This window comes from Pipistrellus hanaki, assembly GCF_964339955.1.
Source record: "Pipistrellus hanaki genome assembly, chromosome: 9".
NCBI lineage: Eukaryota > Metazoa > Chordata > Mammalia > Chiroptera > Vespertilionidae > Pipistrellus > Pipistrellus hanaki.
This window is the reverse complement of record NC_140511.1, coordinates 44,770,396-44,823,248: the sequence shown is the minus strand read 5'-3', so window position 1 is coordinate 44,823,248 and position 52,853 is coordinate 44,770,396. Positions and strand designations below refer to the sequence as shown.

Sequence of the window (52,853 nt, the reverse complement as noted above, 5' to 3'; positions counted from 1 at the left end):
TGTGCAAGGGTTGCAGGACTCTAGTAATACAGCAATTCCATCTCTCCCAGTGCTGTTCGACTTCCTTTGATGTTTTTCTGCATCCCCCTACCAGGCACACTTGCCTCTTACTCATACCCAAAATACAATGTGCAGGGAATATATGTGAAAGAAGGATAATAACAGGGGTGGTATACTATGGATATAGCTCCTCACTAAGCAAGCACAATGATTCTTTCTATCTGGAGATGTAAGAGTGAAATAAATGACAACTACGTGTTTCTTCTACTTTACAAACTCCCTGAAATGACTCAGTGTGAGATCCATAGAAACCAGCTTTACCATAAGTGTAATGGCAGAATAGTCACCCATCTCCCCCTAATTGATAGAAAATTTTGCATCGCCTTTAAATGATGGAAATTTTTCCCATCTTTATTTTTTACAATTTTTCTCTCAATATTAGAGTGAGATTGCATTGTTGCCTCTGCCACCACAGCATGCTCTCCAAATCCTAAAACATTCTTTTTCCTTCACAGACCATCTTCTTTCCAAGTCTCCACTTGTCTCCTTCATTTCTCCACTTTCCTAGATGTCCCTCTTCATATCCATTTTCCGTTTCTCCTTTGGAATCATAAAACCAGAGGGGCTTTATTCACATATTAATTATTGTATTACTATTATTACTTGTTTTGATTTGAAGTATGGATGGCAAAAGGTGGGAATGGATTTTTCTTCTTTTTTTTATCCTTAACCCTTCAATGTTCTTCTATCTTAATGAGAGAGAAAAAGAGAAGTCTTTTAAATATATATTATTGATTTCAGAGAGGGAGAGGTAGAGAGATAGAAACTACCAATGATGAGAGAGAATCATTGATGCCTCCTAGATGCCCCACACAGAGGATTGAGCCCCCATCCAGGCATGTGCCCTGACAGGGAATTAAACCCATGACCTCCTGGTTCATGAGCCAATGCTCAACCACTGAGCTACACTGGCTGGGCTATTGTTATCCATTTTCGTCCATCTAGTATTATGAATATAAAGGAAATGGTTATCCATAGGTGTCCCAATGTATAAAAATTATAGTTTGGGTTTTTTAAATAATTTTTAATTGCCTGACATTTGTATGGAGGAATAAATATGGTGTAGGACAAAAATATAGACTTTGAAGTCAGGGTTTGAATTCCATCCTCAACACTTATTTTCTCTATAACCATACCCAGGTCACTTCACCTCTTTATCCCACCATTTTCTCACTTGTAATATGCTCCTTAGAAGAGAACTTCTCTAATATGAAGGCTATGAGAGTAGAAAGCCATAATGTACATTAAGCACTTAATAAAGAATCAGAAACACAACAGATTAAATAAGTATTAGCTATCCTAAGCTTTTTATGCATGCGATGAAAATATACTAGTCACACCATATTTATTTTCATAGACACATTATGGTATGGCTTGCACTAAATGCAGTTGAATAAAAGTTCCAAAGCAGAAATAAAGGAATGTCCCGGTTAGTAAGAGGGACAATACGTGTGTGTCATGTTGACCCAAGCTCTAAAGGCATAGCTCACTCTGAGACGCTGAAGATTTCATTTCCTCATTATAAGCTAAAGATTAGAGGGTTTTGCTGTGTATTTTAGGTTTATTTTTGGATATTTCTGTTTCAGATCCGGTGCATACTATGTCCGTGTCTACATTTAGCCCCAGCTTAAACGTTCTCATGTTGAAGACACATATCTCTGCTGATACCTACCAAAACTAAGCCCCAAAGTAGCCTTTGCTAGAACTGTTGTCCAGAAACGCCGCTTCTTCCCAGGCATTTCTCAGCCCCAGACTTCAGGTTTGCTCATCAGCACCTCCCTCCTGAGCCACCTGAGGCTTTCATGGACATTCAGGAAAGAAATTGTTCTGGTCACAAGTTACAAGTTCAGGGAGTTCAGTGCTTCCTTGCACTGCCTGCAGGCCAGGCATTGTGGAATGAAACACCACCCCCAGCTAAAATATAAACACATCTTAAAGGCATATGATATGCACCTGATCAACTATGAAAATGGTGTGTAGTACCAGCTCCCCACATATGTGAGACAGATTCTGAATGCTCTACTGATTGAATTGGAGTTTCTTTTTTCAGGGAGAAAGACATGAAATAATTTCCATATGAGATGACCTCATTAAACCACTAAGAGTCCAACACTGGTGAACATACCACCTTAAGGTAAGCCACGTGGTGCCCATGAGGTACAGAAATCTGAATAAAGAGGCACTTAGGTTAATAACAATATTGATTCAATAATTTTAACAAATATACCATACTAATATAGATGTAATAATTAAAGAGACTGGGTTCAGGATATATGGGAACTCATTGTACTATTTCTCAATTTTTCTGTGAATCAAAAACTGTTCTGAAAGTAAAAATAAATATAAGGTATTACATATGTGTCCTTATCCCCCCCCCATTGTACCCCCACTTCCCCACCCTCCCCCCCCCCCCCCCCCCCGCTCATGCCCTCACCCCCTGGTGTCTGTGGCCACTGGTTAGGCTTATATGCATGCATACACGTCCTTTGGTTGATCTCTCCCCTTACCCCCACCCTCCCCTGCCTTCCCTCTGAGGTTTGACGGCCTGATCAATGCTTCTCTGTCTCTGGATCTGTTTTTGTTCATCAGATTATGTTGTTCATTATATTCTATTGGAGAGCATTGTGCTAAGTAAATATATATTTTTTGAAACCCTCCTAAAAGTCCCCTTCCTGAGACCTCCAGAAAAAGGCTAATAGATCAGGTCCCCCAATTGTTTGCAGACCCTGACTCTCTGGGCCCTGTCACTCTCCAGGAATCTCATTCTATATTGCAGGTCGATGAAGCCAAGATTGCAAAGCCATGACAATCCTTTACAATAGCAGCCTTCAAAAAGCCACTTTCTTCCTGACAGGCTTCCAAGGTCTGGAAGATCTCCATGGCTGGATCTCCATTCCCTTCTGCTTCATCTATTTGACAGTTATTATAGGAAACCTTACCATCCTCCATGTCATCCGTGCAGATGCCACTCTTCATGAACCCATGTACTATTTCTTGGCCATGCTGGCTCTCACAGACTTGGGCCTCTGCCTTTCTACACTGCCCACTGTGCTGGGCATCTTCTGGTTTGATGCCAGAGAGATTGGTATTCCTGCCTGCTTCACTCAGCTGTTCTTCATCCATACCTTGTCTTTAGTGGAGTCTTCCGTCCTACTGTCCATGTCCATTGACCGCTACGTGGCCATCTGCCACCCCTTGCGCTACTCCACAGTCTTGACACCTGCTCGGATTGTCAAGATGGGGCTGGTCTCTGTGCTTAGAAGTGCCTTGCTCATCCTCCCCCTGCCATTCCTCCTGAAGCGCTTCCAATACTGCCGCTCCCATGTGCTGGCCCATGCCTATTGTCTGCACCTGGAGATCATGAAACTGGCCTGCTCCAGCATCATTGTCAACCACATCTACGGGCTCTTCGTTGTGGCCTGCACTGTGGGTATAGACTCGCTGCTTATCTTCCTCTCCTATGCCCTTATCCTTCGTACTGTCCTGAGCATTGCCTCCCGCCTGGAGCGACTCCGGGCTCTCAACACCTGTGTCTCCCACATGTGTGCAGTGCTCCTCTTCTACATCCCCATGATTGGCTTGTCTCTTGTGCACCGCTTTGGGGAGCATCTGCCCCATATGGTTCACCTCCTCATGTCTTATGTGTATCTGCTGGTACCACCTCTCATGAACCCCATTGTCTACAGCATCAAGACCAAGCAAATCCGCCAACGAATCGCTAAGAAGTTTGAGTTCATAAAATCCATTAGGTGTTTTCAGTAGGGACAAAGTTTGTGGCATATAGCTCACAGATATTTTGGGGTTTAGCTATGCCGTGGCAAAAATAACAAACTCCAATTATTAAAAAAAAAAAAAAAAGTGAATTAACAATATAACATAATGCATGTACAACCTTATAAAAATTACCTACTTCTCTGTTTTTTGGTTTCCTCAAACGCATAATAAATACGGAAATAATTGCAATACCTTTCATGTAGTGACGTTTTTTAGATTCAATGAGATCATTCATGCAAATTTCTAAAGGTGCCTAACACATATCAAATCTCAACAAATATTTAGACTTTCTGCTGTTTAGTCTTTCCAAATTCTAGTTTTCCCACATGTACAACTGAGACTTCTTTATTGCAGTAATAGAAATAAAGAGGCAAAGAGATGTAAAAAAAAAAAAAAAAAAGCATGGAACATGCGTGAGAACTATATCCTGCAAGCACCAAGTAACTGTAGATGGAAACAACTTTTCTCACGCTACAACTAGGATGTGGGGAGTGGGAGGAAGGGAGGCGAAGGGGGGTTGTTAACTATTTTTTTTTTCTAAATTGCCTGTCTTCTTCATAAAATTCTACCAATTAATGGTCATGGAAAAATTGCAATAACAAAAAAAATGCTGAAATAAATACACATACACACTAATTTTAGCTTCAATCCTTTCAGTTTAATCTAATAGTATTGTCATTGGATTGGATTGTGGCTCATTTTCATTCTCTCCTAGTTCTGTCTCCTCTCAAAAAACCATTTTGTGTATGAAATATTTCCTAACATCTTTTCTCTCTCAACCTTGTCTGTTTTCTCAGCTAGAAGACATGGACTTTATCTTTCCCATATCATATCGTGTTTTTCCCTTACTGAAGCTTCATAGCTAAGATTTAAAGCTGATAAGATTGTCTTCCCTGAAATAGGATCAAATTCTATGTCCCTTCCAATCAATGTTGTTGAAAATTAATCCAATCTCTCTCTCTATCTTTATTTCTCTTTCTCTCTTGTCTCTATATTTCTTTCTTTTCATAACATCTGAGATTAAATTTTTTTCTGCCAAAGAACATCTAATACTACGTATCTCTTATCAGTGCTTAGACCCATAAGCTGTAAATAAATATTACTTGTGAGTAGGAGTATTATTCATAAAACACTTTCTAAATATATGAAAACTGATAGGATATATACATAGACAGATATCATGAGCTGAATTTACGAAAAAGGGTTGAAGTCCAACCCTTAGAACTACTAAATATATTTGGAGGTAAGGTCTTTAAAAGGGTGATTAAATAAAAATGAGGCCATTAGAGTGAGCCCAAACCCATTATGTCTGGTGTCCTCATTGGAAGAAGAGCCTACCCAGCATTGCTCAGTGGTTGAGTGTTGACCTAAACCAAAGATCACAGTTCTATTCCCAGTCAGGACACATGGTGGGGTTGTGGGCTCGATCCCCATTGGTAGGTGTGCAGGAGGCAGCCAGTCAATGATTCTCTGTAGTCACTAAGTCTCCACCTCTCTCTTTCCTTCTCCCTCTCTGTAATCAATAAAAATATTAAAAGAGAGAGAGAGAGAGAGAGAGAGAGAGAGAGAGAGAGAGACCAATAAAACTGATGCATAGAAAAAATACCAGGTAAGAACATAGTGAGAAGGTGCAAGCAAAGGAGAAAAGCTTCAGAAGAAACCAAACTTGCCAATATCTTGATCTTTGGACTTCCAGGATCTTAAAGCCACCCATTCTGTGGTATTTTGTAACTGCAGTCCTATAAATCTAATATTTTTTTAATCTAATATAAGAGGTAACTGTACTTTGGAATGAATTCCAGGCTAAAATTGAAAATATATTTTTAATTATAGAGGAAATAGAAAATTCTGAAATCAGAGTTGAAAACAAATCATTAATAAAAAGATATGAGGAAAGGCGGAGGGTGAGGGGTAAGAGATCAATCAAATGACTTGTATGCATGCATATGAGCATAACCAATGGACAAAGACAGTAATGGGGTGAGGGCTTGTGCAGGAGGGTGGGGGTGACTGGGGAGAAGTCAATTCTCCGGGGGGGGGGGCCGAGGGGGGGAGACGTGTGTAATATTTAAACAATAAAGAATTTAAATTAAAAATAAATAAATTCACCAAGACTTAAAAATAAATTAATAAATAGATAGATAGATGATAGATAGATAGGTAGATAGATAGATAGATAGATAGATAGATAGATAGATAGTTAGATAGATAGATAGATAATAAAAGGATACATGAAATTCCTAAACTTTTGTGCTTGTCACAAATGTCAGTTTCTAATTCTGTAAGGATGAGGCCCAGAGACCTGCATGCTAATAAGCATCCCAGATGGTTCTATCCTGCTTATCTGGGTACTATGACTTGAATGAAACTATTTCATAACACTCAAATGTGTATATAAACACGCTCAACCAGAGATTAATGGAATGTGGCCAGAAGAGGATGCCCACCCCAGTCCAGTTAAACCAATGAATTGGAATAATCTCTTACAATTGGATTGGGAATTCTAGGGCATCCCTTACTACTTATACCTTTATAATCCCAAAAGCAATCCAATAAGCTAGATACTAATAACCTGGGAAATAAAAACACTGAAATGGCCCTTATATCCTCAGGTTTCAGAGTCCAAAAATAGGTGATTAACTCTTCATATCTCTGTTTTAACATGTAAGACTCCTTTTTGGATTTACTATCCTTCCCAGTGGTTTATGTTGCCTACAAGTTATGAGAATAAATTAACTTCTCCAATTAGAAATGCAGGGTTAAGATTTCTAGGAATTTGGGCTGACTTCTTGCTTTCTCTTTGGTGATAAGAAAAGCATTAGTTTAAAAGCCCTTTTAAAGGTTGCATATGGTTATATATACCCCACATGCACACTGTCACATCCAATGTGCATAAACTATACAGTTATGATACATCAAACATAAAAAAAAATACCAATAGCACCCACTCTGCTTTCCTGAAGTAGGGAAAGTTGTTTAAAACTTTACCAGACCCTTCAGCTGTAGCTACAATTACATAGTATTCTTTGGGCCTCCTTCCAGACATTTTACATGATTATTCTCTTCTCTCTTTCCTCTTTCCCCAAGGTCTGAGATAATGAAGTTGAGGGAGAGAGACAGAGTAGGGAATTGATTAAAGATCCTTAAAAGGTCTCAGTGGGGATCTTAGGTAGTTGCATAAAAATCAGATATTTAAGCATTCACCCTCCAGTCTCTCCATATCTCCAGAACCAGAGTCTAGTTTTAGCCTTCCTTCTTCCCCGTGTAAGGCCTGGAGTCTGTGGATGCAGCCGTGGTGTGTGAAGAGTCAAAACAGTAGGCAGGTACTTGATGCTGAGTTGTGGAACCAAGAAGAGGTCCCAGAAGGCTCAGCCAGAGCTCTGGAGAGAGAAAAGAGAGAAAAGACTTTGAGGCACACAAAAGGCTATTGCAGGTACCTGCCCAAGGTGAAGATTGCTGGCTTCATGGGATCTCAAGTTTATTTTAGAACTAGCTGAGAAGGAAGACAACAGCTTGCTCACATCTCTTCACTGTTTGGATTTGTTAACCCAAATCTTTACAAATGTTCAGAATGTGCCTTGGAGCTCCAAAGACTTACATTTGAATTCCAGCTCTGCCACTGATTGGCTAAATAACTTTAGGCACATCATCAAATTTTCTAAGGCTCTCTCTCCTCATTTGCAAATTGAGGTGATAAAATTAAATTGCAAGACTTTACTAAGGTCTCGTGCTATTTCTTTTGCAATGTTCCTAGTACAGAGTCTGATAAATAGTGAAGGTTCATAAGATATTATAGTTTTTTCTCATCACTCTACTTCATTTGCATGTCAAAAACTTTTTTCTCCCTCAAGATTTCGGATTCAGATTGTTAACCACTATGTAGTTTGACTGTCCCTACTCAGCCCTTGGTTTTGAGCTAATTTCTGCTAGGTGACAGTGAAATGTCATCAGTGTGAGAAGAAAGTGTAATCTTGTGTAAAGACTGGAATCTAGAGAAAAATTAGAACTCAGTTCAAATTCCATTTTGGCCATTTACTATGTTTTTGATCTTGGAAATATTTTTTTCTAGGCCTCTCTTTCCCCATCTATAACATTATAATATTAATATAACTTTATTCACAGAATTATTTTAAGCAGATAAAACATGGGTCAAGTTGGCAACAGCTAATTAAATAAAATTTGACTCTTATTCGTGCATTTTTAAAAATTGCTGAGCACATCTGCATACCAGGGCACATTCTAAGCCCTGTCTTTAAAGAAGTAAACAAAGCAAAGCCCCTGCTCTCTTCGAGCTCATTTCATAGTGGGATTATTAATTGGGAGTGAAATGACCACTGCTCTGGAAGTCAGGAGACTTAATATATGGCCCCTGTCTAGTGGCTGTCCCCTTCTGATCCCTTTGTCTTATCTGTAGAAGACTGAGCCCTACCAGCATCATTGACTTTTGTTCTGAGGACTCTCATGGACTCTGCGTTTTGATTGGCAGTGTGCCCATAGTTGATGGTGCTTTAGTCTTTCCTCCCATTTACGTTCACATCAGATGATTCCTAAACTTCTAGAAAATGCCACTTACTGACTGATGTGAAGATCAGAGCTTTGATTTCTTACTCCAACCATCAAGAATAAACTCTACAGGCAGCCATTCACATACCCTCCAGTTCTCTCTGGAATCTTGTGAGCTGAGTAGCATTTATGCTCTATCTAGATTAAGCTAGGTTTCTATATCAGGAAGACCAGAGAAAGGGGTGAGTAAAAAATTTGTCTCTGTCTAAAGTTAACAATTATATGTGGCCAAGAAAGAAAGAAAAAAAAAAGAAAAGAAGGAGGAAAGGAGGGAGAAATTAAGGTAATAAATAAAAATAAATAGCAAAGAAAGTAAGGTAAGATAAAAGAAAGGAAAGAGAAGTTAAAGAAAATGTGGAATATTTGTGAAAGTCTTGGCAGAAAACATACAAAGTTATGTTTAACTAATGGAAATAGTAAGAATATTCAAAACTCTTAGCCTAAAGGAGCAAGGAGAAAAAACTTTGAAGAAAATAGTTTTTCTATAAAAATGTTGGGAAGGAACCATGATCCAGAAGGAAATGGTTTTTTGAAAGAGCTGTATAGTTCTAATCTTTTCTTTTTTTTTCTTTTAAAATTTGTTTCCAGGTAGTCACTAGCTTTTTCTCAATTCATTTCGGGAACTGAGAGGGAATCCAATGCCACTTCGCTCCACAGAACAATGACCTTGGGATCCCTGGCAAACAGCAGCAGCATTTCCTCCACCTTCCTGCTGAGTGGCATTCCTGGGCTGGAGCACATGCACATTTGGATCTCCATCCCATTATGCTTCATATACCTGGCTTCCATCCTGGGCAACTGCACAATTGTTTTTATCATTAAAACAGAGCCCTCACTCCATGAGCCAATGTACCTCTTCCTGTCCATGCTGGCTCTGACTGACCTGGGTCTGTCTCTTTGCACACTCCCTACAGTGCTTGGCATCTTTCTGATTGGGGCACGAGATATCAGTCAGGATGCTTGTTTTGCTCAGCTCTTTTTCATTCACTGTTTGTCCTTTCTGGAGTCCTCTGTGCTGCTGTCTATGGCCTTTGACCGCTTTGTGGCCATTTGCCGCCCCTTGCACTATGCTTCCATTCTCACCAACACAGTCATTGGCAGAATTGGCCTGGCTTCCCTGGGCCGCAGTGTAGCACTCATTTTCCCATTGCCTTTTATGCTCAAAAGATTCCCTTATTGTGGCTCCCTCATCCTCTCCCATTCCTATTGTCTCCACCAAGAGGTGATGAAATTGGCCTGTGAAGACATCAAAGACAACAGCATCTATGGCATGTTTGTCATTGTGTCCACAGTAGGTATAGACTCACTGCTCATTCTCTTCTCCTACGCCCTGATTCTGCGTACTGTGCTGTCCATTGCATCCAAGGCTGAGAGACTCAAAGCTCTTAACACCTGTGTTTCCCACATCTGTGCTGTGCTCCTCTTCTACACTCCCATGATCGGCTTGTCCATCATCCACCGCTTTGGGAAGCAGGCACCTCATCTGGTCCAAGTGATCATGGGCTTTGTGTACCTTCTGTTCCCTCCTCTGATGAACCCCATCATCTACAGTGTGAAGACCAAACAAATCCGAGATCGAGTGACCCATGTCTTTTGTTGCTAGCTGGCTCTAGTCTTAGAGGCACTATTTCTTTAAATGTATTCTTACTTCTCTATCTTTGTAATATCAAATGTGCATAAAATGAAGGAGGCTTTTACCTATTTACTAAACAAAACTATAATAACAAAAGCATAATATGCTAATTAGACCAGATGTCCTTCTGGCCAACCTTCCAGACAAACCTGGAGCTGCTAGCGAAGCCTGGATCCCAGGTGCCAGAGGAAAGCCAGTGCTGGCAGCCAGAGGAAGGAAGGCCTACTCTTGCAGGAATTCCATGCATTGAGCTTCTAGTATATACATAGGATTGTATTGCTCATAGTAAAAAGAAGTTGATATAGAAGCAAAAAGAGATATCTTCCTCCAGCAGGGGGAAGAGAGTGTCAAGAAAGGTTTCCCTGTCTTAAGAGCCTTAAGGGACATATAAGACTTGGGAAGTCAAAGTAGGAAATTACAGTCCAGTCTGAAGGAACAGCATATGCAAAGGTGTGAGAGAGGAAATGCATTCAGGGAAATATCTGAAGTTGTTTTTTGCTGTTGTTTTCTCACATGTCAAAAAAGAGTAGAGAACATGGGGTGGGGGTGAAGGGCTAACTGAAAACAAGTTGAGGCACTGACCATCTCAGAAAGATCAGGAGTCAATGAACCAAAAAGAGACAATTTCTTATGCCCTCTTATCTTTGCATTACAAGCATACCTTCACATTGCCCAGATTTTTTTTTTGGGGGGGGGGGGGGGGGGATTACCTTGTGAGTAATATATGTCAATACAGTATTTGTAATTTTGACTTGAGGTATCTCCGAGGAAAGCAAGCCTGGATAAGATGCTATCAAGAAAATCTTTGAACATCTAGAGGGAAGTACGAGGGTGTCATGTTCCTGCAGTGTTAGTGCAGGATTAAGAAAGGGAGTAGCAAAGAGCCAAAGGCAAAATCTTTCTCTATGAGGTTTATATGCAGCCAGGTCTCACACGAGATTGGTCTCTTCACTACCTAGCCCATTTGACATTTAACTCATCCTGTCTGTCTCTGCAATGAGTATATCGTGCAGAAGATCCTAGATTACTTAAACAAAGAAAATAGAATAAAATGGAATACTTACGTGAGTGTCATGGGTAGTGTACATCTTAAAAAGAACAGAAACTATACTTTCAGGAAAATGAGGGATCAATGAAGTAGTTATCTAAGAAAGTAAAAAAAACAAACACTTTTACATATTAAGAGATTCACTCTGTCTATAATATAGAAAATTAATTAGGGAACAATTGATAAGGAAGGGTAAACAGGAAGCCATTATAGTCATCCAGAAAACAAGTTGTTATATCAAGTACCAAGGTAGAATGAGTGGAAGGTGAGATTGATGCAAGAAGCAAAATTAGGAGGCCATAAAAAGTTCTTCCATAAGATTATGATTTGAGATGATTATTCTTGCAGAAGAGATAGAAAATAAAAAACAGAAACAATAATAAATGATTGAGAGGAAAAAAATAAAGAACAGAAAAAATGATAATTGGTTGAGAGAAACTTCTATAGCAATTGTGCCAGTTTGAATATGGAAAATAAGGTGAAGTAGTGAACACTGGTATAAGAATAAATTTGGGTTGAGAGAAAAAATGGGGGAGGTAAGTTCTCTGGCCTTTAACAAAGCAGACGGCAAAATTTGGCAAACACTACAGCTTTTGCTTTAGGCGTGGTGTGAGTGTAGCAGTAAGAAAGGAGCTGCCTAGGGCTGCGATCATGTGCTCTAACCTGAGGTGATGGGCATAGTATATTTCAGTCCTCTGTTTGAGAGATGCTCCAGATTTTGAGCTTAGAAAATGAACAGTACTTTTATTCAATGATGGTTACTCATGAATTCACAAACTGACAAACATATTTTTCAGGCCCTTCTTTGCCCAAGTATGTATTAAGCAATGCAAAAATAAATAAGACATATAGACATTTATAAGCCATGGCTCAGTGGTTGAGTGTTGAACTATAAACTCGGAGGTCATGGCTGGATTCCCAGTCAGGGTACATGCCAGAGTTGTGGGCTCAATCCCCAAGGTGGGGTATTCAGGAGGCAACCGTTCGTTCCCAAATTCTCTCTCATCATTGATGTTTCTGTCTCTCTCTACCTCTCCCTTCTTTTCTGAAATCAATAAAAATGAATTTTTTTTTTAAAAAAAGGTATGTTGTTCGCCAAGACCGGTTTGGCTCAGTGGATAGAGCGTCGGCCTGCGGACTGAAAGGCTCCGGGTTCGATTCTGGTCAAGGGCATGTACCTTGGTTGTGGGCACATCCCCAGTAGGGGGTGTGCAAGAGGCAGCTGATCGATGATTCTCTTTCATCAATGTTTCTAACTCTCTATCCCTCTCTCTTCCTCTCTGTAAAAAATCAATAAAATATATTTTTTTTTAAAAAGTATGTTGTAGAAATCAGTACTCTGTGAAAGGAGACAAAATTCAGATATAAATTTGGTATATTTGGAGCAAGAAGATGTTAGCAAAATAAGGTGATGTATATTTAAGCTACATCCTGCTAAGCTAATTGGGAGAAAGAAAAGTTGAGGAAATGCTTTTGTTTTAGGCATACTAAATTGTCCCCACCCTCCCACCCTACAAAGATTTCAATGTCTTAATCCTTGCATACTTTGCACATATAATTAAATTTGTAGATTTTGGGGTTATGGAAATTATCCTGGATTACTCAAGTGATTCAACATCATTACAAAAATTCTTTAGAGCAGATAGCCTTTCCTAGCTGTGGTCAGAGGGACACGTGACTATAGAAGGAAGGCACAGAGAGATGTAATATCACTGGCTTTGAACATGAAGGATGTGAGCCAAGAGTCAAGAAATGCAGGTAACCATAGGAACTGGAAAAGGCACTTGATTCTCCTCTAGTGCCTCCAGAAAAGAATGCAGGCTTGCCAACAGCCTAATTTTAGCCCAGTAAGAATCACATCAGATGTCTAATTTACAGAATTGTATTATAATAAGTGTGAGTTGCTTTAAACCATTGTTTATAATAATTTATTATGCAACAATAGAAAACTAGAATAGCATCCTGACATAAAACACACCATAAGAAAAGCTTTAGGTGATGTACTTGTTTGACAGTGTTGAAGTACAAGGCCAAGTATTTACAGATAAGGTAGTGAGAAAAGCAGGTATTGAATGATGGAAAGGCTTTGTGCATATAGAGAGCCTTGCCATTATCTCATAACTTTTTGGACAGCTATTGAAATGTTTCAAGTGTGGTTACATTTGCCTTTTAAAAGATCTTTTTAACAGTTCATCTTAATGAACAAGATGATAGGCTAATCCTGGGGAAGATTTAAATCTGAGTTCAAACAGCTGCAGTGGGTATACCGTAAATGAGGGAAAGAGAATCTTATCAATGGATGATCTTCACAGTTTGATGATCAAATCCTGTTTAAAATAGGTATTTACTTTCATGCCTATACCCAAGCATTATTGTCTTGCAAATGAGGACAAGACTGCTTTTGTAGTCATGACAAATAAGCACCATGCCAGCCTCCTATTTAAAACTCTATATACAGATGTCTGTCTTTGAAAAATCAGTCACATATGTCTGTACATAGTTGCTTAGTGGAATTTGTGAATTCACATAAATTATGTTTGTCTTATAACAGCAAAACAACAACAGTAACCCTAAATAATTTTCTTCTCTCTCTCTGCCCATTCTCAGAATCACCACTTTAATGGTCTCTGTTGATCTCTCTTCTTCATCTCTCTCAAATCAGTCCATGTTACTCGTGCTTACAGACATGCCATTCTTAAAATTTGATTTATCATGTTAGGTGTCTTTTGTAGCAATGAAATTGTCTGTTTGGGACCTCATAAATTTAGACATTTCAAGGCTTTTCTAGGTACTCCAAAATCTGCTTTATTCATACTATACAAAAAAAATTTTTTTTCTGATTATTTTCCAAATTATACTCTCTATTCTAGTCAGACCAACATCCTTCATAGCTGCTGTTTCCTGCTACTCTTTTTCTCCATATTATGGCATGACTGTGCATTGTGTACCTATAAATTTACTAGATGCTATTTGAAAAATAATATCAATCTTTCCAAATTATATTTCTTCTTTAAGGGCTGCTCCATTACATAGTGTTTTCTTTCAACTACTCTTAAAATACTCATTAAACCTCTATGAATCATATCATATGTCACATGATCATTTCATCTTTCTTGTGTAATATCGTATTCTTGACTTTATTGTAAATCCTGTACAGCACAGCTTTTCATACTCCCCCGTGGTTTTCCATGAGATAATGGCAACTGGGGCACTGAACGCATGGTAGGTGCCCATAAATGCTTACTGCTTGGTAATTTATTACCTCAATATTAAAGTTTGTATCTCCTACATGTGGTCAACAACTTCCCCAAGACCTTTTCCCGGATTTGTCGAGTCTTTACACAATAAACTATGGGGTTCATTAGGGGTGGCAGCAACAAGAATATATCTGCAATAAGGATTACAATGAGGGGGCTTTTGTGTTGGGCAAAGCGGTGCATGGCAGCCAGGGTGATGATGGGTACATAGAAAATGAGCACAGCACAGATGTGGGAGACACAGGTATTAAGGGCCTTGAGTCTCTCTGCCAAAGATGCAATGTTGAGCACAGTCTTTAAGATCAACATGTAAGACAGAACAATTAATGCCAAGTCCAGCATAGTACAGAGAGCAACAAAGAAGCCATAGATCACATTGACCTTGTTGTCGGAGCAGGCCAGCTTCATGGTATCCTGATGCAGACAGTATGAGTGAGAAAGGAGATTCTTCTGACAATATTTTAGCCTCCTTAGAGTGAAGGGAAAGGGAAGAACTAAGAGAAGGCTTCTGATGGCTAAAATCAGTCCCATTTTAGCAACTCTGATGTTAGTGAGGAGAGAGACATATCTCAGGGGATTGTGGATGGCCAGAAGACGATCCAAAGACATGAGCAGAAGCACTGAAGATTCCATGACAGTAAATCCATGGATGAAAAATTCTTGAGCAAAGCAGGCATTGTGTGAAATTTCCATGGCATTAAACAAGAAAATTCTCAGCATGGTAGGAAGGGAGGAAAATGACAGACCCAGGTCAGAGATGGCCAACATGGCAAGAAAATAATACATGGGCTCATGAAGTGAGGGCTCTGTCTTTATGATAAAGAGAATGGTGCTGTTGCCCACGATGGCAACCGCGTACATAAGGCAAATGGGGATGGAGATCCAGATGTGGACATGTTCCAGGCCTGGGATTCCAATCAAAAGAAAAAGCTGGACTTCAGAGTTATTGGAAATAGACATGAGTGGAAATATGAGCTCTTTATCCAGATCTGAAATCACATAAAAACAGTCACACTTTTAGATAAGACTCAGTGTGGTATGAATAAGTAGTTCATGTATGTACTGTATTTAGAGACATATTTTTTCATTCTATTAATAAAATGCAATTTTCAATATTTCTTAAAAGTCCATAAACATGTTTATGTCTCCAACACGGAAATTTTACTTACAACAATTTATCCTAAGGTGGTAGTTTTTCAATATTTTTATCCAAATATAAAAATTGTTTCGAACAGAACTGCTTTGATTAAGTCAGTGACTTAATCTCTTTTCCCATATGATCTTCAGTATTTCTCTCTTGGCTTCATGACAAAATCCCTAACTTCTTGGAAGAAAGTTTAAAATAATAGTCTAAGAGAATAATCAGAGATCCTTGAAAACACCTAAACTATGGTAAATAAGTATTAAATGCTAAAAAGTACATGTATAGACTAAGTTTTACAATTATGAGGTAGGTATTTATTATCTATATTTTATATGTGAGCATAAATACCAATCTAGGTTCAATAAAGCACAAAAATAAAAATATTAATATTGATTATACAATCTTTTCCCAAAAGAAGTGGAAGAAAAAGAGCACAGATACACCTTTGGGAAGTTATATATCCTTATTGTCTTCATGTTTGTACTCCTTCATGAAATGAATAGTGCCTAGCTCAAGCACCTGTGAGCCACACTTCATTTTATTATCTCAAGGGAAAGTGTTGAAGCCATACAATGATATCATGGGCTTGTTAATATTAGCTCTCTTGAGCAAATTATCTTATATTTTTATCTCTGAGGAAATTAGAAGAAAAAAATTCTAAGTGAAAAAAAATTCAAATAACTCCATTTCTCTTTGTAATGTAAAATGTTTAAAACCACCTACATATTAAATTAAACCCTGATTTTATTGTTAGGGTCTCTTTTAAGGAGTTAGCATATATTATCCAATGTAAATATCCAAGCTAACAACATTTTCAATTTTTGAGTTCATGTTATATCAATTTTAAATGATCAGTATAAATTACTGGAGAAGCACACACATCTAAGTTAACCATCATAAGCCCCATCTATATTTAGTAAGACTGATGAATACATCCATAAATAAGTATAAATTAACATGTTTATAATTTAAAATGCAAATATAAAAGACTAAGGTGCAAAAATAAAAGGAGAGGCCACAGAAAGCAAGAGTTCACATGAGATGTTAACCTCACTCCAGAACTTTTTTAAAATTAGAATTGTAATCAATAAAAAAATAAATAAATAAATAAATAAATAAATAAATAAATAATGGGGGAAAAAATTCGAATGTATAGAGGAAATATCATCACTGTAAAATGGAAAATACATGGGCAATGACGATTTTGGGGATCCCCTAAATTAAAGTTTGATTGTTATTTAAAATTGTATTTTATAACTATTTAGAAAATAACCAAGAAAACTATAATATATAACAAGCAGACCTTGACTGATATTTACTATTTTAGGAGTACTGTATACACAGAACTGTTTAGGGTTTTTTCAGCTTGTAAATGGAACTGCATCTGCAAATGGAGTTTGTCATGACTTTTTATCTCTTATCATGTCAGCAAACCAAATGCCAAACCCAGAGAAGTTATATTTTAGATAGTAGCAGCTATATATAAGCTGTATATAAGTTGTCAGAATGCCTATTTAACAAATTTTATTCTAACCCCTCTTTCCCAGGAGTCATAAGAAAAGTTCTCATTTTCACAAACACTTAATTTTTATTTTATTTTATTTTCATCTTTGGCAGATGGATATTGCCTTAGTTCTTCCAGGGAATATTTCTGTCATGCATACTTATTATGGTAGTTTCTATATCTTTACCCAACACAACCCCACTACTGCCATATATAATCACTGCCAAATACTACAAAGCATAAATAAGATTTTATTTATATTCACATATCTGTCTTCAACATAGTTTCTCAGCAAACATGCAAAGGATGCATGTGAGTAGGGAAAAAATGTAAGTCATGTAGAATCATCTCTTAGTGCCTTCTCCCTTTCTTCTGTGATAGAACCCAAGGAATATTTATGCTCACTCTACTCACCAACATTTTCAGTGGTAAACTTCACATTACACAAAGTGAGCTTTTGGATATGGATTCCGAGTTTCAGGAGAAATAATCTTATAGAGTTGTCAGGTCAGAAATATTGACATAAGTTGGTATCTGAATTCATGAAAGTAGGTCATATCACCCAGGAAAATGTACAAAACACAAAATTTAAGTTTCAGTTAGAATTGTGAGGAGTAGCAAGATTGTTCAGAGCATCTTGCCCAAACCATCAATATGGGAGAAAATCTAGGAGAGTGGAAGGAGTGGGTAACAAAGGAGAGAGCATCCCAAGAATGCTAGTAAATAAGGCATCAGCTTTACAGTCTGGATCGATTCTGTGGCCTCAGCCAGGCACAGAAGATCCATCTAGACCCAGCCTACTCTCTTATCTGTCTTTCTTCTTCATCCTTCACCAGCCCTCCTTCAGGCTCACTAAACCCTTGGCTGTGCTGGCGCGGCCCAATCAGAGTTAATAAAATCCTTTTTAACCTTCAGGCCATGCAATCCTATCCTCTTACACACACACACACACACACACACACACACACACACACACACCACTTCCTCTTCTTCCCCATAGTCATTTCTTCAGAAGTAAACTGTTTAACAAAGCCATAGGTTTAATTTTTCAAAGGGATTTCTCAGCTACTAGCACTTACCAAACCTGAATACCCGATATGTCAATATGCTCAGTGTCTCAACTTTGACTTCCACCTTATATAGATGTACCTATTCCTCTTTCCCTCAGGGTTGTAGACTCTTGGGAGAAATAGAAATCAGCCTGCTCCCTGGGATCTCTGAATGAGTTTACAGAGAAAGTGTTGGGCTGAATGTGTTAACTCTTTGGTATCCAGGATCCCCAGCAGAGCTAGCGATGAAGTTTAATGCAAAGCAATGGGAAAACCACTCAAGTGAGAGGTGGAAATCACATTGATAGAAAAAGCTTGACATGAAGCATTCATAGAGATTATGTAATACAGTTAAAAGAGCAAAACATTTTAATTTCAGTTTGAGGTCAGACTACTTTATTTATTTCACCTCAGCTCAATTAGCCACAAAATGGAAATCATAATACACAAGTATCAAATATCCATGCAAGCATCTTACAAACTACAGAATGGCTTATAATTATTCCATTTATTCCTTTGAATGTTTCGAAAATGCCATTGAAAAAGCATTGAAATAGACATGTCCTGCCATTCAGTGCTGGATTTCCAACCAGGTATCCCAAAATTGCATGCCTTCTATACTAAGTATATATTGTATTCTCTAGAAGCTAAATGCTATCTTTGGGGTTTCATTATATCTTTATAATTATACAAGCCCTATATTGTGGTTCAATAAATTAAATAATAGTTACTGAGTAGTTATGAAGTGATATGGTATTTTGATGATAATTTAAGTAAATATATTTGTGTGTGTGTGTGTGTGTGTGTGTGTGTGTGTGTGAGTGTGTGTGTGTATGTGTGGCTCAGTGGCATGGCTCAGTGGTTGAAAATCAACCAATGAACCAGGAAGTCACGGTTCAATTCCCAGTCAGACCATATGCCCTGGTTGCAGGCTCCATCCCAGTGTGGATGTGCAGGAGGCAGCCAACTAATGATTTTCTCTCATCATTGATGTTTCTATCTCTCTCTTCCTCCCTCTCTCTAAAATCAATATATATTGATTTCATATATTCCTTACTTAAGAGAAAGTTTGGTCTGAATAATGCAGTTAGATCATATATTAATAATAAACAATGAGATATTTGATAAAATTCAAAAGTCTAACTTAAAAATGTTATAGCCAGTCTTAAATACACAATACACAGCTCTGTGAATAAGAAATGAAAAGAAATTCAAAACATTGAGCAGGGATAAGCCTACTCTTTGCTGGGTTTCATGTCTGGATAAGACAATCAATTATAATCTGAAAAAATGAGATTAAATATTCTCCATGAGATATGAGAGCATCTGAACCAAAATGACTTCCTGAAAATTAGAATGGGCCATTCTAGAGAATATTTTTGCTGTCCATCCTGTCTTCTTATAATTTAACAGTTTATTATAAGACAGCCAGACTTCCAACTGCCAATATCTGCTTCTTTTTAAGTCAGAGCCTCAATGGGTAAGCTCTGGCTTATACACAACATTGCAAAGAAATGAGCAAAGCTCATTCAAAATAAATGAGCAAAGCTATAACAGAGAAGATAAAACAGATGGGACAATGAAGAAACAAAACAATGATGGACGTAAAAAATGTATTAATAATTATATTAAATATACTTGATTACAGACCTCAATTATAATACAGCACTTGTCACACTGAATAAAGGGCATGCTGATTATAAAATTTACACGTGAACTATAATGTCACAGGTTAAAAGTAAAAAGATATGTCATGTATGCAGAAGGTAAGCTGTACATACCAACATATATGGTGAATGTAGCCATATTATTATCAGAGCATATAAAATTTAAAGCAAGCCATGTCACCAAATAAAAAGGGAGAGATTTTGCAAAGATAAAGGAACTCATAGCAACCTTAATGCCTTAAATGTAATAGGAAAGTTTCAAAAAACATGAAAAAATAACAGAACTTAAAAGAAAAAGACAGCCGAAACCGGTTTGGCTCAGTGGTAGAGCGTCGATCTGGGGACTAAAAGGTCCCGGGTTCGATTCCGGTCAAGGGCATGTACCTTGGTTGCAGGCACATCCCCGGTAGGGGGTGTGCAAGAGGCAGCTGGTTGATGTTACCCTCTCATCGACATTTCTAGCTCTCTATCTCTCTCTCTTCCTCTCTGTAAAAAACCAATAAAATATATTTAAAAAAGAAAAAGACAATTTCATAATCAGGTTTGGAGATTTTAGCACTTCCCTCCATTGAATGCTACTTGGTTACATATGTAAGTAAAAATCATTTGAGCTGGTCACTTCAGATTTATGCGTCATACTATAAGTAAGTTATATTTTAATAGTAAAGGGGGGAAATTGTCATTGATTATAAGGGAATAAAAAGAAACAAAGATAGTGAACCTAAACTAAAATGTCAGTTTATTTGGAATGAAATGATTTCCTGGTAGCTTCAGCTGCTTTCCCTAATCTCTGGGGCAAGGCAGGTTCTCCTGGATATGTTCAGGACTCCACACACTATGGTCCTGACCCAGGCCCTCTGCTGGGAGTTTCTGGGATATTCCTTGGGGAAATAACTCCTTTAGAGAGGGCCGCAGAGCTGGAGGAGTTGGTGTCCCATGAGTGCAAAGCTCAAAAGACAGCCCCACGAGTCTGGGACCTATAAATGAAGGTCTTGGGCACAGAGGCTGAGAAGCCTCCAGCCTACAGTCATTTCTGTTTCCCTCAGTGGTGAAATGGTAAGTTCAGCAGGAACCTAACACAATACTGTCTTATAATGTGACTGTCTCCTGAAGTGAGTACTCTAAGGACCAGGACTTAGAGAGAGGACTCTGAATAAGACTGACTGTCTGAAAGCTCTATAGTTTTTAATATAGGAGGGACTTAATTTTTTTTTTTAATGTTTAATTGCACGAAGGAACGGAGGGAACTTTTTCTTTGAGTTATGTTTGCCTGAGAAGAGGAGAGTTTAACTTAAATTTGGGGAAGAAACTAGGAACACTTAAAATGCACTAAGTCTCCTTTTAGCCACCCACTGTCACTATTCACTTCACCCATCTATGGTTCATCTTAAAAAGTATCCATTCATGCACAGTTAGACAAAATGCTAGATAGAATCAGAACTCTACGTGAGATAAAGTAAACTAGTCTGATGAAAGGCTGCATTTTATCTGCCTAACCAAAGAATTGGAAGTCAGATATCCCAAGGTCAGAAATCAGACCATGGATAACCATCTTAGCCACTAGTCTAAAATCAGGAGAGGGCTGAGGTCTGGGAAGTGAGAACAAGAATATGACATTATGATCTCAAGTTATTAGAACTTTGAACTAGAAACAAGGGAGCAACTTAGTGATGCCAAACGAGTCACATGCAATAAGAGAGAAAGTAACAAGGAGCTGCATACAGTAGAGTGGCATTCGGAGGGAGAGTAAGACTCAGCTAGGTTTAAATCCAGTTCTCTCTCTTACCAGTTGTTGCTTTCTTTCCTAACTTATACAGCAGAGATAATATCGTACTTTCTCTAAGAATTAAATAACAGTATGTATAGAAAGGATTTAAGATACCATTCATAAGAGAAAGTATTCCTGAATTTTAATTCTTATAATTGACAAAAATTTGAGGCTTTCTTTCAAGACAATCAATTTACTTAATATTTGAGTAATTTTTCTACATAAGACACCATTCTTGAGAAATACATTGGGTCCTTTTTAACAATAACTATTGTTAGTAAGAAGTTTATTACATTTCAGATTACCTTTACCAACTATATCTCTTATCTTCAAAACAATTCAGCTATTTTACTAGTTCCTGTGCATCAGTAAGGTTATAAGGTCTCACAGATAAATATCTGTTTTCAAAGTCACATAAAAAAGCAGAGCAAACATTTTGAAAATGGAACTATCTGACTGCTAAAATTGTCTAACACAATGTCTGCACACAGCAATCCCTGCCAATGTTCTCCTTTCCCCTACTTTTAAAAATATCTACTCCTCCCTTGTCCCTTACCTTGTTAAGAGCCATCTCTTATCTCCCTCACCTATGGATCTGGCTAAACAGTTATTGATTATGCCCCTTTGCTTTTACTGTTTCACAGCTCATGCTGCTTGCTGAATTTTGCTACCAAGAATTTCTACAGGCCATTTATCTCCCCTCTGATGACATTTTTTTTTTTCAGAAATGAAATGGAAGTGACTTAGTGTTAATTGAAATAGCTCTAGAGGTAAAGCATTGGAGCTGGTTGCTTCAATACAGTTCAAGACCTCAGGCTACCTTCATATTTATATTATTTATTAAATCACTAATTATTTATAAGTCCTCCATTATAATGCAATCTCCTTGTGATTTATTCCATTTTTAAACATATTAAGTAACACAAGATAGAAAGCATGGTATAGTTAAAAAAGCTTAAAGTCAAATGACCTCAGTTCAAAATTTATGTCTGTTCATGATATGTAGGGTGGGGTTTTTTTCTCTCTAATAAATTAGTTAATCTCTCTGTGCTTCATTTTCAAATTTGGAAAACCATGTAGTGATTAAATAAAATAACAAATATAAAACATCCAGCACAATGCAATAAAGGTTAATATTCATGTTTCCCTAGTTCCTATTTTAATCCACTCTAATTTTCTTCCTCTCTTCTCCAAAACTAAGCATCTGGGAATAAGATAAAGTATCCTATCTATCTATCTTTGAAGTGATTTATTTATTTATGTATTTACTAATTACATATGCAAAGGTTAATGATAAATGGATTTTTAATTTTATGTATTTGTTATATTTGTATTGAATTATTTTAATATTTTATAAAGAAAAACTTTAAACTAATGCTAACCTAATAATAGTCTAAATTGTATTTACGTAATACAAAAAATAGTCCAGTGGTTGAGCATTGACATATAACTCAGGAGGCCACAGTTAGACTCCCTGTCCGGGCACATGTCCAGGTTGGAAGATCAATCTCCAGTAGGGGGCAAGCAGGAGGCAGTGGGTCAATGATGTTTCTTTTCTATCTCTCTGTCCTTCTCCCTTCCTCTCTGAAATCAATAAAAGTATATTTAAAAATAATAAATAAAAATAAAATATAGAAAAATATTTTGTTACATCCATAAATACATTGATAGTGTCTTAATCAAGATCTTCATTTGTTTATTTTATCTAATATATATTTATTGAGAGTTTACTATATATATATATATATATATATATATATATATATATGCGCTTATAAACAAAAATTTTAAATTTTAAAGGAAGTTTATTCAGGCAATAATTTATAAACCCAGAAATGCAACCTTCAGTATGAACTGAGAACATATTCCAGAATGGAGGGATTTGGGCAGGGCTCATAAAGACAAAAGTTGCAAGGAAGTGATGATTGAAGAGATGGTTTGCTAAAGGAAACAAGGCCATAAACTTACATCGTTTGTTTTTTGATTGGTGAAGGCAACTGAACTTTCAATACTTGGCTGACTCAGGGATTGAGCAAGTGGGGTTGTAAAGTGAGGACAATGGGTAAATATATGATTAAACATTATCAAGTCCTAGTTTCAGCCCAGGCTGGTAGAACAACAAAGCTATCTTTGACCACACAATAATGGCACAAGAAGCATGACCTATCAGCAATGCAAGGAGTACAATTTATCAAACAGTACAATCAGCACAATGGGGCAGCTGGCTGTGTGGGTAGTTATGGAGCCCAAAAGAGCAGTCGTGCCTTGCAAATAGCTTCAGAGCTTAAGCTGCAAAAATACAAATTTGGGCCAGGAGGTCTGATAGTAAAGTTCTTATAAGTCCTCATACCAGAGGTGAACAAAGCAAAGTTAGTTCTGCAATGGAATTTGCCTTCTTATGGTAAAAATTAGATAAGAACTACATAAAATAAATAACAATGGAATAGCTTATGACTGAGGCAGCTAGGCTGGTCAGGGAAGTCCTCTCTTAGGATGTGACTTCTGAGAAAGAGCAGTTAGAGCCAAGGAAACAGCAATTACAGTCGTCCTGAGAGGGAAAACTTATTGCAGTGTTTAAGGAACAACATGTAGAAATGTGCTTGTAGCTCACGAGAGAGGTTGTATCCTATTAGTCCTATCAGGGGATAGATGGGGGAATGGGGAGGAATACATGTAATATAAATTTTAAAAATACATATAGATTTTAATATAAATATCAAAGAAAATATCAAAGAAATGAGAGACTAGATGCATAATAAAAACTTTCCCATGTATATTTTTACTGCTTTTATGTTGATAATTAAACTTTTAAATAAAAGTATATTTAGCCAAAGCTGGTTTGGCTCAGTGATAGAGCATCGGTCTGCGGACTGAAGGGTCTCGGGTTTGATTCCGGTCAAGGGCATGTACATTGGTTGCGGGCATATCCCCAGTAGGGGGTGTGCAAGAGGCAGCTGATCGATGACCCTCTCTCATCGATGTTTCTAACTCTCTCTCTCCCTTCCTCTCTGTAAAAAATCAATAAAATATATATATATTTTTATAAGTATATTTAATCCATATATTATATAGAAAAGTTTTGCAAACAGACTGGGGAGAGAAAGGGAGGCATTGAAAATAACTTTGACAGTGGCATAGAGAGTGAGGTTCAGAAAAAAGCCAGGGAATCACTCAGAACCAAACAAAAAGAATTACCTTGTAAAACTTTTCCATTGGATTGGGGATAGAAAGGGGCAAAGCCCAATAATAAAGGGAGAATTTATTTTTATTATTTTTATGTGGGTTTTTTTTTTTCTGAGGACCTTGTGGAGAAGTGTGATTGGTCAAGACACTAATATCTGTGGTTGTATTTGTCAATAAACATTATCTGTCTCTATTATCGTCTGTTTAGAAGAAATATCTCATTCTTTATTCTTTAATAGGAGAAATGTCTCAAAATTGTATTTTTTTTGTTTATGTCTCAGACAAAAATGCTGAAAGGAGGTGAGATGAGCACAATAGATTCATGTTGAAAGTATCCTTTCAGATCTGAAAATATTTTCCAACTGATGTATCATGCACATTATCAATTCCTCTAACACTGAGATCCCCACCTTCTTTCTGATTGGAATCCCAGGACTGGAGCATGCTCATGTATGGATCTCTATTCCCATCTGCATCATGTCCCTGGTGGCCATGCTCGGCAACTGTGGCATCCTCTTTGTGATCAGGACAGAACCCTCGCTCCATGCACCCATGTACTATTTCCTCTCCATGTTGGCTATCTCTGACCTGGGCCTGTCCCTCTCATCCCTCCCCACTATGCTAAGGACCTTTGCTTTCAATGCTACCGGAATTTCCCCAAATGCCTGCTTTGCTCAAGAATTCCTTATCCATGGATTCATGGATATGGAGTCCTCCGTGCTCCTGGTTATGTCTTTTGACCGCTTTCTGGCCATACGCAACCCTCTGAGATACAGCTCTATCCTCACCAATGCTAGAGTTGCCAAGCTGTGCCTGGTGTTTTCCCTAAAAAGCCTGCTCTTAGTGCTCCCATTTCCTTTCGCTCTCAAAAGCTTGACATATTGTAAGAAACACCTGCTTTCTCACTCCTATTGCCTCCATCAGGATGTCATGAACCTGGCCTGCTCTGACAACACAATTGACTTTTTCTATGGTTTCTTTGTTGCCCTCTGCATGATGTTAGACAGTGTGTTCATTGCTGTGTCATATGTATTCATCCTGAAGACCGTGATGGGAATTGGATCCCATAAGGAACGGCTCAAAGCCCTCAACACCTGCGTCTCCCACATCTGTGCTGTGCTCATCTTCTACGTGCCCATCACTGCTCTGGCCTTTATGCACCGCTTTGGCAAACACAAGTCCCAAAGTGCCACAATCCTCGCTGCTGACATTTTCTTGCTAGTGCCTCCTCTGATGAACCCCATTGTATACTGTGTCAAGACACGGCAAATTCGAGAGAAGATTCTAGGGAAATTTGGTATAAAATAAAGGTAAGGGGGGAAATGAGGCAGGGCCAGCCAGGACCAGAGACTAAAATAATACCTTTCTAAAAAAGTATTATGGATGATTTATTCTTCTGTTTCTTAATCATTCTTGCAATCAGCACAATACACGGACTGGGCACTGAGATCTGTGAACTTGGGATTGATCTGGGCAGGGACAGATATATCTGCAGTATCATTAAAATCATGAATTAGTACACTGGTATGGAATCTTAGATACAATGTTTGCAGCATAAGGATAAACATACTTGGAAGTAAAGATTGTACACCTTTATAGAGAATGAATATTAAAGGAGCTAGAAGTTAAAGGATGTTACTCCAGTCCAGTTATTGATTTTCTTTCAGGGAGCCTTCAGATATGTTGTATTTGTTGAGGGGTTTGCAGTCAATTTAATGCAAATTCTTGATCTCCCATTTAAGTGAGAAAAGTTTGTTATCACATATGAGTTGGTTTAAGATTCTTTCTTTGCTCTTTCCTTAATAATCAAATGGGAACCACCAGTGATTATTGACAAATAATCCATTTGAATTATGACAAATAAACTCTCTCTTTAAAACAGACCATCTTCTTTCTGTATACAACAGAGTTCCAAAAAGGTATAGTGACTAAAAGGGGCACAGAGGGACTTCTTCACTACTGGAGAGAAATAAGAAAGTAACAGTACAGAAGATGTTAAAGCACTGATGTTATTTATTACTCTAAAACATATGTTCTAAATAATGACTCTCGTGCTTATTCAAGTACTTGTTATTTTGAATTATGATATTTTCAATTACACTAAGCAAGCTATAAATCATTTTATACTAGTGGAAAATATGATACTTTGAAACTGTATTCATGCATATATGGTTCTATTGTAAAAAGATAAATAGCAAACTGAAGATGAATGGCTATCTCAAATGATTTTCTGTAAAGTTTATCTGTTTCTTGTTCATATGTTATTTGTAAGTACTTCAAAGCAGACAAAGATATAAAACATAAACTTTAGAATAAGTCAATCAACCCTTAAAAATTTTGTATTGTGTATTGGGAGAAAACCATTGGTAATAAATTTCAATGTTTTACTGTCTAAGGTGAACTCACAAATAATATTATTTCCATTTAAAAATTACTTTGAAGAAGTTCTCGGATTAATAAATATTCTTATACATTTTGTGTCTCCAGGTGAGTTCAACTGAGTTTTTCTTGTTCAATAACTGACCCTGTCTGGAACCATAGTCTAATCCAGGAAGGGAGAGAGAATCTTTTGCACCTCCTCCCAGGTTATTTCAAATTGTGCTCTAAGTCTAGTTCACATGTCTGTCTTTCTTACTTGCACTCAGTTTCTTCAAAAGAACTGTACACATCAAGTGTGTTGGCATGTCTCCAGTACTTGTACAGTGTATATCAATGACACATTTCCCAACTTGTTTAGGAAAAAACATATAAACAGTAAAAAGCCTTTGACAATTCAGAATATGATGATAAAATTACAAGCATGCAGAACATTTGGAATGATAGAAACCTATTGCCAAGATCAGTAGGCAGTAATTAATAGACTTTAAGTCAAAAGAGCTGCCCTGAAAAACAGTTCATGTCCTATCTATGCACACAAACACACACACACACACACAAAAAAAAAAATAAATAAATAAATAAATAAATAAATAAATAAATAAATAAGAGACAAAAAAAGCAAACAGGTTGAAATAAATATGGAGGAATACTAATCTTTCTTCTAGTATTTGTCTTTAACTAGGAAATTCAAATCTTTATAAGGTAGAAACATCCCACGTCTGAAGATGGAAATAGATGTTATTTCTGAATCAAAAGAAGGAAGAGACTAAAGTTTGTTTTCCTCAATTATAATATAGGTTTAATGCATTTTTCAATCAAGCTTCCAGTAACATTTTATTGAGAACTTACTAAAATAATTCTAAAACTAAATTTACTAGAGTAAACTGGAGAATATAAAATTTTAAAAAATAAAAACTACAATAAATTTCATATGATGGTGACATTTATTAAACACTATAAAACTGTGGTAGTTTGCTCAACAAATCAATTTGAAAAACAAAGAAATAGATCAAACACACTACAGTATTCCATGTGTAATATGAAATAATATATATTTAAGGAATATCAAACAATGTTGAAAATTGATTATTCAAATAATACTGATAGAAAAAATTACAACCTATTTTAAAAGCCATGTTTGTGTCTCATCTTTTATCCACACAAAAATAAACTAAAATAAATTAATAATTAAATACAAAAATAAGTTTTAAATAAGTAAGATATACACTTAAGCATCACTACTATCCTAATTTATAAATGTATATGTATATACATATGTATTGGCTTAATAAAAAAATTACATCATATTTATGTAATCTCTCAATAGGATTATGAGTAATTTTTAAAACATTTTAATACTTTTCTCAGTTTCTCAATATATTCACAAAAATTTAATGAAATACAATACAGGTTAAGGCAAAAGTATGTTTACAGCTATGAGTACACAAAGCACAGTTTATTCTTATATTATTAGTAATTATTGTATTATTTTCCATACAAACAAATGTAAACCTACTTTTGCCCCAATCTGAATATATGTGGATAGTTATGTATGTATGTATGTGACATTAGCAATTAGAACAACCTCTAAACATATTAAATATATTCCCATAAACAACAATAAAGGACAAATTCATGTTCTATTTACAATTACTATAGAAAATGTTTTTGTTTTGAGCAAGTGAGTTGCATTTTGAGACTGATGTGAAAAAATATTATTTAAAACAATGAAAGATTAACATACATACTGCAGATTTCTTTAAACATTGATTATCACAAAACTGGAAGAATGATTGCACATTTCTACAATTTTTTTCCTTATCATTTTTCATACTTTAAAAAGACACTACAACCCTTGAGACTTTACTGTATATTCAAACACAGCTATTTCTGAAGTGAAATGTGTGAATATTCACTCAATGCTGAATCAATAATTACTGTAACTATATTCACATCAGTTTATGTTAGCTTTTGCTACCAATGAGTTTTAGTAAGAAACTTAAGAAAAGAAATTTAAGTGTTTTTCCAGGTATTTTTAAATGTATAAATTATAAATAGCTGTGAATCTTAAACAAACAAACAAACAAAACTTTTACAAAGGTCTTCCAAAAAAGCAATTAAGGAGCCATTGATATTCCAAAAAACTGATGAGGACAAGTTTGGCTGGTTAGGTCAGGGTGTGCTGTGGGATTTCTGTTCACACAGATTGATTTCAGGATCAGTCTCCATTGTGTGATGTTCTCTTCTCTCCTGTTTCCTAGTTCAGTGGTCAGCAAACTCATTAGTCAATAGAGCCAAATATCAACAGCACAACTATTGAAATTTCTTTTGAGAGCCAAATTTTTTAAACTCAAACTATATAGGTAGGTACATTGTCATTAACTTAATTAGGGCACTCCTAAGCTGGCCTTTACTAAAAACTCAAGGAGCCAAAGAACCACATGTGGCTCGCCAGCTGCAGTTTGCCTACCACAGTCCTAGTTCATCCCCACTGGCCATTCTTTGCTTCAGTGCAAGTCCTTTTCCCTCTCTAAGCACAACAAGACTTGGGCTTATAATCACGAATACTGAGAAATATTTGGCATTTTATATCACCCCCTAAAGTCCTCAAAGAATACCATGTCACCTAATCTAGCACTTCTAACATGCTCACTTCTATGACAGTTCTCTTCTCCCTAACCCCATGCCTCTAATTCTTAGCTAAATCACATATTCAAAATTCTCATCGAAATTCACAAATTCTCTGAAGTCTCTTTTCTTTAGTTTGTTTTCTTCTGGGCTTACTAAGGGACAATGTGACTAAGAAAACATTTTCTGTCCTTAATCTGTGCTCTGGAACAAGGTATCTAGAAACCAGAAGCATCTTGTGACTCTTGAACTTTGGCATAGCAGTCATGTTTTATCCTGTTGAGGGGGATGGAATGAAATAGACATTTATTCAGAAGTAATATGAGAATGAAGAACTGAAATTTGAAATACAAAATTGTGGTATAGTGGAATACAAAGACTTCCCACAAAGTGCATGATGCCAAGAGGCATTCCGGTGGCAACGCTGGCCTTGAATTCTGAAAAACTGAATTTTGTTCCCAATTGCACTACTTTCTGTATGATTCCACACTACTTAGTCTCCACGTAAAATACTGGCTTCTGCCACACACTTTTGTGTATGGGACACAACACCAGGGAGATATCAAAAGTACCTGAATATGTTGGCTAAAGGGAAATCACACAAACAATTTTAACTAGAAATAATATGTGAGGTTGTTGTTAATGATTCGAGAAAGGGGGTTTGGGCAGAGTAAAGTCAAAAAGTTTTCAGTGTTTGAGTTGAACAAAAAGCTTGTACCAAACAAACGAGAGTTTGGAGTGGTAGTCCCAGTCGGCCAGGAATAAGAAGTTGATATAGGGGGAGAGACAAGTGTCTTAGATCATAATATCTGCTTGGGCTTGGAAATGAATTGTCACAAGGAAACAATTATCAGAATAATGATTATAGTTTCATAACTCAATGTATGCAAGAAAAGTTCACCCAACATTCTATCATCCCTATCCAGAAGTTACTTCTTCACAAAACAAATAAAGGTCATTTGAAGATTTCCCATTAAAAAATATCAGTCACTATGAAATTCTACAGTAACAGAGTGGTAAAAGTTTGAGACGCCTAACAGCTCAACCCAAGAAACAGGGTGAAGAGATAAAAGATATAGTCCTGGGGTAAAGGGACTATGGAATCTGAATCAGAACTGTTTTAGAATATCTAGGCAATGAGGGAAAATAATAAGGCAATGTATGATCTTATATGTTGAATTCATTGGAGGTATAATAAAGAGCAATTGAAACTGAAAAATTCACTTTTACTGAGGAGAAAGGGGATTAAAGAAAAGATAAGAGGTTCCTGGAATGTATTTGTAAAGAAACAGAGCTCTCTAGAGGCGACTCTAGGAACTGAAAAGTGTGCAACAATGTCCTACAGTTTTAAGTAACAAATTTCTATGTACATGCCTTTGCACACATCTGTAACTTTTTCATTTACTAGCTCAAGATAAAAATCTGTGTTGCCCCTAGGAAATCTGACTACAGAAATAAATGATTTTGTTCAACTGAATGCAAAAAATAAAATTGTCATGTATTGTTTTCTGTTTTAGAATTACCATTTTTAAGCATAAATAAATTGTTCAGCTGAAATAAAATCATCTAATCGTTCTTTTAATGTGCTCAGGAATCCATGTAATTGTTTTAAATATTTGAGTAACAAATACATAAATAATTTGGTTTTGAATCGCAGTGGTTTTAAAAAACTTTTTGACAACCTTGGGAGAAAATGGTTTTCTTCTTTCTGTCCCAAGAATTTAATTGAAACTGCCTCAGTAACCAGAATGCCTGAGGATGAGATGAGCCCAAACCCCTTCCTTTAAATATGATTTATGTACCGGCGACTTCTCCCCTTCAATTCTACCCACCTCTAAGACTCCTCATAAAGGGTCCCCGTGAACCTTTAGATTGGAGCAGCTGGACCACAGCCTGGCGGATGGTCTTGGTCTTCAAGCTATAAATTACAGGATTCAGGACCGGCGGTAAGAGCAAGTACACGTTGGCCAAAATGCCACAGACCACCTTAGGGGTGGAGTTGAGAATGCGGTGTGTAACGGACAGGCTGATCATTGGCACGTAAAAAACAGTGACAGCACAGAGGTGACAGACGCAAGTGCTGAGAGCTTTCTGTTTCTTTTTAGGGGCCACAATGTTCATGACAGTTCGGAGAATTAGGGCGTAAGAGAAAAGAATGAACAGTAAATCAGTGCCACACAGGTAGAGCTGAAGAAACATGCCCATAAAGCTGCTGATCCAGGGGCTGGAATATGAGTATTTGATCACATCTGGGTGGTAGCAAAACGGGTGGGAAAGCTCCTGCCCTCCTTGGAAAGAAATACTCCTCAAGACTAGAGCCATGGAAACGAGAAAAATTACTTGTCGTAGGCAGATGGCCAGTCCAATCACCATACTCATCATGTGTGTGAGGACAGTGGCATACTTCAGTGGGTTACAGATGGCCATGAAGCGGTCAAAGGCCATGGCTGTCAGCACCGAGGACTCCAGGAAAGAGAAGGCATGTACAAAGAGCATTTGAATGAGGCAAGCTTTAAAGCTGATCTCCCTGGAATGAAACCAGAGAACCCCAAGCACAGTGGGGAGGGTTGAAATGGTCAGACCTAGATCAACAACCGACAGCATGGAGAGGAAATAGTACATGGGCTTGTGGAGACTCTGCTCAGCAATGATGACAAACAGGATCATGCTGTTTCCCACGAGGGCAATGGTATACAGGCAGCAGACTGGGATAGAGATCCAGATGTGAGCCACTTCCAGCCCAGGGAACGCAGTGAGGAGGAAGTTGGAAGGAGATAATGTGGTGTTATTGAAAATTACCATGGTGGGTTGAGGATTCACTCTGAAAAGGGAGAAAAAATGAGACTGTCATATGGAGCCTTTTTCCAATCAGTGACTCTTTTATAAACTTCAAGTCATAAAATTATTTCTCTGTATTCAAACCCCCAATTTAATTACGGTACCTATAACATCATTCCCTTGTACCTTTAATTTTTCTTGTCAGAATCTGGGCTCATTTTTTCCCCCCTCTACCCTTTCCCAATTACAGCTTTCAAGCTTTCTAGGCTCATCCTCATCCTATTGCCCAGACAAGCCCTGATCTGAAATAGACAATGTTTATAGACATATATCACACGTCTGCACACACACTTACAGAGCACCATTTCATGCTTTGTATCTTTTATGTGACTCTCAGTAATGAGGCATGGCTGAGATTAGTAATTTTTATATGCAAGCATCATCTCCTTTATCTGCCTGAGGTGTGAGTCCCTTGAAAGTTTGAGCATACCTGTTGTTTTTCCTCTCAATAAAAGCTCCTGAAGTAGGATATGGAATAATAGAAACCTTCAATCATGTTGACTGATTGCTGAATAATACTGACCTCAGACAGAGAGTTCTGGGTCCTATTTCTTTTCCTCTTTCTTCCTTTATTTCCCTTATGTCTTCCATAACCCTATCTCAATTTCATCCAGGCTCCATTACATACTTTTTTTTTTTTCACCCCATCTTACTTGTATCTTCTATCATTTAATCAATTACACCCTTCCCTCCTTCTAGCATTCCTCATTCTTTAACCCCTCTCCTCCCAAACCTTTCCGTATATGCATTCTGTTTACCTGTTCACATCAGTGGGAAACACCACCAACTTCTCTTCATTCCCATCACAGAACAGGAACTATACTGGCCCCCGAGGGTGTGAGCTTTATAGGCAGCTCAGTAGAGTCACGAGGCAACAGAGAGCTATTTTCATTCTTGAGTGAGTTGGAGCAAAGAGTTACCAAACCCTTATGATCATGTTCCTCTACAACAGCTCAGACATATCTTCCTAACACAGGTTCAAACCCTGCTCGGGGGCCCAAACAAACCTATACATCAGAGCCCTCCTGGCCCTGGAGGCTGACAGTAATGAGTACTGCAAAAACTGCCTGCCTGGATCAAGTAACTATAACCATTCCTCTTCACCCTGCCTTAGGCTACAGATGCTAAGCCAAGGAGGCTCCCTGACTGTCAGAGATGGATCAGGAGTGTGCAAGAAGAGCCACCCCTCAAATTTTGGCTCGATTTTGTACTTTTCCTATCAGGTGTCATTGTTCCTCTGGCCATTGCCAAGTACCTCCTCTTCTACAGATACCTCTTCTAGAAGCCATCCTATTAACCAAGTCATATCTGTAGCCCACCTCCACTTCTAAACAGAATTAAACTAGTGTTTGAGAGTTATGAAAGATTGTATGTTTCTAGAGTTTTATTCATTTCACCCAGGTTGTCCAATTTCTTGGCATATAGTTGTTCATATTATTTTCTTACAATCCTTTGTATTTCTGTGATGTCGGTTGTTACTTCTTTCATTTCTGATTTTGTTTATTTTGGTCTTCTCTCTCTCTTTTTTTTTTTTTTTTTTTTTTTATGAGTCTGTTTAAAGGTTTGTCAATCTTGTTTTTCTTTTTAAAGAACCAGCTCTTGGTTTCATCGCTCTTTTCTATCTTTTTTTTTTTTTTTTTTTTTTAGTCTCTATGTCATTGATTTCCACTCTAATCTTTATTATTTTCTTTTTCTACTTACTCTGGGCTATGTTTTTTGTTGTTCTTACTAATTCTTTTAGGTGCAGGATTAGATTGTTTATTTGAGTTTGTCCTTGCTTCTTCAGGTAGGCACTGTGGAAGACAGTAAGGAGCCTCCTCAAAAAATTAAAAATGGAACTGCCTTTAGACCCAAAGATTTTACTTCTAGTAATACATCTGAAGAAACCCTAAACACTAATTTGAAAGAATATATGCACCACTGTGTTCATTGCAGCATTATTTATAATAGCCAAGATCTGGAAACAGTTTAAGTGATCATCAGTAGATGAGTGGATAAAATAGCTTTGTTACAATTACACAATGAAATTCTACTCAGCCATAAAAAAGATGAAAATCTTACTTTTTATGACTGCATGGATTAGCCTGGAGAGTATTAAGCTAAATGGAAATAGCCATTCAGAGAAAGATTAATATCATATGATCTCACTTATATGTGGAATCTAACAAAATAGAAACAGGTAAAGTGCCTATAATAAAATTGAAACAGACACTCTTGTGGTTACTTAATTTATACCTCTTCTTTACAGATTTATAATAGTTCTAATTTTCTGCCATATATTTAATAGAATGATAGGTGTTCTGGCCTTACAGGATGTTCTTAGCATTAGTAAAATCTATTTTGCTGTGTACTAAAGAATCCAGCAAAACTTTATCAAGTAAAATTATTGCTGGGCTTCATATGAGAACAAATGAAAATTTTCAGCACTAGGAAAAACTTTAAGAAAGCAGTGCACACAGTGTGGGGATGAGTATGTCAAATACCTGCTTTGAGTATTTTATTAATCATTACACAATCAAGTTGGAAGGGAGGTTATTGACTCATTCAATAAATATACATTTAAAACCAATTCAATTTCAGTCATTATTCTAGAGCCACCAATTTTTTGCTCAACCCTGGTATTATCTCTTCCAGAAAATATGTATACAATTATAAGTCAAATAGGTATTACATAGCAATATCACATTTAATTGGTTAATAATGCTAGTTGCCTTTATATATTATCTCCCAACAATTTTTGAGAATAAGTGTTATCAACATTGGACACATGAGGGAAATGAGATTTAGAGCAGTTAAGTAACTTATTCTAAGACATAGAGTTTCTAACGAGATTAGAAACAGAACTAGATTCAAATTTAGATCTGTTGATTGTAAAGCCTGTGAATTGAAACTCAACTCATGTATCAAGGTTTCCTAGGCTTGCAAACAAATTCTAGAGACGGAAAGAACCCGTGACTTTGTTACAGATTAATGAAAGATAAGCTGGTAATCAATATTGTTGAATCTTTAAGAGGTTCATCTTTCTAACATGAAACTAAACAGAGAGGCAGATTAAGAATAAATTTGCAAGACTGATGTAGAGTTTGCATTTTTCATGGAAATTACTGAAAATTGTTGCTGTGTGCAGAATGCAAATTCCAACCAAGGTCTTAATATTGATGCTATCTAAATGAAAAACATGAATCTCAAATAGAACACATTTTCATCAATTTGCCTACAAAAAGAAAATAATGGAAATTTTATTTGTATTTAATTTTATCCCATCATCAAAATATTTATTTTTCTTAATGTGTTACTATATACATAAGATAGTAGAATAGTAATATCTGTATATACTTTTTCAATGAATAAAATAGAATATAAATATATTAGGAAGTGTCTTTTTCATTTCCTTGTACAGATGCATAATCAAAAATTTGAAAACTGTCACCAGACTAAGTATAAAAGCCAACCATATTTCCAGTAGTCACAAACTGTGATAACAGAGACAATTAGCCAAAAGTCCCTTTTAATACCATCATCCTCTCATTCTCTGATGTGACCAAAGTAAAAAAAAATATATAAATTATTTACAGGCAATTTGAACATATACTCCACATCATCACTTTGCAATACCTTCTCTAGATCCTGTAATCAAACTTTTGTTTCCATTGCTATATGAAAGAAATGTTTTCTATGGCTCAGACCTCCTTCTAATTAACAAATTAAGTATTTCCCCCTCAATCCTCCTTCAACTTGATTTATTTGAATGAATTACAAATATTTAAAGTCCCTTGCTTATTAATCTCAAAGCTGGAGTAATGATGTGTTTTCAAATTGTGGCTGTGTATGCTCTGGTGGGTGTGGCTCAGTTGGTTGGGCTTTGTCCCCTGCACCAAAAGTTTGCTGGCTCAATTCTCAGTCAGGGCATATGATGTTTCACTCCCACATTGATGTTTCTCTCTCTCTCTCCCTAGGCTCCCTTCCTGTCTCTAAAAATCAATTTAAAAATTTTTTAAATTATAGCTGTGCCCACTTACTTGACCAAGCTACATAAATATTCTGTGCCTCAGTGTGTATTTTTCAATTTATTATAATAATAATAATAATAATAATAATAATACCAACTGATATTTATCCAATGCTTATTACTTCCAGGCCACAGGCTAAGCCATACATGCATTAACTTCTTTAATCTCCATAACTTTATAAAATAAATAATAGTCCAATCCAGGTTTTGTAGATTAGAACAATTAGTATTGAATAAATTAGATATATTGCCTAGAATACACAGATAATAAGTGGCATAGCCAGAACTTAAACCCAGAGGTGTATGACACCTAAGCCCTTGCCCTCAATATACAGGGTGGGGCAAAAATACAAGAATTAAATCTGTTTCACATACTTGCAGCTGTAAACCTACTTTTGCCCCAACCTGTATTCACCCCTAGAGTTAATTCTGGGAGTAATGAGACCATGTCTAAAACACCAGTTATTATAGTTATTTAGTAGATGGTATTTTAGCTATTACTAATGCTAGTACTGCTATTGCTGTGACTATCATCATCTTCATCTTTAAAGAAGAAAAGGGACATAGAGAAACCTACCTCCTCCTTCATCAGTACACTTGTTTCTGCGGTCAGTCTTTATGTAATTAATACACCAAAGATAATGGCTATGAAGGGTATTTCTATCTGACTCTAAAAGATAGAGTGTAATTTAGAAAATTTTGGCATAGCTTAAATTTCAAGTATCGCATATGGGTGAAAACACCCAAGAATTGAAAGTCCTCAAAGAGACTTGTTCATCTCCTGAGGATATTGGTCACTTTACACTGCTTCTAAGGACCTTTCCCCATGTTGAAAGAACAGATTGAAACCTAACCTCTTAATAACAAGAGTAGCCCTGGGTTCTGTTCCCTGCTCCAGACTCAGAACTGTGCCTCCAGGAGTGGTAAAGCTCAAATCTTCCCACAACGTCCAGAATATGTAAATGATGTTTTATACTTTATGATTTTGTTGCATGTCTGCAATGTGTTATGTTTTTTTATTAAAGATAATTTTTATGAACCTATCTAAGATTAAGTCAGTAGGCCCTCTTGAAACCAAAAGCAGTATTTATTTTTAATATATTTTTATTATTGATACTATTACAGATATCTCCCATTCCCCCTCCACTTTAACCCCCTCCTCTCAGCCCCTACTCACCCCTCCAGGTCTTCACTACTCTATTGCACATGTCCATGGGCTGTGCAAATAAGTTCTTTGAAGTATTTAAATGGGAATTCTCATTTCTTATATGCATAGTCTTAATGAATTAATCTTAATTAGGCTAGAGTCTGCCTTAGAAAACTTCTAATTAGCTTCTGATTTGAGTATTAGATAATTACATTCACCACTCAAGTCACAAAGAATCTTTTGTCTTGAGTTTTAACAACAAATCAGTAAATATTTTTAGAAAAAGTCACTTGGACCGTGTAAAGAGATACAAATAGCTCAGTGTACACATGTGCCATTGTTCCTTCTATTTTATATAGGTAGTTTGCCTTCAATCAATATCATAATTATTTTTAAACTTCTATTAAGAGTGTCTCCTATACTCTGCCTATCCCATTTTATTTATCACCCACAATACACATGGTGTCCATCATTCTCCAAAAAATCTGCCTACATAAGCCTAGGCCAACAAATATATTCCTTTGTGTTTTGATATCTTCACCTGAAAAGAGCAAATAACACTCTCCCTTATAAGGATGCTATAATTAACAAATGAGAGAGCATGGAAAGACTCTGACACTGTCTTTTACCTAGTGGCCAATCTATAAATACATATTCTCTTAGACTCTTACATTTGATATTTTTGAACACTCTTGTAGGTACACAACACTGCAAAGTTTACAAATAATTGTATTTACATGATTAAATTTAATTTTGTAACAGCACTGGAAACCAAGGTATATTTCCATTTTCAAAATTAAAAACTGCAGCAAAGAGAAAGTAAGATAACTAATACCCAGTGTCACACACGGAAGAGCTAAAACTCTTAATCTTCTGATCCCAAATTATGTAATATGGCCCCTGCTCAATAATATACATTTATATTCTTAATTTTAAAATTTGATCATTTTTCTGCTTCATATTTTATTTAGTAATGTATCATCACCAGGTGTTCTCTTATTATTTAATGAGTATATTTTGTTTCTATCCCATTGAGCTAATAGAAGCCATTCATAACTCTTGATTTAGAATGTTAAATTAAACCAATTTAATGAGGTTTAATGTTAAAAGCATAAAACTCATGGCCTCTTTTTGTTCAAAGTGTTATTACAAAATGAAATTAATAATATTCACTGTCTTCCACTGTTATGTGTCAACTCATAAATGCAGGGCTAAAAAGCAGAACATTGGACAGTTCCTATAGATTCTACTCTTTCTATAATATAGAATCTATATTGAGCAAAAGACAGATTGGCACAGGAATAAGAAAGTATGCTCTGAGATCAGGGGAATCTCCTTTAGCCCAATTCAAATCACACTGAAGTGTAAAAAAAATAAAAATTAAATAAAAATTAAATCTTTGTCAGTCATAATTGAGTTTTCAAAGAATAGATTCTTTCTCTCTCAAATTGGCAGACCTTAACGCTCTGAAGTAATCTTGGTTTTAACAAATACTTGGGTGATCTTCCTTCTTATTTCCTTGGTCTTCACAGTATAGACTATGGGGTTCAGCACAGGGGGTACAAGAAGGTAGGCATTAGCCATGAGGGCATGAGTTAGTGGTGAAAGGTGCTTTCCAAAACGATGCATGACAGACACCCCAATAAGTGGCACATAGAAGATGAGTACAGCACAGATGTGTGAAACGCAGGTGTTGAGTGCTTTCAACCGGCCTTCCCCTGAGGCAATGGTCATTACTGTTTGGAGAATGAACACATAGGAGAGGAGGATAGACAGGGAGTCAGAGCCCTTGGTGAAGATGACAGCAATGAGGCCATAGAGACTGTTGACACGGGTGCTGGCACAGGCAAGGCGCATGACATCTTGGTGGAGGCAGAAGGAGTGGGACAGGATGTTGGAGCGGTAGAAGGGGAGTTGCTTGATAAGAAAAGGCACAGGGAAGACCACACAGACTGCCCTTATCAAGATGACTGCCCCTGTTTTGCAGACCACGCCATTGGTTAGGATGGTGCTGTACCTCAGGGGCTTCCAGATTGCCACCACCCGATCAAAGGCCATGGCCACCAGCACACCAGACTCAATGGCTGAGAAGGTGTGGATGAAGTACATCTGAACAAGGCAGGCATCAAAGGCGATAAACTTGTAGTTAAACCAGAATATGCCTAGCATAGAGGGCAAAGTACAAAGGGCAAGTCCCATGTCTGCCAATGCCAACATACACAGAAAATAGTACATGGGGATATGCAGGGACGATTCAGACTTGATGGTAGAGATGATGACACCATTGCCAAAGAGGGCAATGACATATATAGCACCCAGTGGGAAAGCCATCCAGTAGTACTTTTGTTCAAGTCCTGGAATTCCAGTTAAGGTAAAATAAAGGTGTTGGAAGTGGGAGTAGGTATCATTTGCCATGAAGCCAATGTGACATAGGCATGAGAAGGGAGCTGGGTCTTGATGGATGGATTCCTGAAAATACAGTAATGGGGATTACTAAGATATTAGAATCTGACTTCCCTGCGAGTAGAACGATTTTATTTTTGCATGGGGCAGGGAGAATTTAAGAAAGAACCCAATCCCTAAATTTACTACTGCAAAGTGTATCCTGTTGAGAAAACTGAGTACACAATCACTAAGACAAAATCAATATAAAATATGAATCACTTGCTTCCCTAAAGGATTCCATGCCCACTCATCACACTCATGAAGGAAATGCCCAGAACTCTCATGAGGGAAATTATTCTCGTACATAGGACAGGGTAAGAAATGCTTAGTGCACATGTCTATGCTTCTATTCTAGCTTAACCCTCCTTCGTTTACCCTGAGCCTGAATGTGGCCTCAGAATCATTCTCATCTCAGGAACCTCATAAAGCCATTTCTAAGTATAGCAAATAAAATTTTTTTGTCATCTTTAATCTAGTGAAGTTTTAGGAAAAGAGGGAGCAAATTATACTTAGGAAAGCAATTCTCTTTTTAAAGTAACTTTAGCCCGGCTGGTATGACTCAGTGGTTGAGCGTTGACCTATGAACCAGGAGATCACAGTTTGATTCCCGGTTGGGGCACATGCGGGCATGATCCCCAGTGTGGGGCATGCAGAAGGCAGCCAAATCAGTTATTCTCTCTCATCATTGATGTTTCTCTCTCTCTCTCTCTCTCTCTCTCTCTCTCTCTCTCTCTCTCTCTCTCTCTCTCTCTCCCCTCTCTCTCCCCCCCTCCCTCCCTCCCTTCCTTTTCTGAAATCAATAAAAATATATTTTTAAAAATAAAGCAACTATTTAAAAAAAAAAAAAGTGAGATTTCCAGAGCTTACCTGAAGCCTTTTTATTTTATTTTTTTAACCAGGATCATTTGACAATCCTATTGCTAAGATACAGTGACCAACCATTCAGAATAGCATGTTACATTCTGATTGATATCAGTATAGAGGCCTCAGTAGGGATCTGGAAGAATGCTCATATTGTCAGAATCAGTAACTATATTTATTCTAAAAGGCTGCCTGATGGGGTCATTCAACTTTAAACATGAATGCCAGTCAGAGACAGAGCAGACTCTCTTTGATAAGCTCTGAACCTTCAGACACTCATCATTACCTTCTACAATTGATTGGAATCAAATTGACTAAGAGGCCATGTAGACCCACACATTTAAAAATCAGATTCCGATTCCCTCTGCTCCTCAGGATAGCCTTACACATGCAATCCATGGACAATACTAATACACTGCAGGGACCATGTGAGGATTAGAAATTCAAAAACCTTGGAAAACAAAATATGTACTTTTAATTATGATTACTTGGAATAAAAAGTTTTCTTCATATGTCCTTAGCACAATAATGGGTTTGATCTTGTTCCTCTTTTTATCTTTTGTTTTGTTTCTGTTTTGGATTTTTTGGTCAGAATTATTTGCAGTTAGTAGAAGTAAAAATTGATAAATTCTCTTCTGTCAACAAGAATAATATTTAACTTTGTGGCTCTTGTAACCTTTTAATAATCTACCTTCTGCTCTACGAATATTGAGTGGTCTCAACCCCAGGGATGTATACACTTCTGGATGCCCCTACTCATGATGCATCAAAAAAACTTAGAACTATTTTTTGATATCAGATTTTCTTTCAAAGATTTCTGATTTAGATCTCCTCAGCTTTAGCCATTTTTTAATCTTAGTATATTTCCCCTTTTCCTATAAAATATGCATGTCTTTCCATTGCTGTTATGAAAGACAGTAGTACAAATATATGGACTATTAGATTATCAGGATACATTTTTCTGTCCTCCCACTAAATTGTTGCCTTTGTTTTTGTGTATTTTGATGGTTTGTGAGAAAAAATATTTTAAGTTTTTCAAATAATTATAGGAAAGTGCTGAAATGAGAGAAAAGTTTAAGAGGTAACCAAATGAAAGAGGGAAGGGGGAAATAGAATGAGGGGGAGGAAAGGGAGAAAAAATAATAAGAGAAAAGCAGAATCCAACAAATAGCAGAAGTAAAAGTTGATCCATTTCAAATTTTACTAATAAAGAAATTAAAGCCTAGGTAAAGAAAATAACTTTCCTGGAGTCAAACACCTTGTTAGTATCAAAATAGATGAGAAGGTGGGGAGGGGTGTATGTGAAACAGATCCTGTTGAGAAAAATTGCAACTAAGTGCATCAAGGCTTGAGGGGTTCAGTTAGAGAAGACCAAGTCAAAACTCCATTCCTCAAAAGTTTCTTACTCCCTGATGGATCTTTAGATTTTGTTCTGATTCTGACAACAGGAACATGTCTTCCAGATCCCTTTAGGGCCTCTATACTGACTTCCAAACAGAGAGTAATATGCCATTCTGAACAATCACTGTGTCTTAGAGTTCAAGTAGGTCCCCTGACGATTAGGTTCTTAGATCCCAAGTTCTTACTTTAAAAGTTTCATCTAGACCTGACCCTCTGGCCATGCATACTGCCACATTTATGAAGAAATACACTGTGTGTTTTCTATCTGTATCTTGTGACTACCACAAGGTACATGAGCTCATTATAGATCTTAAATTGAAAGAGCAGGTGAACAATCAGATTTCCCAATTGTGTGAATGGCAGCAAACAAAGAGAGTTCCATTAGCTCTAAGTATAATACTATGGACACTTCCTGGTTTGTAGGCATTCTAAGGTATTTGTGGTTAATAGAATTTTAAAATGAAATTTTCTGATTAGTGCTTCATTAAGCCAGGATATATAATAGACAGGGAAGACCTGAGAAAACAGAAGAAAAACCTTCCTGATCTAGAAATTAATTGTAATAACCACACCTCACCTGATGGTAGAGGAAGTTTAGCTTCTCAACGGAAATTCTCAAACTGCAATCATTCTACATGAAAGGAATTTTTAAAGCCCAATGTCTAACCAATATGCAGTATTCTATAAGTGACACTTACCTTCTTCCAACATTAGTTAGTTCAAGTGAATGGCAGTTCCCTAATCTCTAAAGCAATGCATTCACTAGAGAAAAACAGATATCAACAGTTCTAAAAAAGTGACCTATTCATCATGAGGTTAAAGAAGTTGTCTTCACATCTTTCCCTTAAAGCCTGTGTGATTGAGAAAGAATACAAGAATATGGAGTGCTTGGGGTGGAGAACAAATGAGAAACAAGAAATAAGGGAAAGGGAAAGAAATGCTTGAGGAGCAATTAGAAATTTCAGTGATGATATTTGGCAATATTATTTTGATAGAGCAACTGTATCCTTTGATTTTGCCCTAAAACTTACTTGGTTGCTAAAAGTATCTTCAGCTGGGAGAGGATTCTTTAAAAATCAGAAGTTCTCTTGGCAAAACCATTGCCATCTTCCACATGAGGAATTTTATTTTCTGAGCTGCTCCAAAACCCCTCCCAAACCATTCCATGGAGAGTTTCACAAAGTTATGAACAAGGTTATTCCCTGTGGCTCCAGGGTTGAGCAAGAGTCTCTCTAGGGCTGTCAAATTACCTCCTAGATTCTGATGTCTAGAAAGTAGTATTGAGGAGGCTATAGAAAAAGGGAGGGTTTGTTTTGTGGGGCTTTTTTTGGGGGGGAGGGGAGAGTTTTTCCCAGAGGCTGATTAGTGCTCAAACACAGTCTCTCAGGGCCATCTTAGCCACTTCACTCTTTCCATTCCCTAAAATAAACAATAGTTGCCTTTATTTGTCTCAAAACACAGCAAAACTAATGAACAAAAATATCCCAAGGAGCCGAGACCCGCTCAATGGATAGAGTGTTGGCTTGGGGACTGAAGGGACCCGGGTTTGATTCCGGTCAAGGGCATGTACCTTGGTTGCAGGCATATCCCCAGTAGGGGTGTGCAAGAGGCAGCTGATCGATGACTCTCATTGATGTTTCTAGCTTTCTATCTCTCTCCCTTCCTCTTTGTACAAAGTCAATAAAATATATTTTAAAAATATATATATATCCCAAGGGGAAAAAAATGACTCCATGATTTCCAGTTCCATTTTCTCATGAATTCTAAAGTTAAGATGATTTCCTAATGAATAAATTTTTTCTTCTGATGCATTTTTCAATTTTTATTATTAACCTACTAAGTTTTTGTTCTTGATTTTTACTTTAGCCAGTCTATCATTTGTATCTTTCATGGACTCTGATTTCTTTTTATTTTGTCATATACTGCTAGCACAAATATAAAACTAAAAAAAAAAAAAAATGATACCATCTCTTTTTTTTATTTTAACATCTTCAAAGTTGAAAATGAATAGAAAAGACTGATTTTGCAATAGCACAGATTGCATGATTCTGTAAATTTAGAGAATATATCTCTATTAATTATTTTAATTTTTCTTAATTTTATACTAATTCCATTCCTATCTAAAGCAATTTCAAATATTCACATTTGTGATCCCCATTCTCATTTCATCTTCCCCCATCATGTTCTATAGAAAAACCTTTTCCCTACTCACTCAAAAAAATGTGATAATTTGATCCAATCTTTCTTAATATCCACCTCCTTTAGCTCCTTCTTTACATACATCCACATCCATTTTTATATTCCCAGAATGGGCTGCAGGTTCAATCCCCAGCCTGTTTGGGGCATGAGTGGAAGACAACCTCTTGATGTGTCTTTCTCACATTAATGTTTCTCTCTCTGCCTTTCTCTCTCTCTCTCTCTCTCTCTCTCTCTCTCTCTCTCTCTCTCTTTCTCTCTCTCTCTTCCCTTCTCCCCCTTTCACTCTCTCTAAAAATTAATGGAAAAAATATCCTTGGGTGAGCATTAACTAACTAACTAAATAGATAAATAAATAAATAAATAAATAAATAACAAATCCTAAGGTTTTACCCCTTAAATATTTCATATACATATATATATATATATATATATATATATATATATATATATATATATATATATATTATAACAATGCTATACAAATCCAGATTCTCTATTTATTCTGTGTGGACTTTTTAATAACATCCTAACTTTTTATTCAGATAAAAATAAATTGCTTTGCTTATTCTTATTTCTTCCTTTTTCTTCTTTCTTTTAACTATGAAAATGAGATTTCTTCTTTTTCCTTGTCACTTTCTTTAGAAAATATTACTTTAATAACATTTGGTAACTAAACAAATCTGAATTAGACAGGTGTCTTACTACATCTACTTAAATAATTTCATTGCCACATAATTTGATTTTGTATGAAAGCCTCATTAGAAAACATAATCATGAGAAGTTGATAACAGTTGCAAATAATATGTAAGACTATATAACTTGTCTATCCTTAGGCAGTTTAATAACACCAAGTTAATTTTTAGCATTAATGAGAGTGAATATTTCTCTCAATACATATTATTTTTTATGTATTCATTCTAAATACATTTCTGAGGCATTTGAAAAACTGTATTACTAGAATTTGTCACAGATGCTTCAATCCAAATGCCAATAATTAAGGACAGAATGGGGGGAAAATAAATAAGCAGAAAACAAGCTAGGAATACATAATGAGAAAAATGGGAGAAACAAAGGATTTTAGAAAACATGGATGGTAAATTTTAAATTAAAATGCTAAGTGGTCTTATGAGACTCTATATTTTAAAAATACTTTTTAAATTTATATGTACTGAAACTCACTTTCTATAGGACAATTCTATGACTTTTGACAAATGCAGAATATATATATATAAAACCACCAGCCTAGTCCAAATACAGGAGAGTTCTATCAGCCCCAAAACATTCCTTCCTGCTATCCCTTTGTAGTCAACCCCTCTACCCAGCACAAGCCTTTACAGCTTACCCATCTGTTGTCTGATCTTAGAATTTTAGTTCATTACACAGCCTATAATCTTTTAAGCCTAAATTCTTCCATTTAACATAATACAGTTGAGAATTATTTGTGTTATTAATAAAATGTTATATTGTATGGATATCTGTTACATGGATATAAGTGATATTCCATTTACCCATTTGCCTGTTGAAGGGACTTTTGTTAATAAGCTGCTATCAGCATTCCATAGGAGTTTTCATTTGTATATTAGAGGCCCCTGCACAGGGGAGGGCCCCTCAACCTGGCCTGCAACCTCTCGCAGTCCAGGATCCCTCGGAGGGTTAGTGTGGAGTAGAGGAGGACTTCCTTCAGGGACTATGAGAGCAAGGCTGGATGCTGGGGGTGAAAGGATTCATTCATTCTTGCTGCAGTTCTGCTGGAAAACAAATCAGTTTCACTAAAAAAGAGATGTTGACAGGAAGCCAGCAAGGCTGGTCAACAACCTTAATTGCTCTAACCTTTAGTTGAGATATTGTTAGCTGAAGCAGCCTCCACCTTGTTTGTCCCATGTAAGTTTCTGTTATTTCCTGCCTAAGGGCTACATGTAAATTTCTGTTTATGTTGCCTAAGATGTTTTCCCCAAAGCCTCAATAAAAGGGGATGGCAAGGCCAGAGCAGGGGGTAGTTCTCCCACTAGAGTTGGACTACCGCCTGGCCCCCCATATCGCCAAGTTGAATTTCTTCAAGTCTCAAGTCTCTTCATTTGTGTGCGGTCCTTCTCCAGAACCTGAACCCTGAATTGGAACTCTTTCTACATGGGCTGTGAAAGAGATTCCTATACAGTCCAAAGGTTATCATGGTGCATGGGGGATGTCCAACTTATGGCTTAGGACTGATCCATGTGGGAATTGGGCCTGAGCCATCAGTCAGACATCGTTAGCGCTGCTGCAGAGATGAGAGAGGCTCCCACCACTGCTGCTGCGCTGGCCAGCCATGAGCCAGCTTCTGTTGCCTCACTGCCTGAGAGCTTCCCAGGAACACATTTCAACCATATTGCCACATGGCTAGTTCATTTTCCCCATTTAGATCTCAGCTTAAATATCACCTTCAGAAATGTCAATTTTTCTATAGTATACAGTCACTCTCCACTGACTCTCCCATGGCCTTTTTCCGCTTATCTCCTAAACCCTATATAGAGTCATTGGGAATTGTCACATTGTTTACTCATTCTTGTCTATCACTCCCTATTGGATGGTAAGATCCATAAAAGTAGGGATCTTACCTCCCTTGTTGACTACTGTAGCCTACACTAATACCTGGTATATAGCAGGTGCTCAGAAATTATCTGTTGGGAGAAAGCCATTTTAAACAAAGAGGGGGATTAGAGAATCAAAATTGATGGGCACATACAGTAATAATAGGAGTTAGGCATTGTCCTGGACACTTCACGTACATGCAAACTCTCTTTACTGATGAGGAAATAGAAGTTTAGAGATGTAAAGGGCTTGTCCACAGCCTTACAGCTAGAATGTGACAGAGTGAAAATTTTTAACCAGCTAATCTAGATCTAAAGCTAGATGATCATAAATAAAATCAAATGACATCATGTTGATCTGAGAAAAGGAAGAAGCCAGGGACGATTTAATTCTGTCCCTCCCTCCAACTTATTAGGCCAGATTCATGTATCACATTAATAATGGCTATCCTGATCATCACAGAGAGCAGAAATGACCCTGTCCATAGTTTAGATATCAGAGTAAAGACAGCTCTGGATCCTAGGTTGATGAAAAGATAGAGAGTGGTACGTTGAACTAAATAGGAGAGCTAACAGAGGCCTGGATGTGGGGTTGTGAGTGTTCTGGAGAGCTAAGACAGATTTAGCTCCATTCTCCAGGGTGTTAAACTTGACAGGAGAGTTTGAGGGCAGCTCCCAGGTCCAATAGATCACACTTATTGGAGTTGTCTGAAAGGAAGTGAGAAGGGAAATGCAGTAACCTGAGTCAGAAGAAGTTTACTTGTACCCAGGACACAGAGATATTAATGAACCGTCTTCTGAAGGCGATCAGAAGTGACAGGGATGAGCCAGGGTAAACCCATGGGCTGGGATCTGGTTACCAAGATCTGCTTCAGGGATTACAGAAACAAAAGTACCCTTGAAAGGTCTCAGGGAGGGGAGGAGCAGTGGATGGCATGGCACACAATGAATGCCCAGGTTGATTAAGCCCAGGGTGTGAAGGAAAAGCCACAAGCTGGTGTGGGGAGTGGCGGTGTCTAATGATACTTGATCCACCAGAAAGCAGGGCATCTATAAAGAACAAGAAATGCTAGGGAAATAAAAAAGTGCAAGTTCAGGGACCATAGAGGAAAAAAAGAGTGAGTCAAAATAACCGGGCCAGGGGAGTAAGAGGTTCCAGTCAGGCTAGCTGTTGAATTTCAGACAGAGCTGATTTGATTGAGCAGTGTGCGTGTGCCAGGGATGGGAATCAAACCCTAACAGGAGAAGCGGTCATTCTGTATGCCAGGTAGTCTTTGAAGTGATTCAGGCCTTCGCCTAAAGATGCAAAGCAAAGTGACTAAGTGATCTCTGCAGAGATGGAATCTGTGACTCTGCTATTAGTACCATGTGGCACTCCACTGTGCTAATGACAATTAGGCAAAACAAAGACAAGCAACAAAACCAGAAAGTGTCCCTGTGGACTGAGCTTGGGGCATTGTCTGGGGCTCATAAAAAAAAAAAAAAAAAAAAAAAAAGGCTGGGAATAAACTGTGGTAATTGCCAAAGTGCAGACAGGCCCAGACAAGAGAGGACCTCAGGACCTATGGGGACTTTGAGCTCAGGATTAGTGTGGGGTAGAGGAGGACTTGCTTCAGGGACTATGAGAGCAAGGCTGGATGCTGGGGATGAAAAGATTCATTCATTCTTGCTGCAGTCCAAAGGTTATCATGGTGCTTCCTCTGGGCAGAACAGCAGGCCCTTAACTAACCACAGCATTCTCCCTGAGGCTCCCCTGGGGCTCTGGCAACAAGCGGCCAGAAACCTGTGCTCTTTCCTGTCTCCCACCCCCTCTTTCTCTCCCCCAGGTGGGATACAACAAAGGTAGCATAAAGAACACACCTAAGGCGGCCCACTGGAACACCAGTGTGAGGGTCGCAGGGAGAACCGAGTGTGGTGAGTGAACTGCACAGATGCACAGAGGGAGCAGCAGGTGGAAAGGACGATCAGACTCCAGGTGAGACTCATACAGTCAATGGGGAGAGGTTAGTGTGTGGGGAGATGAAACAAAAAAGAGAGAGAAAAGGGGGGAATTAGTGTAGAAAGTACTGTTTCTGAGCTTTGAAGAACAGAAAGGAGATTGGGAAAATAATTTGATTGTTCTCAGAAAGTTATTTCATTCAAAAAAGAGTGGGAAGTAGCCGAAACTGGTTTGGCTCAGTGGATAGAGCGTCGGTCTGCGGACTGAGGGGTCCTGGGTTCGATTTCGGTCAAGGGCATGTACATTGGTTGCGGGCACATCGCTGGTGGGGGGTGCGCAGAAGACAGCTAGTCGATGTTTCTCTCTCATCGACGTTTCTAGCTCTCTATCCTTCTCCCTTCCTCTCTGTGGAAAATCAATAAAATATATATTTTTTTAAAAAAAGAGTGGGAAGTACATTGTGACTTGGAAAGTGGAGAGGACCAATTGGAGAGAATGGAAAATCATAGGGCCCTTTGTAGAAGGCAATCTAGGTTCAGGATCTGGGCAGTGAGAACATTTTTGTATTTGGACTCTTCCCCCCCTCCCCCTCAAAAAACTAAACAAATGAACAAACAAAACAAACAGATCATAGATATAAAAAACAAACTGATAGTGGCCAGAGAGTTGAGTGGTGGAAGGATGGGCAAAAGGTAAGGGGATTAAGAGGTACAAACTTATAAATAAGTCTCAGGGATGTAAAGTACGGCATAAGGGAATAGAGTCAATAATATTGTAACAACTGTACAGTGACAGATGGTTACTAGACTTCTCATGCTGATCACATAATAAGGTATATAAATGTCAAATCACTATGCTGTACATTGAAACTGATATAATACTGTATGTCAACTATACCTTAATTAAAAATAGCTTTACATTCCAAAATGAAAATTTTAAAAAGGCAGACTCTTTAAAACATCTCATAAAATTCAACAAACTTATTTCATGTTTAATGGAAACATATTCTTATTATAGGAATGAAAAATGTAAGAGATAGTGTTTGTCTTCTAATAGCTCAAAGTAGTAGGATGGCATGAAAAGAGGTATAAGTGTGCAAGTCTATGCTAGAGAAATGGAAGTAGGAGGTGGAGTGATTCGTTTGAAAGGAGTAAAATATTACAAGGCCTATGGGAGCTGGTAGCATCTGAGGTCTAATAAAGATAAGTTGTTTCCTGAAATGAAAAATGGAGAGAAGGCAGAGAGATAATTGTAGATAGAAAGGCAAGAATTATGACCAAGCATGCACTATTTGAAATTTAATATAGATTCAAATATATAGTTACAGAAGGATACTTGACTTTAGGTGATGAACACAATGCAGCATACAGATGATGCATACTTAAAATCTATATAATTCTATTAACCAAAGTCACTCTAATAATTTTAATTTTAAAAATTATACGTTAGGAAGTCACATGAAATAGACTTTATTGAGAAACATATCACTGAAGAATGTGTTAAAATTATATAGTGCATTTCTACGTTTTCTGGAGGCCAAAATGGTGGAACCTGGGGAACCTTGAAAAATTCAGTGGTGGAATCTTCTATACCCTATGTATAGGCTGGCTTTCTACTTCTCTGACTCCAAAGATAATCTGCTGGGGTCCTTGCCCCCAGGTTACTCAGAGCAAGGCTAAATCCTAGTAAAGACACTGCATGCGAAAGAATTTGAACATACTGAGCAGCAAAACTGATCATTGCCTTATACTTCAACTATCCATAAGAATCTGAGACTAAGAATGGGGGAAGTTAGTTTCTAAAATTGGGCCCTGTGACTTCTAATCATTTATCTTCTCTAGAATGTTTTATTTTCCCACCCACATGCAATACTGGGTATATTTTTTTTAATGCTTCCTGCATAAGCAGGTCTCTTACCATATCATTTTTATAATGTACCTGATTTGATCTCATACTTTGTTAGGTATTTATCCATGGGTCACACCATCCGTCTCCAGCAGATTTCCTGCTACTCAGCACTGAAGATATCTCTCTTAGTACAGACAGGATTAATGTGGAGACAAATGGGGGATCTCTCAAGATGTGCAGGGGCAATCACCATCTTGGAGATACGTCCACTTTTTAGCCATTTCTTCCTACTCTGGCTTATGTTGTAAATCCTCTCATATTGGCCACTTCTTGAAGCCATCCTAATTCTGCAGCATTTATCTCCAACCAAAGACCTTGTCTGACACACACTCTTCAATGCTATTCTGATGAGTAAGAAGCAAAAAAGATTGTGGTGAGGAGCCAAACAGCAGGTCTGGACACAAATGTAAAGTGAGCAAATTTATTCATAATACTCCGTCATTTCTATGTGGCTGCAAGATCTCTTCATGACAGATCTCACCTATAATCAAATAACCTAGTTTCCATCATTTTAGTAACTTTAGCCATTGTCTTTCAGATGTCAGGGAATAATCTGGTAATGTATAACAATTTTTTTCATATCCTAGAAAATATTATTCAGTATTTATAAATATCCTTCAGTGAGAATGTCCCAACTTTTGGTTTTGTCATAGAATTAAATCTATAGAAATTAAGATTTTAGTTTGAGAAAAGGGTAGCTTACCTTTTTTTATAGAAACATAAGAATGGCTTAATTGAGTGATGTGAGATGTGATGGTAAGATGTATAAGATCCCCTAAATTTCTGATGTGTATAGATGTATGTATATGTGTTGACCATTGAAGGAATGTTTGTGAACATATGATGAACATGTGTGTGTATGTGAAGAGATAAGAGTTACTTATTGGCTGCATACATGTCTTTTGAAACAATTATTGAATCTTTAAATTTTCCTGGCTATCATTGTGCGAGGTGGCAAAAGGTTGGTTAAGACCATTTTTCACCCACGATTTGTGGAAATAAGTGGACACATAATAACAACATATGTGCACGTATGGGTGCTTTTATTTCCATGTGCTTATTCATGTGAGGACATGCATACATGTCAGTACTTACTCAGAGGTGCTTCTAACTTAGGGAATGAGCATTTGCATATTTCTGTATTTTTTAATGCATGTATGAGTTTGAATTACATTCTTTGTTTGAATTCCTATTAGTTTGTTATGCATCTGCCTGAGGAAGTTAGCAGTCCATTGAGGAGGCAGGCAAAGGAAGAAATGTGAATGGTTAGGAATGGCAGGGACTACATTAGGGAATATGCCATAGGGTGATGGGAGAGGGTAAACAACCCATCCCAGGGCCTGTTGGGAGAGGTGTTCAGCAGAGTTGGAACTTTGTGTACAAATGAGGTATGATGATACAGAGAGGGAAAAGAAAATTCCACTTATAAAATGTATTTATTTAAGTATTTAAAGCAATGACACATCTGAGGAATCACAGTAGTTCTGGAAGCCTAAGACTTAAGCAGAAATAGAATAGAAGTAGGTTAATCAATAAAGATTGTCTGGGGCCAGATGGTGTAGGGGTTTCTATGACAAAGAAAGGTGTGGCCTTCATTTTAAAGCAGTGGAAAGTCAGATGGTTTTACGGGAAGATGTCACAGCCACATTATCAGATTGCAAATTAGAAATAACACTATGGGGTCTGTACAGAGGAAGGATTGGAAGCAGACTGGCAGCAGGGAAGCCATTCAGGATTATTCAAACAAAAGGCTCAGCAAAAGCCAAAGCACAATTAATGGGGAAAAGAATTAGATGAGAAAAATTTGAGATGAGACAATGGCACTTACTGAATAATTGATAGTTATTCATTTGCTATAAGAACACAGCTTTCCAATGAAAAA

The 52,853-nt window shown here is 37.2% G+C and overlaps 6 protein-coding genes across 6 annotated transcripts; 3 read left to right on the top strand and 3 right to left on the bottom strand.

Annotated features, from left to right (window-relative positions):
• Positions 1–2,862: 2,862 nt before the first annotated feature.
• Positions 2,863–3,822, top strand: OR51G1 (olfactory receptor family 51 subfamily G member 1; the record flags this gene model as incomplete). Its single annotated transcript, XM_084894280.1, has 1 exon — positions 2,863–3,822. The coding sequence occupies one exon, from the start codon at positions 2,863–2,865 to the stop codon at positions 3,820–3,822; it is 960 nt and encodes a 319-aa protein (XP_084750406.1).
• Positions 3,823–9,058: 5,236 nt separating this feature from the next.
• On the top strand, positions 9,059–10,000 carry OR51G2 (olfactory receptor family 51 subfamily G member 2; the record flags this gene model as incomplete). Its single annotated transcript, XM_084894317.1, has 1 exon — positions 9,059–10,000. One exon carries the CDS (start codon positions 9,059–9,061, stop codon positions 9,998–10,000), a length of 942 nt encoding a protein of 313 aa, XP_084750443.1.
• Positions 10,001–14,347: 4,347 nt separating this feature from the next.
• LOC311627533 (olfactory receptor 51A7) lies at positions 14,348–15,295 on the bottom strand (the record flags this gene model as incomplete). Its single annotated transcript, XM_084894042.1, has 1 exon — positions 14,348–15,295. One exon carries the CDS (start codon positions 15,293–15,295, stop codon positions 14,348–14,350), a length of 948 nt encoding a protein of 315 aa, XP_084750168.1.
• A 9,727-nt stretch (positions 15,296–25,022) lies between these two features.
• Positions 25,023–25,958, top strand: LOC311627780 (olfactory receptor 51A7-like; the record flags this gene model as incomplete). The annotated part of the gene is made up of 1 exon (XM_084894340.1): positions 25,023–25,958. The coding sequence occupies one exon, from the start codon at positions 25,023–25,025 to the stop codon at positions 25,956–25,958; it is 936 nt and encodes a 311-aa protein (XP_084750466.1).
• A 5,523-nt stretch (positions 25,959–31,481) lies between these two features.
• Positions 31,482–32,477, bottom strand: OR51T1 (olfactory receptor family 51 subfamily T member 1; the record flags this gene model as incomplete). Its single annotated transcript, XM_084894415.1, has 1 exon — positions 31,482–32,477. Exon 1 carries the CDS (start codon positions 32,457–32,459, stop codon positions 31,482–31,484), a length of 978 nt encoding a protein of 325 aa, XP_084750541.1. The 5' UTR covers positions 32,460–32,477.
• Positions 32,478–39,109: 6,632 nt separating this feature from the next.
• On the bottom strand, positions 39,110–40,066 carry LOC311627532 (olfactory receptor 51H1-like; the record flags this gene model as incomplete). Its single annotated transcript, XM_084894041.1, has 1 exon — positions 39,110–40,066. One exon carries the CDS (start codon positions 40,064–40,066, stop codon positions 39,110–39,112), a length of 957 nt encoding a protein of 318 aa, XP_084750167.1.
• Positions 40,067–52,853: the final 12,787 nt, after the last annotated feature.